Source organism: Engraulis encrasicolus, chromosome 1, assembly GCF_034702125.1.
Source record: "Engraulis encrasicolus isolate BLACKSEA-1 chromosome 1, IST_EnEncr_1.0, whole genome shotgun sequence".
NCBI lineage: Eukaryota > Metazoa > Chordata > Actinopteri > Clupeiformes > Engraulidae > Engraulis > Engraulis encrasicolus.
In genome coordinates, this window is record NC_085857.1 from 12586869 (window position 1) to 12658957 (window position 72089).

Sequence of the window (72089 nt, forward strand, 5' to 3'; positions counted from 1 at the left end):
TATGCGGCCCGACTGCAGTTCTTGGTTTCGAAATGTGGCCCACATGAAATTCTAATTGAATAGCCCTGCCATAGGACTTTTACCATCACACCCCGCCGTGTATTTATTTGTGAATATGTCTGTTTGTTTGTTTGTTTGTTTGTACTTCGTCTAACTCAGTCAAAACTGAGCCGATTTTTATGACATTTTGTGGGATGATTGGTCATGACCCAAGGAAGAATCGATTAGTTTTTGGGAGTGATTGGGTCAAAGGTCAAAGGTCAAGGTCAAAATGTTTGTTTGTACTTCGTATAACTCAGACAGAACTGAGCCGATTTTTATGAAATTTTGTGGGATGATTGGTCATGACCCAAGGAACAATTGATTAGTTTTTGGGAGTGATTGGGTCAAAGGTCAAAGGTCAAGGTCACAAAAAGGTCAAAAACGTACATTGAGCCGATTTTTATGAAATTTAGTGGGATGATTGGTCATGACCCAAGGAACAATCGATTACTTTTTGAGAGTGATTGGGTCAAAGGTCAAAGGTCCAGGTCAAGATCATGAAAAGGTCAAAAACATCAATTGAGCCGATTTTTATGAAATTTACTGGGATGATTGGTCATGACCCAAGGAACAATCAATTACTTTTTGGGAGTGATTGGGTCAAAGGTCAAGGTCAAGGTCACGAAAAGGTCAAAACGTAAATTGAGCCGATTTTTATGACATTTACTGGGATGATTGGTCATGACCCAAGGAACAACCGATTACTTTTTGGGAGTGATTGGGTCAAAGGTCAAGGTCAAGGTCACGAAAAGGTCAAAAACGTTTTTCTTTGCCAAGCACTATATGCCAGAAGAAGAGGTCAAGACTGGGCCAAAAATGTAATATTACGATATTCCGGTCCGATTTAAATGAAACTAACACCAAAATTTGGAGAATGTTATGCCCCACACTTTGAAGATGGCCAGAAAAAAAAAAGTGGCGTAGGCGAAGGTTTGCGCTCTACCGAGTGCCCATTCTAGTTATTATTATTATCTTTGGCCATAGATGTTTCTAAAAACTGGTACTGGAAAAAGCTCCTCAATTATTGATCTAATTGTGTATGTATGTTATAGAATAAGTTTGGATGTTTGATTGGATCTAAAATAAAATTAAATAGAATACTAGCTTTTAGAGAGCTCTTGCTTTCTTACCTGCAGCTTGCCGGGCCAAATAATGGTCTTTCTGGGCCATAAGAGTCCTCTGATGATTCACTGCTGATTGACCCCAATGGTATTGACAGCCAAAGATTCCAGAGCAGGGAACACAAAAAAAGGCAGCTCAAGAAAATATCGTAGCCTCTTACTGCAGATGGGGTCGCCGGCGGGCCTATTCACTATTTGCTGAAAATGCTCAACTACATCATAACAACATTGCTATGACAGTGCAGAGAGCCTTAAGTAACAGATTAAGACATAGACATTACAATTTTGGTGACAGTAAGGTTATAACATATTTCTATTACTGAACTCCTTTTAACACCAAAAAGCACTCCTATATTTTTTACAAAGCGGATTCCAAAAAAGTTGGGACACTTATTATTTTGTGAATAAAATCAAAATGCTTTCATTTTTAAAACGATCAATCTGTTAATAAGATAGAGAGCATTGTGCAAAGACAACAATCATATCAGTTGTAAAAGCGAAGCAGAATTATTTTGAAGAAAATATGTGCTCATTTGAAATTTCACCCTTGCAACAAATCCCCAAAAAATTAGGACAGGGCCAATAAAATGCTTTTAGCATGGGATAAGCATTGGACAAGACAAAGGAGGAGAAGTAACAATTAATTAGTTTGACTCTTGGCATTACTACGAGGGCTGAGACTTAAGTTGTTAATTTCGATAAATTAATTAACCGCGCAATTCGATTAATTAATTAACACGATTTTAAAAAATTAATCACAGTATAATATTGCCACATAGTTCTGGATTAGACCAGTGGAGGGCAGTATTATGCCTGATGGTGGACAGCCTGCTGAAATTGAGAAGAGTTCTCTCTTTTAAAAATGAATATGTTTAGATGAAGCTTATGTATTGTAATTATTCCAAATCCATGTGAAAAAAAAATATTTTAGTAATAATTATGTAATTATTAATAGTAGTTCTAAAGTCAGATATTTAAATGTGATTCAGTTCATCAATTAATTTCAAAGCCTATACATTAATACAATTAAATTAAATAATCGAGTCCCAGCCCTAATTATTATTTTTTTTTAAGTTATTTTTCTGTGCAATACATAATTTCTGCAGCTCAACTGGTAGGTGTATTCTTCATCTTGTTTTACTTTTTGTTATGCTTAATATATCCTGACTGCAAGCCAGGCCATTTTATCAACTGTTTATGATGGAACAACACTGTTGGAACATAGTACAGAGTGCAATTTTCCATCATTATGGGGCAATATCTAAAGGCTGTGCTGGAAAATATAATGCCTTGGTAGCTATGCTTACTGTTTAAAGTCTGTATATCATTCAGCATTCATTTTAATGCTCCACATGAGTAAGAAGACCATAACCAAGGTACTACTGCACCCCATTACCACCATATACACTGTCCTTTAGATTGACCACTAAAGCTAGCTGAAATATTCATCCACAGACGACGACAGAGAATACACTACAGAGAAGTAGAGCTGCTGGCCAGATGGTGCAAAGACGACAACCTCCTGCTGAATGTCAACAAGACCAAGGAGATTGTTGTCAACTTTCAGAGGGTCCAAAAACAACTGCCACCACTGACCATCGACGGCGATGCTGTGGAGAGAGTTAGCAGCACCAAGTTCCTTGGAGTGCACATCAGCGACGACCTCTCTTGGACCACCAACACTACATCACTGGCGAAGAAGGCCCATCAGCGTCTCTACTTCTTGCGCAAACTAAAGAAGGCAAGTGCTACACCCTCCATCATGACAACATTCTACAGAGGAACCATAGAGAGCGTCGTGTCCAGCTGCATCACAGTGTGGGGAGGAAGCTGCACGGAGAAAAACAGGAAGACACTCCAGCGTGTTGTGAACACAGCGAAGAAGATCATTGGAGTACCACTCCCCTCCCTGCAGGACATTTACACCACACGCCTCACCCGGAAAGCACTGATGATCATCAAAGACACAAGCCACCCTGCACACAAACTGTTCAGCCTCCTGCCCTCTGGAAAGAGGTACAGGCGCCTCCGTTCCCGTACCACCAGGCTGGCAAGCAGCTCAATGCACCAAGCAATCAAGATACTGAACACTCAACCCACTCTCCCTCCACTGTCAGCCTCTAGCCAGCAAGGCCACTGACAACCCCCACCCCCCTCATCCCCACCACCATATCTGCGACTGAACATTCCACCTGCACTACTATATTTGTGACTGAACTTTCAACCTGCACTAACTCAAAACATGCGCACGCACGCACGCACGCACGCACACACACACACACACACACACACACACACACACACACACACACACACACACACACACACACACACACACACACACACACACACACACACACACAAGCACACTGCACTTTCTGCACTAAACCCAAACATACACACACTGACACACAACACACACACACACACACACACAGACGCACATCGCACTTTCTACCTGCACTAAGCACACACACACACACTCACTGCTGCTGGTGTACTTGATAGACACTTTTTAATATATTTTAATTTTTCTTCAAATGCTACTATTACTATGTCAGAACGCTACAAAGGACTCTTAGGAAAAGCACAACCTCCTCTTAATGTATGTTCTCTACAAGTCTTCTATTGTCCAGTCTTGCACTTTAAATGTCTGTATGAGCACTGTCTATGTCCATACTGTCTTATGTCCATGTATAAGTACTGTCTATGTCTATACTGTCTATGTCCTTACCTAGATTAGTCTATGTCTGCATGGGAAAGCAAGAAATGTAATTTCAAATTCTTTGTATGACCAGTGCATGTAAAGAAATTGACAATAAAACCTACTTGACTTGACTTGATATTTTGCGTCACCTGGAGGGTGCATCACTTCATGATTTTAAAAAGGGATGAAATATTTTCCATTCTGTAATCAGAGGACTGTTTCACATGTCTTCTGGGTCCATCTAGAATAGAGGTGGGCAAACTCAGGGGGTTCATATGCCTGCAGAGCCTTTACCTTTGAATCCATTTTCAACATAGCTACCCAAGTCTAGGTCTTGTAGGTTTGAGATTAACCATGTAACATAGGCTGCTGTATTCATATCTTAACACATTTCAATATAATGTGCAGGAATGAAATAGTCATCAAATTATGCCAGGGTATATTATTTTCATTATTAACACTGGCAAATTGCCTATTATATCCGGCCATTCAGTCAATAATCTGAACCCAATGTGGCCCTCGAGCCAAAATAATTGCCCTTGATCTAGAATGAGCTTTGCCACAGGCAACATGGTCAAATGATGGTCATTTATTTGTGCATTCATGTTTTTAGGCTATCAGTTTAGTTCCTTTTAAATGATTTAATATTTCTGTGTTCTATTTTTCCATGATATTTGTATTTATTTTTGTTGTTATTTATGTTCACAATGTGGTGTTGTATTGGTCTGCTACGGTTGTGATCCTAAGCACAGCACAACACCATCATTAAATTTGCTGACAACACAACCGTGATTGGCCTGATCTCTGACAACAACGAGACGGCCTACAGAGAGGAGGTGGAGCAGCTGGCACGCTGGAGCCAAGACAACAACCTGGCCCTGAACTCCAAGAAAACGAAGGAGGTGATCCTGGACTTCAGGCGGTGTGGCCAGGGCAACCACTACCACAAACCCATCAACATCGGAGGGGAGCCAGTGGAGGTAGTACAGAGCTTCAGATTCCTGGGTGTGCACATCAGTGAGGACTTGTCATGGAGCACCAACACCTCTGCAATGGCTAAAAAGGGATCCCAAAGGCTATATTTCCTGCAGACTCTAAAGAAGGTCCAGCTACCACGAGATCTGCTCACTAATTTCTACAGGTGTACAATTGAATCAGTGATTACATACAGCATTACATCTTGGTACACCAGCTGCACACACGACAACAAGAAGATGTTACAGCGCATTATTAAAACAGCAGAGAGAATCATTGGATGCCAACTATCCACACTTGAGGAGATCCACCATACACACTGCACAAACAGAGCATTAAACATCCTTAAAGATCACACACACCCTGGTCACAGGCTCTTCGCCATGCTACCATCTGGCAGGCGCTTTAGGACTCTGCGTGCCCGCACTACGAGAATGAAGGACAGTTTCTATCCTACTGCCATCAGACTTTTGAACTCAATACGTCACCTGCCCCCCCTCAATACTTCAGGACTCTCTATACTGTGAGATGCATATGGACTTTTATATATTATTTATTTACTGTTAATATATCTTTTATTTTGTGGCCATTTGAGGGTTGCTTGCAAACAGAATCTCACTGTATTTATATAGTGACAATAAAAGCACTCTACTCTACTACTCTACTCTACTACGGGAGTTATTGGAGCTTATTGATTAGGGTTGCCTTTTGGAATGTAAAGAAGAGGGGACATTTAGAAGGGAGGACTTCCGTTTTACCTCAGGGAATGTTTTCAGATGTTAAGTTGTTGGTCAGCCGAATAAATATTATCATCTGAACTGGAGTGTCTTATTGTTGGTAACCAACTTTTAAGGGTTACACAACTATTACAACATGTTTTGGCCCTGTCCCAAATTTTTAATAAACATGTATTAATACTTTAAAGTATAAATACTTTAGACAGTTGATATGTTGACCTTGTGCTATTGCCCATATCCATGTGATTGTAGTATATTGGTATCTGCGCCTTTAAAGCAGTATCATATTTCAGTGGTGTCCCGTGACTGATGGGGAACCAATCATCAGTATTGCCAGTATTTTAAAAGCACTACACCGGCTACGTGGCGGCGGATTTCATGGTTACGGTAACTTGATCAGTTTGGTCCATATTCGCGTAGGGAGTTGGGGACTGTGGACCTACACTCCATGGGGATGTGGAAGCCTTGGCAGAGACGATCTAAAGAATCTTTGGCCTTGGTGTCTGTCTTTGGTCCCGCTGTGCGTCTCTGCCAAAGTTCTGACTGATTGCTGGGTCTGGCACCCGTCGTGTATCCTGGTAGGCCATTTTACGGTTTTACCTTATATTTAGGCTACTTTTTATCTAATTGGCTTGCGCATCTTATTCACTGTCATCACCTCGTGTAGGCATCAGGCTGGTGTCGGTGAATCCCTACCTATCACCTCTTTTGGATGACTTATCCGCCTCGCCAGTCGTAGGCCCCTATGTTATGGCTACCATTCGCATCGATTATGGATCCTTGCATCCGTTTATTTATGGCTTTGCTGATCGCTTACTTTCGTCCGCAGGTAGGCTAGTCCACTGAAGTCCGTGTGTTGAACCATTGGCTGCTGGCATAGCCTAGGCTACTACTGTTTTGTTTCTGGACAGTTTGTGAACAGAGTGAATGAGCGCGTGCGTGATTGATACCTGTGTGTGAAAGAGCATTGCTCCTGTCCAATTCTGTTTGTTATTTTTGTTTACTCATATTTGATAACGTGAGCTTTGTATTTCCTTTTGTGTTTTATTACCTGTGTTAAGCTCCCTTGTTCGTTATTGGTGATTGGGTCTACACCACGATTTAATGCAGCATGGCACCTGGAATAATCCCCTGTAGTCTTCTGCTTGCAGCTTATGGTGCCTAAAGGTACTCATGCAGTGTCATTGGTGTGGCTCGACTTAATAGCGTGATTTATTTTATTCTATAGTGTTTGCTGTGCATTGGGGGTGATTTGCAGTGACTAATGGCTCGTTCAGAAAGTCGAGAATCCCAAGAAAGACGACCTAAAACCTCAGGAAAGTGGGCGTGAAGATTTGGTGACGCAATGTCAGATCGATAATTAGCAATGTCAGATCGATAATTATCGAGGTTGATCTCAGGCGGAAGTATAGAACCGAGCTTATGTTTTGTATGACGACACACGCATCATCAACATGGCGCCCATGCATGGAACTAGCATGTAAACAGTATCAAAAATGCTAAAATATCATCTTGTAATCACTATCAACAACACCAGTTGATGTAATTCAACTGCAGATGTACATATGTCCTAAAATGAACGCAGCACAGTAGGTCTATTGCTGGTCTCTGACTGTTTCATTTAGATTACTAGCGAAAATGATATGTCGTGGGTGAGGCTCAAGATGAGGTGAAAAAAAGAAAAGAGGGCCAAAACAAAACAGGCATGATTCTCGATTGCTCCGGGATCAGTGGCTTTCATGCGCCAAAGTCCAGAACTCGGTTGTCACATGAGCAGTGTCGAGGTCCCGAGATCGTGAAGGCAACATAATTGTAGCCTAATTAAGGGGGAAGTCCATTGGCCATTCTAGCAGCTACTTTTGTGTGTACACCTTCACCCTTCACTACCCTGTCTTATTTTAACGATTTGTAGGCTATAATAAAATAAGTGATGTATTAAAAGAATGTCTACCGTTTGCCTGCTCTATACCCAGTCTCGGATGTTCTTGACTAATCTCTGTGCCTTGTGCAATAACTTTAGTGTCTAGAGGATTCCCTCTGGTAGCGTAGTCGGGATATAGCTCAAAACTAAGACATTAATATTTTTGGTTAAAAACCTGAAAGGTCCACTTTACTACCTTATGCATAGATTGAATGTATTGAAAATGGCAGCATTTTCACAAAATACCAAGTGTCCCCACTTTTTTGGAATCCGGTTGCACACTGTAAATGTAATAATTAATGCGGTAGAGGGTTAGACACTAACAGTCCAGAAAGTGACTGGTGCATTGTGTGACTCAATCTGCTGCTTACCTGTGATCTCCGGTCCGGCTAAATAAAGGCTCATTTGGGTCATCACTAGCCATTGATATTGCCCTTCTGGATGAATAACGAGAGCATGGCGATCCCGTTCTTTGATATCCATGAGAGGTCAAAGACTTACTGGAATGGGTGCTAGAACAAAAAAATTAAGAGCAAATAGCTAATTATACTGACATTAATTAGATGACTGACAGGTTGGTGTTACATCTATTAGCACTAATATGTTAATGCCTGTAGGCCTATAAGTATTCAAAGTAACGTCCCTGTGCACAACCACTGTCCAGGTGCTGGTGATGTGCAGTAAGAGTAATCCAAGTAAATGAAGGATGAATCATCGCACACTGGTATCTTTGCTGGTGCGGTGTGTGGTGATTCATCCTTCATTTGCCTGTATAAGTATCTTGTAAGGCAGTGGTTCTTAACCTGGGGTGCGGGCACCCCCTGGAGGTGGGCCAGAGATTTCAGGGGGTGCGCAGAATTTTGTTTGTGTTGAGGTTGTGACCAAAATTCTGCTAGTGAACATTATAACTAGGCCAAATCAAAACCAAATTAAAACTGTTTCGGTCCCCAAGTCAAAAATCATTGTAATTAATCACTTAAATCAGTTTTTAGTGTGTATAACAGACGTTGGGAATGGGGGTGCCCGGCTTGTCTTGGGTACAGGTAAGGGGGTGCCTTAAGAAAAAAGGTTNAGAACCACTGTTGTAAGGCATGTACTAAGTGAAAGTCTCACCTTTCAAACAAGCCATAACATGTTTCAGTGGCCCCATCACACAATGCTGTGGGACTCAACTTCCTGAAAACAATGCTGGCACTCAATGAGTTAACAACAGCAACAACAATAATAATGATGATGATGATGATGATGATGATGATGGAGCACATTTCAGCACACTTCCTGGTGAGTTTGAATTACCTTAGGCACTTGTGTGATCCACCTGCCAACTCTTGCTCCAGTCCAAAGTCCTGCTCCTCAGGCGAACTCATTGTTCACAAGCCCCTCCTGCTTCTTTGTCTACAAGGGCTTTGAACTCTTACCTGAGATCAAAGGAAAAGTTCATTTGCAGTATGTAAATCTATGAGAGTCTATGTCTGTCTATGTCTGCATGGGAAAGTAAGACACGTNATTTCAATTCTTTGTATGACCAGCGCACGTAAAGAAATTGACAATAAAGCCGACTTGACTTGACTTGTAATGAAGACTGTTACTTCTTTTAAAGACCTTGGAAATCATGATAGACATGAAAGACCTAACTCGCAACCCTCTGCATGCGATTTTATCTGTGAAAAAATCTTTCTTCTTAACCCATTTTAGCCCAAGGCACAAACGCCTGCTGAATGCCTAAGCCCTTTTTTTGGAAAAGATGCCCTCAGCCTATGAAAACCTAAATATCTCAGTCGCCAAAGCACATAATAACGTGAAATAATTTGCATTTAAAAGCTGGGACCCTCATCTTGCATTGCAATGTGTTCATTCAGCCCACATTTTTAATGATAATAATAAAAAGCTCAAATCTCAAGAGCCTGAATGCAGTGTATTGCTCCAGGTGCCAAAGGTCAAACAACGTATACGCAGCATCAGGCTAAAATGGGTTAAAGGTGCATTGTGTAGGATGGTGGCCAGTATTGCAACTATGCTGCTTACTGAAACTGGGCTGCATATTACCAAATATAAAAACAGAAGATGCTTTTTTCGCGTTTTTGACTAGTTTTAAGAATATGCTCACAATATGTATCTATAATTATGTTGAATTATTAAAGCAATTCTTCACTAGTACAGTAAACGGGTAGATGAGGTGACGTGTAAATTTTGCTGTTGCAGGCTCTTAAAATTAAGTCAATGCTTAAAATTCAAAATTGTCAATGCTTTAAATGATTAAACTAATGTCGTTGTTGTGAAAAAGTAATGTGTAATAAATCCAGAGCTTAAATAAGTATACTTAATTTTGAGTCAAATGTCACATTTGTCCTATGGTGTGACTGAGGCAAGCCTGGTTTTTCATATTAAAACATTTTTAAATAAATAATCAAAGCTCAGTCATTTGTCTAAACAACCCTGGCATGTTTTTCAAGGTGTCTATTTTAGCAAGTGGCAATGCTTAATTTTTTTCCTGTTTTTCTGAGACCGTATGGACTTATGAAACTTTGTCGCAGAAAATAATGTCCTGTGGTGTGACATCATTTTTTTGTTTAATTCTGTGGATAATTATCTATTGTTGAAGCTCCAGCGGTACATACATTGTGACTTTAGACCCTTAAGAAGCCAATGGCAAGGGTGGATTTTAGATTTTTCTCTCAGAGTTCTTCAGTCAATCAATTATGTTTTGCTACCACAAGATGTATTAGTTTTGTAGTCCTTTGGTGTGACAGCCATAAAATACATTTTGACAATAGTGTATATTTTTCATATTTTTTTCTTATGTAGATGTATGAAAATGCATCTTACTATAGGTGAAATTGTATTTCAGTTGGCAACGACATGGCTTTAAATTAACTCAAAAGCCCTATGGTGTGATGGTAAAAGTCCTATGGTGTGATGGTAAAAGTCCTATGGTGTGACACTTTGGAGTATCACACCAAAGGACAAACAGGTCACACCAATGGACTAGATATTTGAGAAATAGCTTTTAAAACAACTGGTAGTACATATTTTTTTTGTTTTGTTGTTTGACTAGATACATATTGTGTATTCAAATTACTTATTCCTTTATTGGCCTTCAGAATTTATACTTTGATGCATTGTTGATGAATATTTGCTGTTGATTTTAGATACTGTCAAATTATATAAAATGTCATTAATGGTGCTTTGAAACCATAAAATATAACGGTAACAGTGAAGGAAAGATCAGTGAGAGAGTATATAGAGGAGTATAGATGAATAAAGTATGCTGTGGAGAGCTCAATATACAGCATAAATGTGCTGTCCAGCTTGAGATACCAAACAGGCACTGGCCACTACACACTACAGGTTCAATGGTGTGACAGTCATAGCATACCTACAAAAGTGTGATGGTCATGCCAAGGTCACCCTTCAGTATGAGTCTTATGAGCTCTGCAGGTTACATTCAATGACCGCATGGCTGTCATTAAGAGTTACGATAGGCTGATAATCGACGATTCAAAGACTTATAAGTGTAAAGTATAGGTCCATATTGACTACAACATTATATTATGATCAAAAGACAAAATAATCATGTTGATATATTTGTTTCTGGCTCAGTTTTGCATTTCTGTCCTTTAGCGTGACATGAATGTCCTGCGGTGTGACATGTTTTCAAATTCGATTTGAGTGCCTTGAACAATTGGAACCAGTTGCTCCCAAAATAAAAACTGAACGTACACCGCATTGGAACAACAAGAACAAAGCTAGACGGCAGCTGCCTGCCTCTCCTACAACACTTGTTGTTGGTGATCTCAGTGTAAAAAATGTCGAAAATGGAACTTTTAAAGTGTCCTGTCTGCATCCGTACGTGAGACCAAGGATAGTATCCCACAATTGGTGTCTGATCACAGATTGGGGCAATCACTGTGGGGCAGCGGATCTGTTCAAAGAGCAAATAATTGTCCGAAAGGATTTTAATGACTTATTTTCAACTCTAAAAGATCTGAAAATTCCATCCTTCATCAGCGGGCCAATACCAGCACCCTGCTATCGCGACTTTGCGTTCTCCAGATTAAATTCTTTAAACACCTGGCTGTCAAGGACATGCAGATCCAACGGTATCAGCTTTGTTGACAACTTCGACCGTTTCTGGAGACGCTCTGTACTCTTCAAAAAAAACAGTGCAGAACTGAGTTGGACCGGCGCCAAAGTGTTGACAGACCAGTTTGTTTACAGCATTGAGACCTTGGGCGCTGATAAGCGACCTGTATCTGTATCCACTCAGACACATGGGCATTTCAACAAGCCCTCTGTCCCTGCCAGTGTGCAAACTGAGCCACAGACTGGCGAAAGCACACACACAGATGACGTAGCCAAGTCCCTCTCTGCTCATGTGGAAAGAAACGACATGACTGACCCACCAACACACAGAACTCGCCACAAACTGAACCAGCTTTCGGAACAGCTGGAAGACCTGTCACAGAAACTGGCAGCAAACCGCTCGCCGGAGATCAAGTGTTCACCTCCTTGTCGGACTGGCAAAATGCCATCGGCATCACCAATTCCACCTCCCAGGTCTGCCAAAAAGCGACTGTCAACACAGGAAATAGGAAATGTGGTTTCCTCAAAACCAAACTCACCCCCCAGATGTGGCGAAACGCAGCCACCAGCATCAAGCCCTGGCAACGGCGACAAAATGCAATCACCAATGGAATCACAACCTTCCCGGAACGACGAAACACCATCTCCATCTCCCAGACTGAGATTTCCAGCAACTATGGCGAGACTACTCCCCTTTGCCAGATCTACCTTTTCTACCCCCAGACATTCCTACCAAGCCTCCTATGCGGATATTTCTCAAGGTCAACCTCATTATACCCCAAAATCTGAAAGAATACTTCCATCCACGACTGCACCCAAAAAAGGCAGAGCCCCACCACCACCTGTCTGTGCTCTGGAGTACAATAGTATCAGTGATGATGACCTTGTTGAAAGCACAGTCTGATATCAACTGGGTCCCTACCCACATAGTAACAGTGGTTTTGAAAATAAGCAGATAAGGGGACCCGTGGACAATCTTATTCCAGTTCTAACAACCAAGCGAAGCCTCTTGAGGACACGTAGGCCTATACATTACCCCAAGAGGGCAAGCATGGAATATCTCAGTGCTGTCCCAAAAAAACTCACTCAGAATACCACAGTGGAAATGCCTCCAATGCTCAATGTTAAATTAGCTTTACAGAATGCCAGGTCTCTAAGGAACAAGCCTTTTATTGTCAATGAGTTTATCTGTACCCACAACCTTGATTTTTTATTTTTAACTGAAACATGGCTGGAAAAATCCACTAGTTCTATCACACTTATAGAAGCAACCCCGCCACACTTTAATTTCATTAGTACAGAAAGGCAGAATAAACAGGGAGGGGGGATAGCAATTATTTTCAAGGCACTGTTTCAATGTCAAAAGACAGCACTAGGTGAATTTTCATCTTTTGAATACTTAGCTGCAGTTCTAAAATGTTCTTCTGACATACTGTTATTAACTATCTACAGACCTCCAAGACTTTCTGCACCACTCTTCTTAGAGGAATTTGGTGAGCTGTTGTCGAATGTTTGTGTGGACTATGAAAGCCTTTTTATAACAGGCGACTTCAATTTTCACGTGAACGACTTAGAGAATGTCTATGCTAAGGAATTTTTAAGTCTTATTGACATTTTTTGCCTTACACAGCATGTAACAGGACCAACACACAACCAAGGTCACACTCTAGACCTAATAATAACAAAAGGCCTCAATGCTTGTGCTAGTGTCAAAGACTATGGCTTTTCTGACCATTACTGCATTTTTTCTGATGTTTCTATGTACCCTCATGTTCAAAGGGAATCTGTTACAGTCAAAAAACGTATAATCAACTGTGAGACAGCCTCACTCTTTCAGCAAGCACTTTCAGAGATCCAAAGTCAAACTTCAGAGAATGCTGATGATCTCATGGTTAATTTTAATGCAAGGATGACCCATATTATGGATGTTATTGCCCCCGAAAAAATCAAAACAGTGGGATATAAAAAAGCCCCTTGGAGAATGAATACCACAGTTATATTGCTAAAGCAAGAATGCAGGAGGGCTGAAAGACAGTGGCGTAAATCCAAACTTGAAGTCCACTACCAAATCTATAAACACACACTCTCGAAATACAACCAAGAAATTTCTAAAGCTAGACAATCTTTTTTCTCTGACATAATTAACAGAAATATTAATAATGCACGCGTCCTGTTTGGCACTGTGGAAAAGCTAGCAAGGCCCCCAAATCAAATGCCCTCTGAGTTCCTCTCAGTCAGCAAATGCAATGAGTTTGCATCCTTTTTCAAAGGTAAGATTGAAAAAATACGTACAAACATACTCACACATGTGCAACCGACCCAAGATTCGGACCAACTTGTTACGGTGAAGTTAAATCCTAACCTCATGAGAAATTTTAATTTAGTTGATGTGGACATTCTTAATAGAACGGTACAAAGTCTTAGCTCCTCTACATCTGACTTAGATATTCTACCAACAGCCTTCTTCAAATCCATCTTACACCTAATATCACCAGATGTACTTCAGATCATCAACACCTCACTACAAACAGGCATATTCCCAGGCTGTCTGAAAGAAGCAGTTGTGAAACCCTTACTGAAAAAGAACAACCTGGATGCACTGGTACTAAACAACTATAGGCCCATATCCAATCTACCATTTATGGGTAAAATAATAGAGAAAATTGTTTTTAACCAATTAACTGCCTTTTTAATGTCTAATAGCTATTTTGATAAGTTTCAATCTGGTTTCCGTGCCTACCACAGCACTGAAACAGCTCTTATCAAAGTTATGAATGACATAAGATTGAATTCTGATGCTGGCAAATCATCCGTCTTGGTACTACTTGATTTAAGTGCTGCTTTCGACACAGTTAATCATTCTATACTACTACATAGACTGGAACACTGGGTTGGCTTTACGGGCATAGTGATCGACTGGTTAAAATCGTACTTACAACAAAGAAGTTTTTTTGTCGCCATTGGAAGACATACTTCATCACCAATGTCTCTGGATTGTGGGGTCCCCCAGGGCTCCATTCTGGGACCACTACTGTTCAATCTGTATATGTTGCCACTGGGACACATTATCGAGAATAACTCCATAAATTACCATAGCTATGCGGATGATACCCAGCTCTACTTATCTATGTCCCCCAATGACTACACCCCCCTTGAATCACTCTATCATTGCATGGACCAAATTAACAAATGGATGTCTCACAATTTCCTCCAGCTGAACACAGAAAAAACTGAAGTAATTATATTTGGGAAAAGAGAGGAGAGACAAAAGATTGCTACTATCCTTGAAACGAAGGGACTGAAACCAAGGGAAACAGTTAAAAATCTTGGGGTCCTCATTGACAGTGACCTAAATTTCAACAGTCACATGAAAGCTATTACTAAGTCTGCATTTTATCACATAAAAAACGTCTCTAAATTTAGGGGCCTGATGTCTAAACATGATCTGGAGAAGCTAATACATGCCTTCATTTCTAGTAAAGTCGATTACTGTAACAGTCTGTTTACTGGCCTCCCAAATAAGACCATTAAACAGCTTCAACTGGTACAAAATGCAGCTGCAAGGGTTCTTACAAAGACTAGGAAGCTTGACCACATTACTCCAATTTTAAGATCGCTGCATTGGCTCCCAGTAAGCTACAGAATTGATTTTAAGGCAATGCTACTTGTATTTAAATCATTAAATGGAATTGGACCCACATATCTACTGGATATGTTTCAGCTGTATGCACCGACCAGGTCACTAAGGTCAACGGAGAAGAATTTGCTGGTGATTCCAAAAGTCAAAACAAAGTGTGGAGAGGCAGCCTTTAGCTTCTATGCTTCAAAGCTTTGGAACCAGCTTCCAGATGACGTAAAAAATGCACCCACTATTGATAGCTTTAAATCTAGACTCAAGACAAAGCTGTTCTCAGATGCTTTCTTAAATTATTGAATGAAAAGACGGTAAAATAAGAGAAGACAAAACCCTGACAATTCTAGACCCTATCAGGTAAACGGAAAAAAGGAGGCCAGACTCCTCTGTCGTCGAACAGTTAAAATCTGAAGACTGCGTATGTTTTTCAAGGTTTATGTTTATTTATGTTTTATTTTATTATTATTTTTACCTTATGTTTTATCTTAATGTTTTAAATGTTTTTTTGACTCTAATTCATTTCCCTGTTTTCCTTCCATTTACATTTGTTAACTTTGTGAAGCACATTGAGTTGCACCTGTGTATGAAATGCGCTATATAAATAAACTTGCCTTGCCTTGCCTTGCCTTAAATGCTCAAATATTTGTTTGAGCTAAACAATATGTTTGATAAACACTGAATATTGCATTAGGGAAGAACAAATTATCGTCCCTGAAAAGTTAGTATAAATTCGGACAATTTTGAACATTTAAAAGAAAGATATCCCTGTTTTTCCCCGAAGGTTTCTAATGATCTCACTTATAATGGGAAAGAAAATACTTAAATGGTAATTTCTCATTAAATTGAGACTTTTAAAAATTGCAATAAATATGAAGAGTGTAACAATGTTCATAAAACTCCATCAAGCCATTTCTACATTACTTAATATATTTATTTCTTAACGTCACACCAAAGGACATATTTTCAGCAAATTGCTTTATCAACGTAAATAAATAATCAATGAATAGACCAACATTGTGACCACTTGGATTTTTTGAAAGATTAATTGCTGCACTACGTAGACATATACTTTTTCCCCTCATAAACAATGCTTTGTGAAAAAAATGTTTTTTGCTGCCTATCCATCATCTACCCAAGCATCTACCCAAGCATATTTTTACTAGTAATTGCGTCTGAAGCTGTTGACAAGGTAAACGTCTATTTTATGAAACGTGTAAAACATGGGGAAAACCTGTTTTTGCCACATTCTCAAGAATCAGTAGTAGACAATAAGTAATGAAGAGGAATAGTGAAAATTCTGGAGTATGATTGATATCATGCATGCGTTGCTCTTCATGCATGGTGTGCCCCTCATTTATGTGCACACGTCACCCATCAGATAAAAAAATGTTCTCTTATTCTAACGTCCCCTATCGGCCATGTTGCAAGACTACATGGCAATTTGGTGTCTCCTTTGAAAGGTCAAGGCTGCATCCGAAGCCTGTGGTAGGCACTGGCGTCCTATCAGTGCCCTGACCTAAGTAGAAAGCCAGCCACTGGTAAGCACAAATCGGACGTACTACAGCACCATCAATTACATAACCTTTGAATTGGATAGGTCGCTGATGGCATTAATGACCAATGGCCGTACCCACACTGACTTCTAGGATAGCGAAGTAACCATCGTTTGCCTACTTGCAAATATGACCGAATACGGACTCATTCTGGTTGAAAGCTTACAAGGGTTTTTAAAAAATATATATTTTTATGGGCTTTTATTTCGGACAGGACAGTGACGGTGCAACAAGAAGTGAGTGTGGAGAGAGGGGATAGGGTAGGGTTGGGAAATGACCCCGTCTGAACTCTAACCGGGGTCCCCATGGGCATGCAAGCCCAAGTGTGGGGGGCTTAGCGCGCTGCGCCACAACGCCCCCTTACAAGGATATTATGATTTACTATATGCACTTCCTGATTTTTGGCCCTTTGGATGCACCCCAAGTGTATCAAATTTGTTTGTGATAGGCCTACATCAGAAGGTTGTCGAGATATGAGCTAACTTCCACAAAACACATTTTCACTAATTCTGGCTCCCTTGTGGCTGATTTGTACCAAATTTGGTGTGTTTGTCCTGGGGTTTGGGGGTATCATGTCTACCAAGTTCAGTTTTGATACAAGTAGACGTTGCTGAGATATGAGCAGAGCTCGCTTCCTGTTTTGCATCTTCAATGTGGGCCGAAAAAGCACATTTTTGCTAATGTAGCGCAGGAGACATGCATATTTGTATTGACAGTTGGTACTCTGTGATGAAAAACAATCACACCATGAGGAGAGGAAAAAATATGGTGTAAAGACGGTGTAAATTTTCAGACAGGCAGGCACTTTGTAAAAGCACGCAAACTGCAGAGGGCAACCTTAAGCAAACAATTGTTGCCTTTACTCTGAGTTTGGTGACCAAAGGCTGATTGTCCATATTTAATGTGTTTTTATTTTAACAAAAATGAAGAATACATTGTCCATTTGTGTTAAGTATTCTAGTTTATCTCTCTCTCTATTCTCTTTTGTTGTTGGGTTAGCCTGCTGCTGTGAGATTCTGTTCAACTCTAAGCTTCAGTATTAGTTATCAAACTGTATCTGATTAATGGCGGGCATACACTGTGTGATTTTTGCCCCGATTTGTCATTCACACAACTTTTTAGGAATCAAGCCGATTTCTTGCTCAAAGGTCGATCGTGCAGGGCCAGATTAATGCACAGACAAGATATGGCAGCTGCCTAAGGGCCCCCACCTGTCAGGGGGCCCCGATTGGCCAAAAGTCAAAATGTGCCGAATTGTGACAAGATGTGGTATTGAAAGATTTGTCTGTCATGTTGAGTACAGCTTTAAATCTTGTTAATTCTCCTCTCCAGTTGGACAAATCTTTTTTTCTTAGCTCGTAATTATGACACCGTCTATGGACTTTTGTCGCAGAATTTGCCTTCTGAGGGGGCTCCACAACAACCAGAGGCCGCTCTGCAATCGTGAGTCTTGGATTGTGTAGTGTACATGGGGTAAGTGAATCGTATGGTAATGAGCCATGACAGGGTTCGGCTAAAACCAATTGGAACTTAATACCTCAGAATGTCTAAGGCGTGTGCATAAATGCGGGCACCCCAAAGAAGGTATACCATTAATATGATGGAAAGCTCACCTTTGCTGATCTAATGGCCTTTGGATACTTGCTATACAAGAAGAGAAGTTCCAACTGCTACTGAATAGCTGCCAATTATTCTATCCAGAACCTCTCTAATTCAGTCAGGTTACTCATCTGTCTTCTTCAGACATCCTGGTTCAAATAAGTTCATTCTTTTTCAATAATGGTGATATTTCAAGATTGGTAAGACCATTTCAAGATATTATACTTGTTCTTTTGCATTACCACATTGTTTGAATTTTGATCAGTGCACTGCAATCACTGTCCTGCTGGAAAGTCCAAACTCAGCTCAGTTTTAATTTTGTGATTGACACGTGAACATTCTTTTGAAAAATCTGCTATTTGAAAGGAATTAGTGAGGCCCTCAACTGTAAAAAGTTGTATACGCGAGCCATGCAGACCTATAACTCAACAGAAATAAAACCCCATTCATTTTCAATGGGGTTTCATTTCTGTTGATTTAGAATTAAACTGGTGAGTTAGCGCCAAAACGTGGTATGGAAATCTACAGGGTATATTGAAGAGTGAAGTGTGGGACACCAGGTCAACAAACAAGAACAGCTGACAGCAAAGCATCAAGGACATAGAGGTAGAAAATAACACTAGAGAGGACACAGCAATTTGCGACAGCACTGGGAAATGGCAGCTGGAGCTTCCCAACTTACGTAGGTAGTGTAGGTACTTTCAGGCAATGCAAGTCAATGGAGAACACGCCCACCCCTGTCAAGAAATTAACTAAAACTGTGTAAATATGAAGTAACACTTTAATCAAAGACCAGATTTGAAATGTCAGGCTAAATATCTACTTAAATCATATGAGTCGATAAAATACATTTAAAAATCAAATAATATATTTTATGGACATAGTTAGCAACACACTTCAACTATTGTCCTTGTCAAGGGCGAAACTTTGATTTTGACATTGGTGGGGACACAAAAGTGCTCCAAGACAAAGATTCCAGAAGCTTTTTTGCATTATCAATCATAGGTTCATGTCATGCAGATGTAGGGCACGGTCTATGAATATGGTCATTGATCCACGTCGATTTATAAGCACGAGCGGTGCTGTCCCCATAGCCTATTTGTTTCAAACGTGTATGACGCGCTATGCCGATTTAATGTCACGCTTTCAAAGACGTTGATTATTGAGAATGGAGAACGAGACACGGAATAGGTTAGAGGTAGGCCTAGGTGAAATTAATGTGGAGAGCATGGTCTATGAATATGGTCATTGATCCACGTCGATTTATAAGCACGAGCGGTGCTGTCTCCATAGCCTATTTGTTTCAAAAATGTATGACGCGCAATGCCGATTTCATGTCACGCTTTCAAAGACGTTGATTATTGGGGAAACGGAGAACGAGACACTGAATAGGTTAGAGGTTGGTGAAATTCATGTGGAGCGAGAGAAAGAGAGAGAGAGGGTGGGCAGCACCAACCCTTTGGATGCAGTGATGCACGCGCAACCGAAATTTAAAGAAAAGACAGGGAGGGACGAGAGGCAAAATGGGAGGCGCGGGTACTCAGACCTCCAGACCTATCCCCTTCTGAATTCTGCCTTTTTTTTTGTTTGTCATTATGCTAAGGTGCCCGCCGACGTTTTACAAAGGCGCCCTCGTGATAAATCTGTCTCGTGTTATGTTGACGAGGAGTTATTGTGTCATTGTCACAAACATTCTATCATTTGCAGGACATAATGCAACATTAACATATTGACAGCTATTGGATATTCAACTGCACAACAGTCTCTGCAGTTAGTTGTGTCATCGTAGACAACTTGATTCATAGATAACGAGTTTGCCCTGCTAACGGGCTGTGTTCCAAACGTCATTTCATTAGCGAGTGATAGTGTGACTTACAGATTTCTTTGAAAAGTAGCTCCGTATGTCCACTTTTTTTCTTTTGCCTGCCATCTCACTTGGCAGTCATGTGCCCGTGTCACCCACGTTGCACCAAAGATTCTGGAACGTTAGCCTGCCAGAGTAATTTAATAACGTACCGTGTGGTAACACCACTGATAAGCGCAGTGATAGAACCTACCGAAAAGACCTCAGCTTCTTTTTTTTTTTTTTTGGCGCTCCTGCCTCCTAGCAACCATACACAACCTAGAGTCTCACGTGAAAGAAGGGGAAGGCACAGCCAATCAGATTGGTCGTCAGCCTTTGGCAAAGGACTTTTGGTTAACCCTTTCTTCGCCGCAATGCGAATGAGACGGGAGACCGTTTTCCCCCCCAGCCTAGTGATCAAATTGGTGCGGACAAAACGATAATCGCTGGATATTGGTGGGGACGCGTCCCTTATATCCATTCCGAAATTACGCCCATGGTCCTTGTATAGTGTGTTGATGGACATTTTCACATGATTAAGCCATTTTTGACAGAGCTGAGCCTCGTTCTCCGTTAATTTCCGTTTCTCTGATCTACCTACAGATAATGGCCGCTACAGATTGCCGTAAAAAGGTGGGCGGGGTCCTCTCTAGTGTTATTTTCTACCTCTATGATCAAGGATATCTGGGCTTCCATAACTCCGATGCATTGTTTCTGCCAGAGCTGTACAGTAATTCATAGGATAACGTCATGCATTTATATGCAAGTTAGTGTATCATCATAATGTCATGAAGAGTTGAACAGTAAAATAAATGTATTTGCATTGTGAAAATATTTTCAACAACTCATCTTACACTAGTTTCCAATTACAAGAAGATTAAAAATTCAACATTCTAAATACATGTTCTATAGGAAATGTAGTTACCGTAAGACAGTTATATATCTTGTTATATATGCAGCTTAATTAATATAGACACAAACATTGTAACACTAATGGAAAAAAAACCTATGAAGCCTATGAAAATAATTTTGAAAATTGAAGGTTGAATTAAACTGAACAGGCCTATGCGTGGTTTGCTGACCAGCAATTGCGCAATTGAAGTGCTTTGGGACCAAAGTCTACAGTTTGTCCAAGTACGTTTTCTTTCAGATAAAACATAACTTTTTTAAAGAAAAAAAAAAACGTGTTACCTTTAGAAACAGAAATGGTACTGTAGTATTTCTTGCAGTGCCTCTGAGGTCTGGTCACCTTGCTTTTAAGATGGCTCCATACATTTGTCAATACAGTATTTCACTGTGTACAGCATGTTCTGATCTGTATATTTATACTCACTATTTAAAAGTACAGTACAAACAAACGTACCGTAAAAGCTCTCTTTCTCTGAGTAGGTTTGAGTGCACTTTGGACCGAACAGAGACATGACGATTTCTTTAAACGGTGGGCTATAAAAATATATATTGGAGGTTAATGTTCACTGAGATATGTGTAGTACCACACCTACAAAGCCTAGAAATCTAGATGTCCCTAGCGGCCGCAAATTGAATTTGATGTAAACGCCTGCGATATGTTGTTGAGTAGCCTAATTGTCTGCGATTGGATGAGAGCTGTCCAATCATTTCAAACCAGAACTGAGTGCAAATTTCTCACTTCCCGCAATCGCGTCAAACAACTTCCAGACCATGAATACAAAAAGAAATGGTGGTATTATGGGATGGTCAGTACCCGGCTAGGGCTACTTAGTGATGACAGAATATCATACAAATTAAATGGTCTGATAACCAATCAAATGGGCGTATGGGTTGCTTGGGTGGTTGCTTCATTTAAAGAGCCTGGGTGATTTTAAATATCGTGGCTGCCACTGATTGATGCACTCTGAACTTATTTGACACGAATAGAGCACTCCATATTAGGCCTACCATTTGATCACTCGAGGTTTTAAAATATGATCTATCATTTGGCTTACAGACAGTTGAACAGAAGGACCAGACAGTGAAGACCATGGACAATCGGAGCGGAATTTCAAATGTTTTAAATTTATTTAATCTCTCTCTTCCCAAACACTGAGTAGCCCCTGAACGGACCAGGTAGACCAGGTGCCCAAACAGAGCACATAATATAAAAAAACTCTTCGGACTCTTCATGACCTGAACCAATCAGTGGTTCTTTTATCTTGATCAGAACCAGTCAGAACGACTCGAGGTCAACAACGTTACGATGACATCTTATTTAGAACTTCCAAGCACCCAAATCCATTCTCCCCTCCCCTCCCCTCAAATAGCACTGGACAACATAACATTTAAGGCTTCAACTGAAAATACACAAGTCAACTTTAAGCAGAGGAAAAAAAAAAGAAAAGCAAATTATTCAATAAAATAAGTACATTATAATCAAAAGTTAAAAGGGGGGAGGGAATAAAGGACAGACAGACACGGATTTCTTTCTACTCCTCAGCATAGTAGGTTAATGGCGAACAACAGAACCTGAGTGGGCATGTAGACGGAACCATTTGAGGCAAACCGGTAATGAACCGCAATAATAACATGAAGGGAAAAAAAGAAAAGAAAAATCACTTAAAGGTTTGGGGTAAATGAAACTGTGCGAGTGTGTATGTTTGAGGGGAGGGGGTGTTGTAATGTGGGTAAAGGTAAAGTGGGATTACAGGACAGGACGGGGGCTGTGAGGGCACTGAGAAACAGTTCATTAAAACCTGGTAGTGGTGGTGGGAGAGAGACACTGGCGTCACCCTCCAATGCAGACGTGTGGCGTGAGGGTAACGTTGTATGTGTGCATGTGTGAGAAGAGTGAGCTGTAGATTGGGAGGGAGGGAGGGGGGGGTAAGTGGTTGCGGCTGATGGCTCATTTGAGCTGTACTGTAGTTTGGGGGGGGGGGGGGCAAGAGGCTGTGGCAGATGGATCATTTTAGCTGTACTGTAGGTTGGTTTATAAACAATAGGGAGGGGGGCAAGAGGTGGTGGCAGATGGGATCAGGCAGGTTTGTTTATACACAAGATGGAGGGGGGGTTGGGGGGCAAGAGGTTGTGGCAGATGGGATCATTTTAGCTGTACTGTAGGTTGGTTTATAAACAATAGGGAGGGGGGCAAGAGGTTGTGGCAGATGGGATCATTTGCCCTCCACTGTCTGTCTCCACTTCCACAGATCCTCCATGGTCTGTGGAGAAGAGAAAAAGGGAACAGGTTGTTAATATTCAAAAAGGAGGGGGAAAAAATATACACATCATTGAGCCAGGGCACTTCAGTTGATTCAAAAAGTCCAAAACAAAATCAAGATTCACCCTCCAAGAGCACCAGATGTTTTTGAGGATACTAGCAGCGCTCTACCTACAGGGTTCCCACTCCTTTTTCATTAACAAATTCAAGCACTTTCTAGCACTTTCAAGCACCACATTTTCAGTTTTCAAGCACCTTTAAATAGGTCGCCTACTAGTGGGAGGGGGATGTAGGGGTCCTCCCCCAGAAAAAAATGTGTTTTTAAGATGCAATTTTCCTGCATTCTAATCAATTTTAAGGTGTCGAATGGCAAATCTCACTCCCTCAGATTTTTTATATACCTAAACAATTTACTTCTAATATTTGGTTTATTGAGTTTGACTTGACAAATTTCAAGCATTTTCAAGCACTTCACAGAAAACTCAAGCATTTTCACAACCTTGAAAACACTTAATTGAAATTCAAGCACCAGTGGGAACCCTGTACCTACTCCTCTGCAGGTTATTAATAACATTCAAAAGTAGGGATGCAAATTATCAATTAATTAATTAATCGTTAGTTGATTGCCATATCGATCAACTTACGATTAATTGATAAGCAGTGTTTTCCCCCCCGAAATCTCAATGTTTCTAAAAAAAAAACCTACTAAATCTAAAAATTAATTGAAAATTCAGATAAAATTCCACATTTAAATTAATTCTATTTCAATTCTTTAATCCAAACGTGATTAAAATATTCCCACTATTCACACCCCTCTTCACACACACTCTTCAAATGCCCATATCACCTGGGTCTCTTGTCAGTTGAATATTAATGTTTTTTAATCGATTAATGCATTGATCGATTAAAGTCGATTAATCATTTGCATCCCTATTCAAAAGAGATTAAGTATGCACATCCTGCCTCACTGAGGCCAGGTGCAAGGACAGGTTATTCATATTATTCAAAAGAGTAGAGATGCACCGAAATGAAATGTTATGGCCGAAACCAAATAATAATAATTCAATATTGCAATTAAAACATTACCTTGCTGTCGGTCACTTTGAAGGTGTTCTTCATGTAGTTCTCAAACTTGGGCTGGAGCTTTGGAAGCGAGACCCCCTGCAATACAACATGAAGGCAAAAATACTGAATTAAAATTGGGTGCCCATTATAATACATTGTATGTATCGGATAGGGTGCCCTTTCAGATGACTGTGTTCTGGGCCCAGAAAAAGCTGTCAACGGCCCTGCTCTTATTACTCATCATCATCATCCAGGTAACTAACGTTTCGACAAAAATACTGAATCAAACCAAGATATCGCAAAACACGCCCATTCAATGCAAAAGCGTGTGCTCAAGTTGGGTCTCCTAAGGGAGCGTTGTCCCCTACTACTTCTCTTTTTGAGGTGTTTGCGCAAGACGTGCGCTACCGCCATCTACAGCGCTAAGGGGACTTCATTGATTCTCAACCTCAGGACTCCAAAGGTCTCCTAAAGGGGCGTTCACCCGACATAAAGTGGATACCGGAAAAGAAACAAAATGACGCTTCTTGTTAGATCCAGCTCATAGAGGTAGAAAATAACACTAGAGAGGACACAGCAATTTGCGACAGCACTGGGAAATGGCAGCTGGAGATTCCCCACTTCCGTAGGTAGTGTAGGTACTTTCAGGCAATGCAAGTCAATGGAGAACACGCCCAACCCTGTCAAGAAATTAACTAAAATAAATATGAAGTAACACTTTAATCAAAGACCAGATTTGAAATGCCAGGCTAAATATCTACTTAAATCATATGAGTCGATAAAATACATTTAAAAATCAAATAATATCTTTTATGAACATAGTTAGCAACACACTTCAACTATTGTCCTTGTATAGTGTGTTGATGGACATTTTCACATGATTAAGCCATTTTTGACAGAGGTGAGCCTCGTTTACAGGGCAGTCATGGGTGAGCGGTTAGGGCGTCAGACTTGCATCCCAGAGGTTGCCGGTTCGACTCCCGACCCGCCAGGTTGGTGGGGGGAGTAATCAAACAGTGCTCTCCCCCATCCTCCTCCATGACTGAGGTACCCTGAGCATGGTACCGTCCCACCGCACTGCTCCCCATGGGGCGCCACTGAGGGCTGCCCCCTTGCACGGGTGAGGCATAAATGCAATTTCGTTGTGTGCAGTGTGCAGTGTTCACTTGTGTGCTGTGGAGTGCTGTGTCACAATGACAATGGGAGTTGGAGTTTCCCAATGGGCTTTCGCTTTTCGCTTTCGCTTTCTCCGTTAATTTCCATTTCTCTGATCTACCTCCAGATAATGGCCGCTACAGATTGCCGTAAAAAGGGGGGCGGGGTCCTCTCTAGTGTTATTTTCTACCTCTATGATCCAGCTTCTTTGATGAAGGGCAACAAGAACGCCATGATTAACAGGAAGTCATCCCAATGACCAAACACCTTTGGTCTCTGTAGTCTTCATGGCGCCTGTCGACATGCCTGTCTGAAAAGCCCCCAACCACAAGATCAGAGAGATTCTACAGATGTGACGAGATTTCACTCGTGACTCTTCCGGGTGGTACTGCACTTTATGGGACACCAACGGAGGAGTGCAGACTCCATTCAGAATAAATATATGCTGCACTCGATCGACAGCGCCCCCTAGGTAAACTGCAGGCATGGGTCGAACAGCTAGTGTGGGGGCTGTTTGTAGACCGGCTGTGATAAGATCTTTTAACAGAGTCTTAGGAGCCCATTCCACGTAGCAGGATTTTTTGAAATGTGGATATTTTTTCTCCTGATTACATTGGTTTCGGCCTTCTGTTTCCACGTAGCAGATTTAGAAAATCCAGATATTAAAAAGCAGGCTTTAAAATACCCCATTAAGAGGGCTGAAACACATGCTACAATGGAGTATTTATTTTTATCCACATGTTGCATTAACACCTTAACAGGAGAAAAAAATAGCAGGCTTTAAAAATAGCAGGCTACGTTGAAACGGCACCTTAGACCTGATGAGAGGTGGCTGTTCTTAATTCAAGGACCTCTTTCAGGAACCATTCTGCCTAACAGAAGGCAAGCACACTTTGCTTCCTACCTGCCAATTAGGGCTGTAACGATACACTCATCTCACAATTTGGTTCGTATAATGATTTTTTTTACCTAGTATTACAGTTTGAAACACCCCACGATTCTGAAATGCATCTCATTTGTAGCTTGGAAGCATCATCAGATTGAATCACATGGTTGTTTTCTGGACTGAAGAATAACAATACTCTGAAAGCGCATCACGATACTGCCTCCTTACATTACGATTCTAGCCTGATAAACCAGACTAAATGTGGATGTCTAATTCACCCGTAGACAAAACATTTTGCCGTCCAGCGGGTGGCGCTGGTTCACCAGGCTATTACGATTCAGTATTTTGACAGAGTATCACGATTCCTCGGTTCGATCCAATATCGTTACAGCCCAACTGCTAACGGCAGGCGTAGTTAGTATTCGTTATGCTTGTACTGTTCATACTGAAACAAGAGCTGTGTGTACACACACACATATGGAGAGACATAATCTAGCAGCTCTACAGCCCACCTTCTCAACGAATCTAATGACCATTTTGTTCTTGCAACTTGAAATCAGGCACCGGACAAGACTACCATCAGCCCTGCATAACGTCTCGTTCCTCACGCCTGTTTTTTGTAGACCGACTTATTATATTATCCAGTAGCTCTGCCACCCACCTTCTCAACGAACGTCATCATCTTGGCCTTGATTTCGGCCGTGGTGAGCGGCGTCTTGGGTGGCTGGGGCGTTTTCTTGTTGGGCGTCTGGCCGCCTTTCTTCTGCTCCCCGCTGCCTGGGGTCTTCTGCTGCAGAGCAAATATTACAGCAATTATAGTAAATAATGGTAACAGACAATTGCATATCAATGCAACATTACTCAAGGAGGGCCCATTCACGACCTACACTCACCGGCCACTTTATTAGGCATACCTGTCTAACTGCTCGCTCACTCACTACGTTTACATGAGACATTTAACTGAATTAACTCCCTTTAACTCTGAATTGTGAAGTGTTTACTTGACATTTTCAATGTGTAATTAAGCTTTATTCAGAGTGAAAAAATGAAAGATCAAAGTAAACTCGACCAAACTATTTAATTCAGAATTATTTATTCGGAATTAAAAAACGCCATGTAACCGTAGCCATTGACTCAAATGCCACAGCCTGCATGAGTATTGTTGCAGACGGTGAGTGTGTTTATATGCAGTTCAGTATCTCGAATGTGAGGCATATCCCGGTTATGATCGTATTCGGAATAAGGTGTTTATATGAGCACAGACCGTTATATCCCAGTCTACATTCTTGGCTGTTATTCTATGGGAAGCCCCTGTATTCAGGATAAGGTGTTTACATGCGTCAGTATCCTGACTGAAAACTCCACCTAGCATATCCTGATTTCTCAGTATCCCGAATAAGGGCTTACTCTGGATACTGAAGTCCGGAAAAGGTGTTTATATGCTCCAACGCTAATTTGGGATACTTAATATCCCGATCATATTCGGGATACTGAACTGCATGTTAACGCACTCAGTTATGTAAATTCTGAAGGCAAAGGGGGCTCCAACAATTTTTGTTGTAATTAATTACAGCAGTGATTCTCAAACTGTGGGCCGTGGCGGTACTGCAGGTGGGCCGTGACTCGAGAGGTCCTAGAAAAAATAATATTGACTCACATGTTTAGATAAATCGCCACATGTTCTTTAGTCATCTTATGTCTTGTGTGCGTCCAGAAGCGTGAGTACACTTTCTTATTTGGTGTTCTTACGCGTGTCTTATGTTATGGTGTACTACTATTAGGTAGGATCAGAGCCATGCAGAGAACAGTGTTACGCGATTGGAGGACCAGGAATTAAATTGCAGCCCCGCCTTTCAACTGTGGGGTAATCACCACGAATATGTAAACCATCAACTGTCTCGGTGGTGATAATCACAACAGTTTTACCACCTGTGATGTTTATCTGAAGTTATTACTACGAACATCAAGTCTAGAAAAAACAACATTAAAGAACATGTGGTGATTTATCTAAACATGTGAGTCAGTCATCTTATGTCTTGTGTGCGTCCAGAAACGTGAGTACACTTTCTTATTTGGTGTTCTTATGTGTGTCTTATGTTATGGTGTACTACTATTAGGTAGGATTATTAATGTTAAAAACAGCAGCAGTGTGAGGGCATCTTTTTTTTAAAAAATATGTGTCCCAAAGTCAAGTCTGATTTCCTCATCTCTTCAGCTGTTTTAAACCGGGCATACACTGTGCGATATTTTCACTCGTGGGTCTTAAGCTTCTGCTCACACTGCACGATGGAATTTCACTGTTTTAAAGTTCACAGCTCACGACTCATGTCCTCACACTACACGAGCCGACAGTCGGATGCGAGCGAAATTCTTCCACCGCACGACGCGACAGGCATGTTTCCCCGGTATGCAGAGGAGGGAACATGCGCACCTGAGGTGGAGATGAGGTCGCGCTCAACAGCGAATCGCACGGCCCTATTAATTTGTGTGTGAAGTGTCAAATCGGGTCATAGCACTGCTTTAACTGTGCAATTTCCGCACGAGCCACGACCAGAATTTCAAACCGTTTTGATTTTCTTGCGACCCTGCGATTGCATGGTCGTGAGGCGAAATCGCTTGTTGTTACCCCATGTACACTGCACGATGCGAGACTCAAGATTGACCTGCGATTGAGCAAGAAATCGTCCAGACTCTCAAAAAGTCGTGCGAGTGCCAAATCGGGGCAAAAGTCGCACAGTGTAAGCCCAGCTCTAGTGAGATCTGAATATCGTGAAGTCACTGTGAACCACGGGGAACACGCACAGCAGTGTGCAGGTGTGCTTTCCCTCTGAACGTAAAGCTCGATTTCCTCACCTGTTTACTAGAGGCAGGGCCGGGCTTGTGCTTGCCGTTCTGTGCAGGGGTCTGTGGCTTGGACGGTGCCTTCTTTGGCTGAAACACACAAGCATAACACCATTTCACCATTTAATTTCTTTAAAGATCCAGTGGGTGCGTTCCAATATGCGACCTTGCGTCCTCCACTTGTGCTTGTGGCCTCATACCAGGAAGTAATACGTCATGATGACATCACTGACATCAGCATTATAGTTCAATAACTCACAAAAACTCAATTTTAAAGTCATTTTCTCATTTACAATTGGGATGGTAAATGAAAAACAGTCCCCCATAAGTTGTTTTGGCTAGGCTGACAGCTGGGAAGTTTTATTGTTTTGTTCACGGAGGAGGGGCCAGGAGGCGGGGCGAGGCCACAAGCACAAGTGGGGGTCGCATATTGGAAGGTCCCCAGTGTGAGCAGCCCCCCCTCCCTTTCCATCCATCCATCATGGCGTTCTGGCTTTCTTATGACAGAGAGAGAGTATGACATGAAACAAGTGGTGGAGAGATGGGGCAGGTTGAGGATATGACCCAAGTCAGACTTTAACCTGGATCCCCATAAGCATGCAAGCTCATTTAAGGGGAAACTTTGTTTGCCTACCTTATAAGGTGACTCTTCCATTTCCTCCTCGTCTTCATCATCGTCGTCGTCATCATCATCATCCTCATCGTCGTCATCGCTAATATAATAAAGCACACACGTTAATATCTAAAAATAAGAATCTCCGAGACAGTTCACTAATCTGTATATGCCACTACACCCGTTTATCAGAAAACTGTTTTTTAGAGGGTTTGCACATCAAGTTGGTCAGTGGACCTGAAACGCCTTTATCCAGCGCGACACACAAAATACACAAAACAGAGACATACATAGTCAAGCCTCTGTACTCCAAAATGAATATCCTCATAAGATTAATACACGTTTTTAAGTGTAATGTTTTATTTGCTCATAAAGTTCCCTACTACAGGAAACACGTTACATCATATGAATTTATTCAAAGTAATGCAACTATTTTAGGGAAAAGGCAATACAAATATATCTTTTAAAACTTGAGACGCATGAGACCAACACACACAGACGCAACAAATAATACTTACTCATCGTCCTCGTCATCATCCTCATCCATCTTCATCTTTTTCTGAAAATAACAATGAAGTCAAGACATTAATTTCAGTGAACATGTGAATTTACAGGTTAGAGTTCCTGATCCCTAAATAAGTAAATACTTGGCAATTAAATTAAAAGAAGAAGACTGTTGAGGTCGAAACGTTATCCTGCCACTACAGTTGGCCTTAGTCCTGCACCTTTCCCTGGGATGTGCACAATCCTCTCCTTCAACTGAATTAAATTAAAACCCACATGCATGCACATGCTGCGTTGTTTGTCTTCTGCATAGCGCATTTAGTAAAGGGGTGATTGAGCCTTTCAGCATTAAGAGCCATTATAACTTTTCAAAGCAGAAATTTAAGGTTTTTTTAAGTTCATGCTGCGCATTTGCAAATGTGATGTTTTCATGTAGATTTACTGGTCTGACCAAAGTACAGCAAATTTGGTAGCCAAAGAGGACTATGACTAGCAATTCAAAATAGAAGACATGGAGAAGATCCACCTATTCAATGCACCAAAGTCCCAAATTCGAAGCCATAAAGCATACTTAGCAATTGAAAAGTATTCATGACAGGGTTCCCACTCTAATTCAGATTGATTCCATGATTTTTCATGACTTTCCAGACCCAAAAAACTGAATTTCCATGACCACTTCCGTAAAAAGAAATAACGTTTAACAGTTTTGAAGTGTGAAAACTGAAGATTATCTTCACTCCTAGAGCCGACGCAGAGTCACCAACAGACTTAGGTGGGCTCATTGCATTCTAGTTAAACCAAAGCGTCTCTGGCAAAGCGTTCTAGCATAACCAGTAAGAAACAATGTTATACACCAAACAAAAAAGTTTTTGCTTCCACACAACTGTGTAGAAAATTCCATGATATTCCATGATTGTGCATGCAAAATGGTAAAATTCCATGACTTAAAAAAAACTTATGAAATTCCATGATGTTCCAGAAATTCCATGACCCGTGGGAACCCTGTCGACCTAAATGCGGTGGTTTCCACACAATGAAAAAGATGTGAATGGGCAACATGAATTTAATGGTGGAACAGGGATTCCTTCAGTGATCCAGGAGGTCAGTCGCTCAGTGAAATTACAGCAACACGTTAACGACCCCATGTACACAGGCCCAGTTCTCTTTCCGAGAACTGGATCCCCCCCATTAACATTGAATGCGTCGAAGGGGGGGACCTTTCAAACGGCTTTGTCCTGGGCCCACTCAAGGCCGTCAGTGGCCCTGCACGTACACATAGAGTGCGTTTTAATATGCGACCTTGCCTCCTCCACTTGCGCTTGTCTCCTCGTCCCGCCTCCTGGCCCCTCCTCCGTGGAGAAAACGATAAAGTTTCCACGCTGTCAGCCTAGCCACAACAACTTTTGAGGGACTGTTTTTCATTCACCATCCCAATTGCAAATGAGAAAAAGACTCTACAATTGAGCTTTTGCAAGATATAATGCTGTTGTCAGTGATGTCATCATGACGAGAAGCAAGTGGAGGAAGCAAGTGGAGGAGGCAAGTGGAGGAGGCAAGGTCGCATATTGCAACGTACACATAGCACCACATACCGAAGCCTTCATGAGTCCAGGTCGCATCCTCTTCAGTGAGACGCCCTCCTCCTCTTCCTCCAGATCTTCGTCATCTAGGTCATCCTCATCAAAAGGCGGCATCACTGGGGAAGGAGCAGCACATTAGTTAGTAAGAAAAAAAAATCTTACCAGACATGCAGGACTGAGTAACAAATATTTTTCAAAAAGTATATGAAACCGGTAGATTGCGGAATGAATGGAAACTTGATTCCTTGGTGGCAGTCAAACCTACATATTACGAAAGCCCACCTGGGAAAATCCAACTCCCATTGTCATTGTGACACAGCACACAAGTGAACACTGCACACAACGAAATTGCATTTTATGCCTCACCCGTGCAAGGGGGCAGCCCCCGATGGCGCCCCAATTACTCCCCCCACCAACCTGGCGGGTTGGCAGTCGAACTGGCAACCTTTTATTTGGGCTACAAGTCTGACGCCCTAACCGCTTACCCATGACTGCCCAGTCTACATGTTAAACCTTTGGTTGGCTCCTCCACCATTATGGGGTACCTAAGTCACGCCCTCTACTTCCTGGTTCATGGGGCAGACAGTTGCTAAAAATTGAATGGAAGTGAACGAGGCGAGTCGTGTTGGACTTGTGGTGCATAAGTGGAGGTCCAAGGTTTGGATTGTTGTTGAAGAACCACTCATTTCAAGCCCAGTACCGTAATTATTTTTTTATTCCCTCTGCCCCATGAACCAGGAAGTAGAGGGCGTGACTTAGGTGCCCCATAGAGCTTTGAAAGCATCTTTTAACACTTGCACAGCCAGCAATCTCTGCGTACGGTTACTTACTGACTAAGTGCTGTCCGCTGATGTGAACTGGCCCCGTGCCTGCCTTCAGCCTGAACGTGACCGGTGGCGTGATCTCAAACCCACCCACGCACACCTGTTGGGAAGGAGAGGAGCAGAAAACAGGGTTTCAGTTTTTTGTTTTTTTAATGGATTTTTTTTAAAATAATCTTTTTCGCATTTATTTGAGACAGGACAGTGAAGAGCGACAGGAAGCAAATGTGGAGAGAGAGAGACGGGGTAGGGATGGCAAATGACCCAGGCCGGATTCAAATCCTGGGCCCAACTCCAAATGTGGGAAGCGTCCCTGAAAACAGGGTTTCAGATTAACAATTCAATAAGAAAAACAGAGATAACTCTGTCCTTGCTTGGACAATTTGGATTTTAAAAGGACAATCGAATATGGTGTAATAATGAAAAAGGAAAAAGTTTACCGCACACTTGTTTGACTTTATGCCCTTTTATTTAGAGCACACTTAGTGGCTCTAAATAAAAGAGCATAAAGTCAAACAAGTGTGCGGTTAACTTTTTCCTTTTGAAGTATTACATATTCCTGCTTTAACCATCACCTACAAACTGTGCATGGATCTTTGAACTGCTGCATTGGTGTAATAATGCTTGGGTGACTTACGCTTGGCACGGTAGAGGGCCTGAGGGCGGCCAGCACGGCTGTGACCTTGTTGCCCTCGGAGCCGACCCCTTCGACCTCCACCAGGTGAAGGTCGTCCTTGGTACCCGGGTCCACGCATACCTGACGTGGAGAGGGATTTTTTTTTTTAAAAAATCAAATCAAAACAAAATTCAGGACCCCCACTTTTAATGACGTTTTTAAAAGAAAGTTTCCATTACTTTTCCATGCCTTCACGGCACTGTCCGTAAGTAAAACTTTGCATACCTCTAGGGCGAAATTATATTTTGACCCTTTCCACTCTCCCTACCTCAGTTCTTAAAGGGACACTGTGTGAGATTTTTAGTTGTTTATTTCCCGAATTCATGCTGCCCATTCACTAATGTTACCTTTTTCATGAATACATACCACCAGCATCAAATTCTAAGTATTCATTATGACTGGAGAAATTGCACTTTTCATACTTGAAAAGGGGGATCTTCTCCATGGTCCGCCATTTTGAATTTCCAAAAATAGCCATTTTTAGCTGCAAAAATGACTGTACTTGGACCATACTAGAAAATATGTGTTTATTACTTAGTAAACTTTCGTTTAAAGATCAAATTTGACAATGGGCAGCCCAGTTTCAATGAGCAGCATAGTTGCAGTACCTTTTTTGTCCATTTCCTGCACAGTGTCTCTTTAAACATTCAAAATACTATACAAGGCATCCACTGTAGCATGCACACGCACGCATTTGCAGGATTCACACTCATTATCTGGGACATTTCCGGGTTCAAAAAAGGTTTGAAAAATACAGTTAGAGGAACATCAGAGGGTCAAAACAGAAATGCAACCCGTTCAGTTCATATATGGAGCCATCATTTAAAACATATTACACAAATGGAAGGGTACACATTTTTTATATACAAATACTTCACATACATTTCCACCAAATGCCAGGACCATGTACAGGACCTACAAGACAACCCTCTACATTTCCAGGACGAGTCGGAACCCTGCATTTGGAAATAATTGAATAGCCTGATGATAACAAATAGAAGGGCTATAACATCATCCTGGTACACATTAGAAATGAATCCTTCTGGTAGATAGATGTTCATGGTGCTTTTGGTGCACCTGACGTACCATTCGGATGGACAGCTGGTGTTCCACGTCGTCCTCATCTGGGGCAAACCTCACCTCCTTCCCAGCTGTGAGCTCACATCCTAACGGGTTAAAAAAGACAAAATAAGGAATTAATTCATGTATTAATTTAAAATGTCATTAAAGGTACACTGTGCAGGAAATGGTCAGGTACTGCAACTATACTGCTCATTGAAACTGGGCTGCCTATTGCCAAATTTGATATTTCCATGAACGTTTACTAAGTAAACTAATATTTTCTAGCATGGCCCAAGCAGTCATTTTTTGCAGCTAAGATGGCTATTTCTGGAAATTCAAAATGGCAGATCACGGAGAAGATCCCCCTTTTCATGTATGAAAAGTGCAATTTTTCCAGTCATAATTAATACTTAGAATGTGATGGTGGTGGTAAGTATTCATGAAAAAGGTAACATTAGTTAATGGGTAGCATGAATTCTGGAAATGGCCAAAAATCTTACACAGTGTACCTTTAAGCTTAATTGACATTCACATACAAATCATGTATGTAGCGGAGGGCTTTGCCTTGCCGTCAAAAACGTGGCAGCAGCGGCCGGGGTCATGTCAGGTAACAGGGGCGGCAAGAGAAACTCAGTCGCGGCTGGGAACCCACGTGGTGGTGCGTGCGTCATGATGATGGTGGGGGGCATTCCAGAGTTGTACCGGTAACTTGTGCCCAGTTGACAGGACTTGACTGCCCACTTAATTTCATTTTGAACTATACATCTGTCTAAATCTGACTCAAAACTATCGGACATAGTTTTAATAAAGACCAAGACGTATGTGTTGGACAAGAGGACTCCACAAACAGAAGTAACACGTTTCCCCCTCGACAAATAAGGCCTATACCAAGCTAGCGTATTGTACATTTGTTCAGATCGAATAGCTTTACATGGGAATTTACAACGTATAACCGATCTTGAAAATCACCGTGTCAAACAAGACCAAGGAGAACTGAGATCATCACGGCGAAATCATCTACTTCTACCACTGTATCCATTTTCTGACGCGTCACACGCGGAGCAGCAGCAGCAGCAGCAGCAGCGTAGCGCTGCATTCAATCTTTCCATATTTTTATCCAGTTCACGTTTTAGGGATTCTGTGTCCTCCGCAAACTCCCCGTTACCATAACTGTCTGTCTCAAACGTAACGTAAAAGTAGAGCTAGTTGAAGCTACATCATTTGGGAATCCTAGCGCACGGCACGGCCTTTCTTGCTAGGATACAATGCGCAGGCCTGAACACACGTGTCCGCTTGCCTAGTTCAAAGGCATGGACAAAAGACCTGGGAAAATGAAACTCATTTTCCACCGCATTAGAGCTCTAGATATATACATCGTCTTGAGTGGTAAGCCTCAGAGAGTGTGGTAGACACACAAGCAACTTGACATTGTAGTGTACTTACAACCATACATCAGCAATTGACTTGCTGGGGTGCTAACTGCATTGCCATGCTTGCGACATGGTTGTTAGCGTAGTGGACAGGGGCTAACTCCTCTGCTGTGCCTATGAAACAGACATTTACCTAACTAATTCACATGCAAGCCCAATTCTAAGTCGCATTGTGGTGTGTGGGGGAATATTGCCATACAGTTGTCGTTTTGCCTCGTTTTTAACAGTGCCTAGCAAGCTTATGGCTCAGTAGCTAACTGACTAACCTGACTTGGGCTCTTCACACAAAACCTACGAAGACATTCATGATTTTATCGGACAAAAGACTGAACGACATTGACATGTTCTTCGTGTATTTAACCAAAATAATTGCATCTACGTATGTTTTATAGTTACCGTAGATGTAGGTCTGTGGTGACGGTCCTTGGTCCATGTCCATGCTGCCGGTAAAAGCGTGATGAGTCCTCGGGAACTGATGAACTGGGTGCGCGTGGGCAGGTACCTTCTGAGATTCTCATGTAACCACGCCCCTCACCCCGATAACTAAGATTGGCATCAGTGTTGGCCAATAGTTGTTCTGGAATCAACAGGTTAGGCGGGACATGGGAATTATACGGCTGTTATTGGTGTAAAAGACAGCCACAGAGTTTGCCGCGTGCAGGGCCGTAACTTCATGCGCAGCGCATGCACCCACAACACTTGTTGCAGGCGCTGGCAGTCATCCACTGCGCTATGTTGGAAGAAAGCCGTTTTGATATCTTATTTACAAAATACTTTAACTAAGAGCTACAATATACGATTGCATGCGACAGACTGAACCATTTTCTTATCCCTTGAACAATGGAGACGGAAATACCGATCATAAAATTGAAAGTGATCACGGACAGATGCAGACTGTTCAAGGAGTCAAGGATATTTAGGCCTATTTGTCATGTAGGCCCTACATAGACACTTTCGTGTCACTTGTAATGAAATGCATGGCCGGTGCACAACAGAAGAAGAAGGGTGAAGAAGAAATCACATAAAAATAAAAGTTGTGTGTGTGTGTGTGTGTTCAATCAAAGTAGGCTACTTAGGAGGAATTCAGTAGGCCTAAGCCAGTGTTTCTCAAACTTTTTCAGACCGAGGACCACTTTGTCCCCCTAAAAGATTATCGGGGACCACCTGTCAACTGAATTGGCAGTTGATGGATGCTAATTTGACACTGCTAATTTTTATGCAGATCACTTACTTTTTATTTACATTATAAGCCTGTTTTGTTGTGTTGAAAACATGAAAATGTCACAAATATAGCATACTGGTAGCTTATCTTGGAAAAGTAGAAATCCCCTCGCGGACCACCTGAGCTCTGTCGCGGACCACTAGTGGTCCCCGGACCACACTTTGAGAATCGCTGGCCTAAGCAAATGGCATGAGGAAAAAAGCTTTTTCTCAGTCTCTCAGTTCTAGCTCTGTGACAGCACAGTCGCCTTCCAGATCTCAGTTTTTCAAATAGTCCATATCCTGGGTGTGATTGGTCTTTGAGAATGTTATGGGCCCTCGATAGCACTCTCTTTTGTATAGATGTCTTTCACGGCTGGCAGAGGTTGACGAATAGGCTACAGCGCTCAGCAGAGCGCACTAGGCCTATCCTTTGTAGTTCTTTCTGTTCACTCACTGTGACATTTCCGTACCAGGTGATGATGGACCCTGTTAAGATGCTCTCCACTGCTGAGGAGTAAAAGGCTTTTAGGATGGGTGTGGAAACTTTGAACTTTTTCAACAGGCGCAGAAAGTACAGTCTCTGCCTGGATTTCTTAATGATATTGTGTGTGTTGTTTGTCCATGTTAAGTCATTTGTGATGTGAACACCAAGGTATTTAAAGCACTTTACCCTCTCAACAGGTTGTTTACAGTTGGAAAGTGGAGTGTAGTTTCCCCTCTTTTTCCGAAAGTCCACCACCATTTCCTTAGTCTTGCTTACGTTTAGTGCCAAGTTGTTGTGCTGGCACCATTGTGAGATGTTATAAACTTCATTTAGGCCTATGTATGCCTGTTCATCATTATTATTGATCAGTCCCACCACTACAGTGTCATCAGCAAACTTGATGATGGAATTCTGACTGCTGCTGGCTCTGCAGTCATGGGTGTAAATGTTGTAGAGATATTAGGATTTATTTTGTGAAGGAGTCTTAGAAATTACATTTGCAATACAATTCAGTTATATTCAGGGCACCTATAAGGTGGGTTTGTTGTAAAGGTGTCTGCCTTCAATATAGGCCTATAAAGTGCAGGGGGAAATCCTGGTTTGTGTAGCCTAGTAGGCCTATGGCACTCGGAGGAATTTGAAGTGGCCCCTCGAATGAAAAAGGTTCCCCCACCCCTGGCCTACAGGATATGGGTGGGAGACGTGACGCCTTGTTTTTTCGTAACATTGGTTAAAAACCTACAAAACTGTTATTTTCCTTTAAAAAACAAATGTCAATGAAAGAAGATGTGGTACATTATGTTTCATATTAGTCTTAGATGAGAAGAAACATTTTTGTTAAGATTTATGTAAAGGTTTATATATCAAATTTCCTGCGGTGTGACTGTAACATTAATGAAACAATATATAATAATATATATATAAATTAACCAACAACATTTTGAATAATGTATGAAGCATTTGGCATGATTGCATAAATCTTAACTTTAGATTAAGATATGTGAATGTGGAAAAAAACTCAAGACAGTAATATTAACTACAAGTTCAATTTCGTAACACAAATTGCGTCCTGTGGGGTGACATGTATGTCAATGTTTGTGAATGGGCAGCTGCAAGGCCAACTACAAGGGTCTTAAAGACTGGCTCCTAACCAGTCAGTACCTCAGTTATTGGAGAGTGCTGTGGAAGTTTAAGGTGACTCTTAACCTCTTAATATGTCTTCATATTGCAATCTTTCTGTCACGCAATGCTTAGGTTCATTTTATGGTGTCCTGTGGTGTGACTGCTCTTATAGGAGGAAAAAAAAGTTATTTTATTAATGAAAACACATATTAAGATTAAACACAATATCATTATCAAGTTAGCATGAGCTCAGATGTCAGTCATGTATAAAACAGGATTTAAATGGCCATAATGCAGTGAATTCCCTGTGGTGTGACTCCATTTTCCTGCGGTGTGACATGCCTATGCTACAGTGGTGCTCATATGTTTACATACCCCAGCAGAATATACACTTTCTTGGCAATTTCTCACAAAGTATGAAGGATTACACAAAACCTTTTTTTTCACTCATTGCTAGTGACTGGCTTAAGATATTTATTAGCAATCTTCTGTGTTTACTCTTTAAAAAGCATGATCACAACCCAAACTACCCAAATGACCCTGTTCAAAAGTTTACATACCCTAGTTTCTGATGCTGAATATGGCCCTGTTTAACATCAGGGACCGCTCTAAATTGTTTTTGGTAGCTGTGGATAAGGCTCTTAATGTTCTCAGATGACAAAACAGCACATTCTTCCTGGCAGAATGGTTGTTTCGTATAAAATTATTGGGTGTCTTGCTGGAACCTCACATTTGAGGTTTCCCCTGAATGGCTCAATGATGTTGAGATCAGAGTAAGCCGGTCACTCAAAAACATCATTTTATTCTTTCTGAAGCTAATGACGGGTTGATTTGGCTTTCTGTGTTGAAATATTGTCATGTTGGCATGTCCAAACAATGGACCATGTGCAGTTTCAAGGCTGATGAGTGTCAAGTTTCCTCCAGTATTTTCCACAGGGCAATGCATTCATCATTCTGCGAGTATGGACCAAAGGTAATAGTGCATTTGAAGAGTTCAGATGCAAAAACCCCTAACTCCATTTCTGAAGACGTGCACTTCTATATTTTTAGAGAACCCTGTTGTTGGTTTGGTTTACATGTATGTACTTGATAATACATATAAATAGTTATATTAAATAAATAAAATAAAAAATATGCAATTTTGATAGCTTTGTATTAAATAAAAATGAATAAAGATTATTTTCTGAAAAGGCACTTAGGGGGTTTTGCATCTGAACTCTTCATTTGTAACTCAGATGTCCCCATGACATCAGTGGTCCATGACCATGTTTCACAGAAGGGCATGGTGTAACTTTCATCATAGGCTCCGTTGACTGTTCTCCAAATGGTACTGTTAATAGTGGCTGAAAAAAGTTCCATATTGATCTAATTTATCCAAATGACTTTGTCACAGGCATTCTGATGCTTCTCACTATGCTATTTGGTGTATCATATGCAAAATAACATGTTTGCATTTTTGTAGTAATGGCTTTCTCCTGGCAACCCCCAACAGCCCATCTTTCCTCAAGTGCCTCTTTGCTGTACAGTTTAAAACATTTTTTCATGTTGTCCTATATTTCACCTAAAGTTATTTTTTGGTTGTCCTATGCCTCCTGAACAATTTCCCTTGCAATGATCATTGCAATGCAATGATTCCCTTGCCCAATGGCTTGATTCCAACCAAACCCCCTCATTTCTGAATTGAAATTCCAACAGTGCCAACATGACAATGTTTCGACACAGAAAGCCAAATCAACCCGTCATTAGCTTCAGATAGAATAAAATGAAGGTTTTTGAGCGACCATCTCACTCTCCTGATCTCAACATCATTGAGCCACTCAGGGGAAACCTCAAATGTGAGGTTCCAGCAAGACACCCAAAGATATTATAGGAAATAACCATTCTGGCAGGAAGAATGTGCTGTTTTGTCATCTGAGAACATTAAGAGCCTTATCCACAACTACCACAAACAATTTAGAGCAATCCCTGATGTTAAACAGGGCCATATTCAGCATCAGAAACTAGGGTATGTAAACTTTTGAACAGGGTAATTTGGGTAGTTTGGGTTGTGATCATGCTTTTGAAAAAGTAAACACAAAAAAATGCTAATAAATATCTTAAGCCAGTCACTAGCAACGAGTCAAAAAAAGGTTTTGTGTAATCCTTCATATTTGGTGAGAAATCGCAGAGAAAGCGTATATTCTGCTGGGGTATGTAAACATATGAGCACCACTGTATGTGTTGATGCAGGACACATTTTTCCAAAAATGGCAAAAATAAGGTGAAATTCCACAGACCATTAAGTGCTTTTCTATTTTTTTCCAATTTTTATCCATCAATTTTTTCAGGAATTTGAAAAACTTTTTTTTTTTTTTGCGTTACGCCCTTAAACGTCAACCACCCATATATCTTTTCCGTGCATCACTTGGATCAGATGCAGAATTCAGCACCACGCGCGTGGACAGCTCTGGACACACCGTTGAAGGTCTACGCTCGCGCGTGGACAGCGCCCCACAAGAGTAACCTGGTGTCGGAATGGCGGTATGAAAAAGTGTGGAGGTGTGTCGGAATTGCGGTATGTCGGCGGTTGCCCCCCCTGGACCGCACAGGTGCTTTTCTTTGTGCTCAGTTGCACTTGAAAAGAACACGTCTTCTGGTTCTTGCTTTGCAATAGTTTGAATTTGGTGAACTCTGGCAACGGTTTTATTCATTTAGCTGTCGATGTTTAGATTCTTTCCCACATGCATGTGATTCTGACATGACGTTATGGTTGATACGCAATGTCTGGTAATTTGACTGGTAGCCTAATGAGAAGGGGGGGCGTTTGGGCAAAAAAGATTGAGAACCACTGACGGACGCATATTGTCCGCCTATCGGACTTGTTTACAGCCCTGGTTGGAACGGGATGGCACAAGAGTGAAAATCCACTCAAAGAAGGTGGAGCTACTTTCCAGATCCACTTTCTTTGATCCACTCCCGTGTCATGCTCTGGTTTACATCTCCATGAATCGGAAGTATAGCGAATTAGGGGCGTGACTTGATGCTGAAGAAGAGCACGGCTGCTGGCACAAAGACGTCCTTCTATCTTATTTATAGGCTAAAGTCTCTGACCAAGAGCTGTAGTATAAGGTGTATGCAACCGATTGAACTGTTCCCCCTTTACTCTCTGTAATCAACTATGGAGGACGAAATACCGATCATGACATTGAAAGTGATCACGGAACCAGATGCTGACTGTGTTCATCTGTTCAGTGATGTTGAGAGAGAAGTTGGGTTTTCTTCTCCACCGAAGAGTAAGTAGCCTATCAGCCATTTCTAACCATTTATGTAAAGTCAAAATATTGTCTTTCCCTCTAAAGAATTTAATGTGATGCATTTACTAACGTTAAGATATTAGCCTACATAGCCTACCCGCAAAAAGCACAAAGCACAGGGAAGTGTGGGTAAATTCCAGTCAGGTCAGCTTTTGGCCTATTGCCAGTTTCTTCACAGATCATAGCCTAGGACAATGCTCTCCCTGCAAAGACATAAACCTAGGTATAGCCCACCCATAGACATTAAAAAGTGTTTCAATAACCAAATATAGGCTAAGTAGTAAATACCCATGGAAACATATAGGCCTAATTTTAGGACAGGCCGGCAGATGGGACTAGGCTTCAACAGGAGTCAGTTATGTCTATATTCACATTCATTACATATTCATTTCTATATGCAGACCGATGTCTCCTCTGCTGTGTCAATGAAGGCCTGTCGCCTAATTCATTATCATGCAACTGTAAAACAAAGCCTGGGGAGTGTCAGTAAACTCATCCCAACTGTCCCTTCTCTGAAGGTTTTTTATTGCTCCCAAACCCAAGTTAACTACAACAACTTGACTATAGGCTTTTGATCCCTCTGTCTTTCAAGCACTCATAGTTTCCTCTATAGGATGCATTTACTCTAGGAGGAAAATGCGAAGGAAATCGTTTTTCAAATCGTTTTAAAAAATAAAATAAAAAAAGTTTAATTTTTTTTTTTTTTAATTTCGGAAACTATGGCAGCCAAATTTAAACTATGGCGGTGCGCCATAGTTTCCTCTATGAAAGCAGTGTTTCGCTTTCAGACAGACTTCCGGGGCGCTCCCTCGCGTGCGACCCAGCAGCCCGTGTCTCTGTCTTTCAATGTTTTTATTCATTGACTGATGGAGACTGGGACCGCAAACTGAATTGCCCTTCTGATGGGACTAATAAAGTTATCTGAATCTGAATCAAATGGAGGCCCTTGGGGCCAGATGCGACCCTTGGATGGCAAGGTTATGCCCCCCACAAGGTCTGACCAAAATAAAAGCAAGTAGGCCTATCTGTGCTATCTGTGATCTTGCCTAATTTTCAATCACCAACATTTCAGGTCCTTTGCATTCACATGAGAGTGAAATCCTATCTAAAAAACAGTCCGATAAATAAACCATAAATAGACCATCATACGGCTACTAAGAAATAGCTCTGGAAAGTTATCCGCTTGTTTCACACTTAATGATATAGCTATACGCCTACAGTACCTGAAACATTTTTAAATCAAAAGGCGCTAATGCCTGCAATGGCAAAAGAGAAGGGGCATATGGCCTACTCAGTGAGAGTAAATATTTACTCACTTGGCCTACTTAATGCATCACTGTGATAAGCGAGAGTGGTCGAGAACAATGTGCTCTACCAAAGTAGTCACCAGGTCACCATCACCTGTGCACACAGACATTTGGGGCGGGGGGGGGGGGGGGGGGGGGGGGTATGGCTGGGATGTTGGGGGGAGAGAGAGACTTGTTGTGTATTCTGAACTAATGCTTGTGCTATTTTGTGTGTGGGTGTCTTCAAGTCTTTTTGACTACAGGCCTGCCTGTTTGCACTTTGTTCAGCTGCTTTTGTTGTTTCAAAAGTGCACTACAAAGAAACTTTGACTAGACTTGACTTGTGGGGGACTTTCAAAAGGGCAATTTTTGTCACAAAATTCTAAACCATGCTACAAAATTCTACACAGTTCTTCTTTTGTGTTCAATTAAGATTGACTTGATCGACTGGGTGTTTTTTGAAAATTTGAATTTGAAAATAGTCTTACCATCAGATGTGACGTGTTGTGACGTCAGATGTATCGACAGCAGCACTGTAGTTACATGCAGTGCTGCCAGAGAGAGAGTAGATAAGAGAGAGGTTCCATTGGCCCATTGTTTCCAGGTTCTACTGTGGCAGGGGGGGGGGGGGGGGGGGGGGGGGGGGGGGTAGGCAGACCATTTTGGTTATTATGTGCTTCAGACCACTTCAAATGTTCACAAGGGTGTCTGATGCTAAGGAAAATGTAAAAAAATATGAAAAGTGATGATGATGAGACTTAGATCAGTGATTTTTGGTCAGGCGTACCTGTCAGAAAACCGGTGCCATGGCAACAACAAAAATGATAAACCTAATCTTTTGGTATCACACTGTAGCCAACTTAATTTTAGGAAAAGTCACAAAGTTTCGTAGTCATAGCTTTAGTCATTCAGGATTAATACGTCATCAAAGTTGGTGCGGGCACTTTTAGCCCACCCTACTTGACACCTTCATTTCCCTCGGGATCAATAAATGATACTCTACTCTACTCTACTCTATTCCACTACTCTCTTTACAGTGGAATCCACCCATGTAACCTGTACAATTTTGCTGCTGTTCTTGTCTAATCCTCTAGGTGGAGCCAGCGTCCCAGTAGAGCAGACCACCTCGTCATTTGAAGACCTCAATGCTGAATGGCTGCTGGTACTGTAGGAGGCCCCCTCTTTTCCAACCTCCACACACACAGGCATTTCTCAAAACCAGTGGTGGACAAAGTAAAAGTAAAAGTGAAAAAAAAGAAATACAATTTCTTTCCAACACAGGTAACTTATCTGAGTAAAAAGTAGACCAATGTACTTGTCTTATGATAAGCTGATTCTGCACAGGTTGGGTTGAGTTTGTGGTGGGTCCTTGTTAGGTTTTTATTGTTTTTCAGTAATAACAAAGTCTATCTCAATAGGTAGGTAAAATGGAGTAAACGGTGTAACAGCTATGTAATATCATGTGCTACTGTCATAATTACACCACGAAAGTACTTTTACTTTGTCCACCATTTCTCAAAGCTCTAGTGCACACACTTCCAAGTGTATCAGCCTAATTAGTCACGCCCAGTGATTGGATAATCTTTGGTGAACTCTGTGGTGTATCCAATCACTGGGCGTCATTAATAAAGAGCATCCAACCTCCACACACACAACCATTCTTGGACCGTGGCTCCCAAATTGGGCCCCAGGAGCCCCCTATTGGGGACACAGAGGTACTGCAGGGGGGTTACAAGGAGGAGGAACTGCTTGCAGGTCATTGAGCCCGTTTATATGCACATCAATAAACCGTTTATGATAAGGTATTTGGAGTAACCAGTTTATTCAAGTGCTCGTACAAACGGAATTAACAGTTTATGATAATAGTTTTTTTGCTGTTATCGGTTTATGAAAAATCCGATCTGATCCGAAACTGATTTCTCAAGACATTTATCTAGCATAATCGGGTTATAATCAGGGTATTGACATTCTACAATAATAAGTAGATAATCATAAGCCTTCAATTTCAGTTTCGTGTCACACACTTGAGTGGAACACATGCAACCGAGAGACTGCATATAAACGACAATAAACAGTTCACTTCAATAACCTGTTTAATATGTGGTGGAATATATGTATTATGTTATATAGAGTGACAGAGTAGTTAGTGCTTGCACCTAAAGGACAGTAAAACGAACCATATATTATACTACTTGCATTATATTTATATTACTGTTATTACTTTTATATACTTTTATTTCTATTATATTTGCATGTTTCATTTCTTACTTTTAATACTTTAATTCTTATATGTTGAACAGAGACACAGAAACCGGAGTGTGTGTGTGTGTGTGTGTGTGTGTGTGTGTGTGTGTGTGTGTGTGTGTGTGTGTGTGTGTGTGTGTGTGTGTGTGTGTGTGTGTGTGTTAGTGAGGGTAGCTGCGCCTGACAGAAGAACAAAGTCTGGGCAGTCTGCCAAATGCAGGTGGTATACATCACTGTTTTGACAGGGAGGCGTGTGTGTGTGCGTGCCTTAAATTACATGCCTATGCCTTAAAATAAAGAGAATAAAAACATATTAATTAGTACATTAGGTTGACGTTAAATTGGTTTTATATTAAAGCTCTATTTATGTAAAAAGATAAAGGTGTTTATCCCTAGATGTGACCATATACTAATAGAGAGTCCCTCTCCACATACAATGTGACTGACTCAAAGGGCAAGTCATGCCAGACCGCCGTTGGGAAGTTCCCACTGTAAGAGACCAGGTGCGCGACGACCTGGAAGATTAGGGAGTGAAGATGCCTGGGTGCCTAGGACCCCTTAGATGTTCAGGAGGGTGACAGCTATAGAAATACGACTTTAGCAATTAAACTGCTTTTGATAGTGGCCTATGGTCCTACCATACCATAAAGTATCTTCATGACAGCTAGCAACAGGTGTTGTTAAACCGAAACTGCCTTACTTGGGTGCATTGGGTGCATCCGCGTGCCCGCGTTAGGAGAAGGGGCTACGGTGGCTCCAAAAGAACAAAACAGGAGTGTCCCTATCCATGTAGGATCAAACATAAGGTACATATTTCAACTTTGGTAGTAGATAAGGTTTGGACATAAATTATAGATAACGAAGTCTAGGTGTTTTAATGAAGAAAATGATTTAGCACCTATCAAAATTTCCTGTGAGAGATGTCAATGTTCAAAACTAATCAAAAACCCAAAAAGCTCTTTGAAGATACTCTTTTTGGAAACTCCCGTCAATAAATCCACGATTGTAAAATTTCCAGACATCTCATAACGTCATCTGATATTTGATTGGCCAAAAGGTGGTCAGGCCAGATGGACAAAGGACAGGGATTGGTCAGGTGTACAAGATGCCCCAGACCTGGGAGCATAATGACGGCCAGTCCAGAGCTCGGAAGGACAATTGCCCACGGAGTCCCAGAGACAACCTGACGCATCTCCTCAGTTGATCAACTTCGTGGTTTGCTGTCTGGCTTTGCAGTAAGTAATTCTCGACTTTGGTTTTGTGGGACTTAGTTTTTTGAAAAGACTTAGCCTCCGGAAAAAACTCTGGTTCTGGGAAAAACTCAGTCTTCAAAAAAGACTTAGTCTCAGAGAAAAACTTTGGTTCTACAAAAACTTGTTGTTTTGTTGAAATGTTTCAAGTGTAAGATGTGTTGCATTGGAAACTTGTACGTTGAACTTGCTTCTACAATGTCCCTAACCTGAGTCGAGTTAATAAAAGTCTCCATCAACAAACTATGCCTGTGTATTTGCCTATTGAATGATTTGTCTCCTAACTTATTCTTATTTTACCCCATATTCACATGGCCTGGTGATTGACACATCGATTGGAAACCACAACAATTCCAATAACCTGATTATTGCGGCAATAGAGCTTGAAAGTCCCGCCCCTTAGTTCCGCGTTTCACGGGACCTAAGCTGACCATCTAACAACATGGTAGCGAGTAAATATCTTCTGATCTCAGTCACGATATGCGCTGGGCTACAAATATGCTGTTTAAGAGGCTAGATAAAGATTATTCATGCAGAAGTATCAATGTTTTGTTCCGAGACCGTCGGCATGAAAAATGTGAAGAAACACAGCTTTCTAAAAAGTTTGGGGGTTCGTACGAAAAATTAAGCAAAAATATCAGAAACAACATATATGGAGCTCACGGCACAACTCGAAGGGGATCGAAATATCATTTTATTACCGCCATTGGATTACATGCTACAATTTTCGGCTAAAAACGCTGTTGAGGTCCCATGAAATCGGGGGAAGTGACGTCACTTTCAAGCTCTATGTAAACGGGCTCAATGATGTTTTCGTAGTAGCAGACAACCGGGTGTTTCACATCAGCTAATGCCACTATTGTATGGGGTTTTTGCTTACAAGAATATCCAATACGCATATTTATTGCCTATAGATACATGTTTTACCAATTATAAGAACTACCGGTGATTCATTTATGGGCATTAGCTGTGGTTGTATCACCTGTATCACGTCCCTTCGATCTGCCGACAAAAGTCTCCTCCACGTTCCCCGGTCCCGCCTCAAAACCAGGGGGGACCGTGCATTTGCTGTGGCAGCTCCTCGTTTCTGGAATACTTTGCCCCCTGACATCAGATCTGCTCCTACAACCACTACTTTTAAATCCAGACTTAAAACTCATTTCTACATATTGGCCTTTGCTCCCTAGTTTTTCCCCCTTATTTTTATTTACTTATTTTTCTTTACCCATGTAATTTTTATCTTATTCACTGTGGAAGGCCTTTTGTATCTCATGTGTTTTATTCTTACTGCTGACTTTGTCTTGTTTTTAATCAAATTCTTAGTATTGCTTAATTTTAGTATTTTAGTCTGACACTGTACAGCACTTTGGTCAGTTCTTGCTGTTTAAATGTGCTTTATAAATTGAACTTACTTACTTACCTCACGTCTGAGCCCCCAAAAAACTAATTGACCATGTTTTTTACATTGCAATTTATCCATACAGAGGACGTGTTCGACAAGTCAAAAAGAGACTTCCAGCAAAAAATCTTTGAGAGCACTTTCTTTTACGTGGTCTACATGTAAGAATGACTGACACGTCAGGATCACACATTAATAATGTTTATGACAGTTGTCATAACGTGTCATTCAGTTTTTGGAATGCCTTGACACTTCAAACAACGTCAAATTGACATTCCAAAAAAACTGAGTGAAATGTGCAGCTGGTAGCTAGCTATTGTGTCAAATGTATCGTTTTGTAAATGATTGTGATGTAGTGATCATCCTGTCACCTTCTCATGGGTTTTAGGAACAAGATGGAGAATCAGACATGGATGCAGTCCTGAACTCTTCTGAGATGAACCATCCTCCTCCAGATCTAGTGTCTCGGTTCCAGCTGAAGAGACTTTCAATACAACTGGTCGACTACCGTACAAAACGAGGTCAGGAAGGAATAAATGGAAAGAGCAGCGAAGATGGAGAAAGTCCTCCAGATCTAGCGTTTCAGTTCCAGCTGAAGAGACTTTCAATTCAACTGGTTGCGTGCTGGACATCCGCAGGTCAGCGAGGGCCACAAAGAGGAAGGCCCAGAACTGGTAGGTTTATGACAACTCCTTCATGGGTCATTCCACAACGTCATCTTCCACAGTCTTGATATGGAAATACTGTACTAATGTAACCATGCCAAATATACGATACATTTGCCGGATTTTCATCAACCTTCAGATCCAAGATTCTGGTCTGACCAAGAAGATAATGAATAATGTTGCCAAATGGCATGGTTAACCCACCTTCCTCGGTTTGTAACTGGGCGATGCCAGAAAGGGCTGCGCCAAAGTTTAAACCAAACCTTTCCTTAGTCCCAATAGAACGTCTCTGCTTAAACCACGTAACTGCCTTGAACACGCCTCTACCGGGGCCATTAAAGACGCTCAAAGTTGATTGGTTCCAGACAAAGTGGGTGGAGTTCCCCAGCCCAGTGGAGCTCAGAAAGTACTTGAACGAGTTTTCCTGACTAATTTCGCAAGGCCAAAGGTGTTGCGTCATTAGGAGAACGTACCCTGGCTACGATATATAGACTTGTGTATACAGTAAATGTACAATGTACAGTATGTATACGTATACACACTGTATTCACAGAAGTATTTTCTAACCTGCCTTGCCTCACATGCTGTATGAAATTAACTGCCATCCCATTCCTAACCCATAGGGCTCAGTATGACATCAGACATGACTCCAGTCCTGAACTCCTCTGAGATGAACCGTCCTCCTCCAGATCTCGCGGCTCGGTTCCAGCTGAGGAGGTTATCAGTTCGACTGGTCGACTGCCATCCAAAACAAGGTCAGGAACAATGGAAAATAACAGAAAGGTCATAATAACATTAAATATTAACTATTTAAGAAGGAGGAAAAATCTGGTGCCACACGGATGTCTATTTTCTGTTGTTTATTTTTTCATTTTAGCATCTGGGAGAGAGCTTCCATTACAACCGAATTACGTATTACCTACTGATCAAAATGAACCAGTGGCAAATTCAACTTCATTATTAGTAAATAATCGATTATGATTAAATTATTGAGTAGATCTATGCATTATATTGTGAAAATAAGTATCACGATACATTGTCATGAATCGATGCAGTATATCATCAAAACAAGTATTGTCATGGCGATTTGTTTGCACACCCCTAATGTAAATAGGGCTTGGGCGGGTTTTTCTGTATGTCTAGAGCAGTGGTTCCCAACCTTTTTCTTAGGGGACCCATGTTTTTACTATTGTAAGCTTTGGTGACCCAACCGCGCGAGCGCCCGCACGAGAAGGAGTCACAAGATGCCCTCTGTTTCCGGTGGAAACTCATTTTAGTTATTTTATTCCTCAATTCGTCTTTGATCAAATATAGAATAAATGTTTAATGTAGCACTTACAATTTGTTGCTTCTATGCATTTATTAGTTAAATGCTTTGTCTTTTATTCAACATGGGCTATATATATTTAAAATGAAACCCCTTAAAATCAAGAGGGCTCCGCGACCCCCTGTGGATCTTTGGAGACCCATAAGGTGGGTCCCGACCCATAGGTTGGGAACCACTGGGTTAGAGCATAGACTGTATATAATAAATGGAGACTTGGTTATGTGTAAAATGTAAAGTATTTAGTGCAGTGTTTTACCTTTCAGGCAATGGAGAACTCGCAGTGAGTGAGCACATTCACACTGGAGAACAGCCGCACCACTGTCAACGTTGCGGTGAAAGTTTTACACTGGAACAAGATCTCCGTTCACACCAGCGCATTCACAAAGGAGGAAAATCTTATGACTGCACATATTGTGGGAAAACATTTTCGTATCGATCTAAAATGATCCGACATGAGCTCTCTCACACTGGAGAAAAGGCTTACAGCTGTCAGCATTGTGGGAAAAGTTTCTCACAAGTCTACACTCTCCGCAAACACGAGCTCATTCACACACAAGAAAAAGCCCACCCCTGTCAGCATTGTTGGAAAAGTTTTTCACGAGCAGACCATCTCAAAGCACACATCCGCACTCACACACGAGAAAAGCCCAAGGACTGCATGTATTGTGGGAAAACGTTCTCGACTATAACTAAAGCTGTTCTACACGAGCGCACTCACACTGGAGAAAAGCCTTACGCTTGTCGTCATTGTGGCCAGCGTTTTGCAGTGTCGGGAACTCTCCGTACACACGAGCGCATTCACACAGGAGACAAGCATCACTGTCCGCATTGCGAGAAAAGTTTTTTACTGGCAGGAGATCTCAAATCGCACATCCACACTCACACTGGAGAAAGACCTTACCATTGTCGGCATTGCGATAAAAGTTTTTCAAGCAAACGAGCTCTCAGACCGCACGAGCGCACTCATGCGGGAGAAAAGCCATACCATTGTAATCTTTGCGGGAAAAGTTTTTCACACGCGTCAAGTCTCAAATCGCACATCCGCATTCACACCGGAGAAAAGCCCTGCCGTTGTCATCATTGTGGAAAAAGTTTTACACAGGCGGGAAATCTCCGTAAACACTTGCGTATCCACTCAGGAAAAAGGCCTCACTGCTGTGAGCATTGTGGGAAAAGTTTCTTATGGGCAAGCCATCTCCACAGGCACCAGCTCACTCACACTAAAGAAAGGCTGTTCAGCTGTCAGCTTTGCGGGAAACGTTTTTTACATGCAGAAGGTCTCAAAAGACACCAGCTCGTTCACACAGGAGTAACGCCATTCCCTTGTCATCTTTGTGAGAAAAGTTTTTCATTGGCAGTAGTTCTCAAAGCGCACATCCGCACTCACACAGGAGAAAGGCCATATCATTGCAAACAGTGTAAGAAAAGTTTTACACAGTCAGGACATCTCCAAAGACACCAGCGCACTCATCAAGCGGTCTAATGATGTGTGTGCCCTGATTGACGCTTTCCAAGAGGCAGGAAGTGTCAAGAAGCAGTAGTTGTTGATCTGCATGCAGGGTTGCCAGATTGGGAGATTGATGGCCATAGAAATCAATTGATTTTTTTTCAAGTATTTTTGGGGGCTTTACAAGCCTTTATTGGTGTTTTAAATGACAGGACTGTGAAGCAGAGACAGGAAGCAAGTTGGGAGAGAGAGACAGGGAAGGACTGACAAAGGACAGCCGGTAATCGAACCCGGGTCGGCCAAGTAGTAGACGATTATCCTACCATTAACCCTCTGAGGTCTAAGGCTTTTCAGAGGCTTTTAGGCTGCTTGCACCACCCTGACATTTTCAAGTATTTTCATTTCATATATACAGTCCCAGGAAAAGTTTGTACACCCTTTGAAATTTCTTACATTTCTGTCAAAATTGATCATAAAACATGGTCTGATCTTCCCGGAAATCTCAAGAAGGAACAACCAGAGTCTGCTTTAATTAATTCCACCCAAACATTTACATGTTATCATATTTTTATTGGTCATAAGGCCATAACATTCACAGGAGAGCAGGGCATAAGTAAGTACACCCTTGCATTAAGTAGGTTTTAACCCTCAGTTAGTTGCAATATCATCAACCAGACTTGTCCTGTAGTTGCAGATCAGATTAACAAAACAATCTGTTTGTATCTTGTCTCCCTCTTCTTTAGAGAACTGCCTCTCGTCAGCAAGGTTTGTGGGATGTCTGGAGTGCATAGCTTTCTTGACTTCATGCCATATAATCTCAATTGTTTTTGTCAGGGCTTTGACTGGGCTATTTCAGAATGTGTATTTCATTATTATGAAGCCATTCTAAAGTCGATTTGCTTCTAAAGTATGGGTTGTTGTCACATTTCAGGACCCATACTCTTGTGTGTTTTAACTGTGTGACAGACTTCCTCACGTTTTTTTCTGTAAAATATCACAATCTATTTGAGTTCATTGTTCCACTGATAATAGCAAACTGTCAAGGGCCTGAGGCAGCAAGGAAGCCACATATAATGATGCTCCCGCCACCATACTCAGAAGAGGAGATGTAACCAAGAATAGCTAAAAATGGGATTCATTCTGCCAATCTAAAATTAATGGGGTTTCTGACCAAAAAAATATTGCTGCACCTTTGAGGTTTGCGAAAAAGCATTTATATGCTTCATAGAATTACTGCAAAAAATTCTGTAGACCAACGTTGAAACCAAAGTTGAATTGTTCAGGGGAACACACAATGTCATGTTTGGAGGAGAACTGGAGAACCACACCTTCACCAAAACATAATCTCCACCTTTGAGTATGGTGGCGGGAGCATCATTATATGCGGCTACCTTCCTGCCTCAGGCCCTTTTCAGTTTGCTATTATCAGTGGAACAATGAACTCAGAAGTTTATCGAGATATTTTACAGAAAAAAGTGAGATAGTCTGTCGAACAGTTGAAGCACACAAGAGTATGGGTCCTGAAATGTGACAACAACCCATACTTTAGAATCAAATCGACTTTAGAATGGCTTCATAATAATGAAATACACATTCTGGAATAGCCCAGTCAAAGCCCTGACAAAAAACAATTGAGATCATATGGCATGAAGTCAAGAAAGCTATGCACTCCAGACATCCCACAAACCTTGCTGACGAGAGGCAGTTTTCTAAAGAATAGGGAGACCAGATACATCCAGATTGTTTTGTTAATCTGATCTGCAACTACAGGAACCATCTGGTTGAGGTTATTGTGACTAACTTAGGGTTAAAACCTATTGAATGCTAGGGTGTACTTACTTATGCCTTGCTGTCCTGTGAATGTTTACATCTTATGGCCAATGAAAATATGAAAACTTGTAAATGTTGGGGTTGAATTAGTTAAAGCAGACTCTGGTTGTTCCTTCTTGTGATTTCCGGGAAGATCAGACCATGTTTTATGACCAATTTTAACAGAAAGGTAAGACATTTCAAAGGGTGTACAAACTTTTTCCTGGGACTGTATACATGTATATATTTGGAACCTGGAAGGTCTGAGGTTTCTAATGGTGTGACTTATATGTTTCAATGACAAAAACTCACAGAGTTACAGATTTGTTTTTGGAGACCAATTGCCCTCTGAAGGGCACTCGGAGTGTTAAGCCACGGTATAGGGCCAGAAATCAATTAAGTTCAAATTTGGGGGGCGTGCTATAAATGAGTTGCATGCCCGTGGGGAGACAGGTTTGAATCTGGCTCCAGGCATGTTATTTGTAGGATAATTGAACCGAATAAGTTGCATGCCCATGGGCAGTCATGGGTGAGCGGTTAGGGCGTCAGACTTGCATCCCAGAGGTTGCCGGTTCGACTCCCGACCCGCCAGGTTGGTGGGGGGAGTAATCAACCAGTGCTCTCCCCCATCCTCCTCCATGACTGAGGTACCTTGAGCATGGTACCGTCCCACCGCACTGCTCCCCAAAGGACGCCACTGAGGGCTGCCCCCTTGCACGGGTGAGGCATAAATGCAATTTCGTTGTGTGCAGTGTGAAGTGTTCACTTGTGTGCTGTGGAGTGCTGTGTCACAATGACAATGGGAGTTGGAGTTTCCCAATGGGGCTTTCTTTTTTTTCACTTTCATAGGGAGACAGGTTTGAATCTGGCTCCAGGCATGTTATTTGTAGGCTAATTGGACCGAAAATCTTCAGACCACCCTGCAAACATTTGGCAATCTGGCAAAATTAAAGGATAACTTCAGCCAATTTCAACATGCAGTTGTAATGTTCACACTACCATGGACTTGTCAGTACCTGAGATTTTTTGTTCCTTCTTCAGCCTTTTCCGAGATTCTGGTCATTGTAATTGGGGCAGGTGTTTGTTTACATTTCAAAAAGACATCTTGATTTATTCCCAAAAAATGCAACATCAGCAGACAACTAGCAAACAGCGATACCATTTGGGAAAATATTTGGAGTAGGCCTATGTTCATTTTTTTTAAAAAAGCTGCCCCCATTAGAATAGCTCATATCTCGGAAAGGGCTGAGCCAAAAAAAATGCAGCATCACCAGGTACTGACAAGTCAAGGGTAGCGTGACCAATACAACAGCATATTGAAATTGGCAGAAGTGGTCCTTTAAAATAAAGGGGGTAAAACAACGAGAGAGAGAGAGAGAGAGAGAGAGAGAGAGAGAGAGAGACAGAGAGACAGAGAGACAGAGACAGACAGAGAGATACTGTAGGTACTAGTGTTCTTTTTGTATTTTTTTTTATCCTGTATTTTTTATTATTTATTACATGTTCCAATGATTTGGCAATACAAAATATATGTTGTCATGTCAATGGAGCTCTGATGAATTGAATAGAGAGAGAGAGAGAGAGAGAGAGAGAGAATACCTGGTGTTGTGCAGCAGTCTTACTTATGCATGAAAAGCCTGTTTTATTTCCTTTGGTTATTTTGTTGCTACAGACAACCCTACAGCTCCAAAAGCATTTCTTTCTTTTTTTGTCATTGTTTTGAAAGGGTATTTATATGGGTTTGGAATGGGATGGCAGTCATGTTCACATGTGAGTAAAGACAGGCTAGCTCGCGAATACTTGTCAGTGTTTCCTGCAGAATTCGCGTCAGTCAAGGTGGTGGGGCGTTAGTCAGTATCAGAGACAAGTCACCGTCATCAGTGGACAGGCTGTGCTGTACAGTTCGATTTGAAATATGAATTGAAAACGTGTAAAAGCATTTTTTTTGGTTAAGCAACTTTAGAAATTAACATTCACAACATGAAATCTTTATCTTGTCAGGGGACCTAGTCAAGGTAGGTGCTTCTTGTCAAGGTGGGCGCCTTAGCAATAAAGTGCTGGGGAAACCCCTGCTTTTGCTAATTTAGTGTATATGACCTAGGCCCAGGGAGAGAGGGGGAGCAGAATTGGCTCTGCTCCACATAGTAACATTGTACCTTTGTCATAGGGCCCAGCCAAAGCTGTCAGCGACCCTAGATGGAACATGTAGTCCAGGGCTATTCAAATGGCGGCCCTGGGGCCAGATGCGCCCCTTGGATGGCAAGGCTCTGGCCCCCCACAAGCCTCTTGAAATACAGAATTGTTTTTCGGAATTTAGAAATAAAAATAAGGGTTCCGTATCGAGCTTTTTGTAGAGCTATGTCTCCAGTTTAATAGAGTCCAAAGCTGTTTACTATCTAGTGAAGGGGTGGGGAACCTATGTCTCGAGGGCCCCGCTGTAATTTTCATGTTATTCAGCTTCACATGAAATATGACTTATTTTGTAAAGGAATCTTAGAAAATGCATTTGCAATACAATTAAGTTAAATTTAGGGAACCTAGAGAAGGTGTTGTTTGTTTAAAAGGTGGCCTTCAACATAGGCCTAAAGTGAAGGGGAAAATCCTGGTTTGTGTTTATAGTACGGCCCTCGGATGAATTTGAAGTGGCCCTTCGAATGAAAAAGGTTCCCCACCCCTTTAGCGTATGGCTTCAGCTTAGACATGAAAGGAAGGTAGTTGTCCAAGCTGTCTCTGTTAGAGCCTGGTCTGCACTGCCATCTAGTGTCTCTCACGTGTAAGTACAGTTTTTACTTTACTTTAGCGTAGGAGAATATGACTGAGAGGGGCTATTTCAATACAGTACTTCAGCAGAGTACAATCAGTGGTCGTACTGTATAGGTTGGATCCTGTAGTATAGATGCAGTATATACAACAGTGGTTCCCAACCTATGGGTCGGGACCCAACATTTGGGTCGCCAAAGATCCACAGTGGGTCGCGAAGCCCTCTTGATTTTAAGGGGTTTAATATTAATACCATATCTAGCCCACGTTGAATAAATGACAAAGCATTTAAACTAATATATGCATAGAAGCAACAAAATGTAAGTGATACATTAAACAGTTATTCTACATTTGACCGAAGACAAATTGAGGAATAAAATGATAACTAATGAGTTTTCGCAGCAAACAGAGTATCATGTGACTCCCTCTTGTGCGGGCGCTCACACGATTGGGTCACCAAAGCTTACAATGGTAAAAATATGGGTCCCTGAAGAAAAAGGTTGGGAACCACTGGTGTACAAGATGTGAAGGGTAAAGTGCAAGGCATGGTGAAATAAATGTTCATGGAATGTTCTTCAGTGTCTTAACTATCTTTGAAATGTTCATGTAGTTTTCATCAGTGTGTTGAGGAGTCTGACAGCTTGTGGACAGAAACTGTTTCCCAGTCTTCTTGTGCTGCTCTGCACACTGTGGTAGCGCTTTCCTGATCACAGTTTATGTGCATCGGGTGAGAGGGGTCTTTGATGTTGTTCATTGCTCCCTTGGAACAGTGTGAAGTGTTACAGGCCCAATGGCTGGTAGGGGTGGTCTTATGATCTTTTCTGCTGACAAACACAGGCTTGACACAGGTTGTACATTATGTGTCAAGCCTGTGTTTGCCAGTGAATCTGAGGTCGAGACAGTGAATGAATAAAAAGAAAAAAAGAACTTAAAGGTAGACTGTGTAAGATTGTTAGTTGTTTATTTCCAGAATCCATGCTACCCATTAATGTTACCTTTTTCATGAATACTTACCGCCACCAACAAATTTAAAGTATTCATTATGACTGAAAAAATTGCACTTTTCATACATGAAAAGGGGATCTTCTCCATGGTCTGCCATTTTGAATTTCCAGAAATCACAATTTTTAGCTGCAAAAATGACTGTACTTGGGCCATTCTAGAAAATATTAGTTTATTACTTAGTAAACTTTCATGAAAAGTTACCTTTTTTGACCATTTCCTGCACAGGGAACCTTTTAAAGGTGCACTGTGTAAGAGTTTTAGTAGTTTACTTCCTTCTAGTAAGTATTCATTATGACTGGGAAAATTGAATTTTTCATACATGAAAAGGTGGATCTTCTCCATGTCCGCCATTTTGAATTTCCAGAAATGACATTTTTAGCTGCAAAACATACTGCATATTAGTAGTAGTAGTAGTACACTTTCAATGAGCAGCATAATTGCAATACCCATCCTGGCAACAACCCTACACAGTGCACCTTTTAAAGTAGAAAAAATCCAAAGGAGTGTGCAAAAATTTTAAAAAAAGCAAACATGAAGCATCATGCAAACCTTTTATATTTATTTATGTATTTATTTTGTTCTTTTTGCCTTTATCATTGAGACGGAACAGTGACACATTTCTCATCCAACATCTGGCAACACTGGTGATGACGCTGTCAGCATCTGGCAACACTGTCTGGTGGTGACGCTGTCAGCATATGTGTTATGTATGTGAATATGAATGCAGCGCTTGTAATTCTAATGTGCGTAGTGAACCCATACGCCTGAACACAAGGCATGAAACACATTGCACACATGTTGTAAACTTTCACAAAGAAGTAAGTGGTGGAGTGGTGGCTGTTTCATCAGTGTGACCATAAGCCAATGCATAATGCTGATTACCGGTACATGTGAATTTTGCGAATCACTGATTGTTATCACTACAAGCTAGTGATCTGATTAATCTTATTACTCAGAGTGTCTTTCATTTTGTAGCGAAGGGGAGTAGAGTTGCCTATAGCTGGAACTCAAACCCAGACCTTCTGGGGTAGTAGTAACCTGGGGCTCTGAGCGCTACATCAAAGAGCCAGGCTCGTTGGCGTGACAGTCAGAACACACCCACAACCTTAGTGATGGTCACTCCATCACACATTTGAACGTTGAACATTTGAATGTATGTATTGTATGTGGTTAGCCTTGAGTCAAAGAGGAGTGACTGTCTAAAAGATGTAAATTCAGGTCACTCAGTCATAGCACTGTTCTTTTCAAACTTGAGACTTTCTATTCACTGAAATGTGCCTCTTGTGACTGGGTTGTGCTGTCATGGGCTATCTGTTTTTAAAAGTCACGTACAATAATACCAGATATGTGTATATCTTAAGTACAAAAATTTGAATTGCATGTATCCCCCCCCCATGTGTTGCCTTTTCATTTGGGTTTTCAGACAGTCAGGGTTTTTAGAGTATTCTAACAGTGTAATCAAATCCTTTCAAGTGTGACTTTTTGATATATAATCTTTGGACCTGTGATGTTGCTTTTACAAGTAATGGCATGTTTTCCACTACGTAACATACCTAATGGTACTTTGCAAAAATGCCTAGGCATACCCACATTTAAAATTGTAGAGATCACACATTTTGAGACATTGTAATGAAATTGGAAATTAAAGTTCTCAAAGACTTTGTGCCTTTGTTTCATTCTGTCTGTAACCCCTTTCCTCACAGTTAAAGGTCTGTTTAATAGATATATATTTTCTTTTCTTTAGGCGAGGGTAAAAAAATACCAAAAATTACAACAATTACTTAATCTACAGATTTCACCAGAACAATTTACAGTGAATCTGACTATATAGTATATATAAATGAGAATGTGTTTTCTTTACGAAAGCTATCTTTTTCCACACACACAAACACAGACACACACACACAGACACACACAGACACACACACACACACACACACACACACACAGTGGGTAGATTCCAATATGCTGACTCCCTCCTCTGTCTGTGCTTGTGGCCTCACGTTTCGCTGACTCCCCGCTGTCAGTAGCCACAACAATTTTGGGGGACTTCATTCACCATCCCGTGTGCAAATGAGAGAATGTCATTAGAATTGGGCTTTTGTCAGATATTGAAATACAATGCTGTTGTCGGTGATGTCATCAGAGGCCACGAGGAGGCAAGTGAGCAAGGAAGGACGGGAGTCTGCATATTGGAATGCACACACAGCCTCACACACTCTTACTTCCTGTCTCTCTTCACTCTCTGGCCATTTCCCAGAGTGCATTGCAATATGCGACCTTGTCTCCTCCACTTGCGCTTGTCTACTCGTCCCGCCTCCTGGCCCCTCCTCCGTGGAGAAAACGATAAAGTTCCCCAGCTGTCAGCCTAGCCACAGAAACTTTTGAGGGACTGTTTTTCATTCACCATCCCAATTGCAAATGAGAAAAAGACACTACAATTGAGCTTTTGCAAGATATTGAAATATAATGCTGTTGTCAGTGATGTCATCATGACATATTACTTCCTGGTACGCGGAGAGAAGCAAGTGGAGGAGGCAAGGTCGTATATTGCAACGCACTCCCAATGTCTAGTGTGCCTCCTTCAAAGTGTATCAGCCTTCGTAATCACGCCCAGTGATTGGATACTCTTTGGTGAACTCTGCGGAGTATCCAATCACTGGGCGTGAGTAATTAGGCTGACATTGGGAAATAGTCTGTGCGTTCCAATATGCGACCTTGCGTCCTCCACTTGTGCTTGTGGCCTCGTACCAGGAAGTAATACGTTGTGATGACATCACTGATAAAAGCATTATATTTCAATATTTGCTAAAGCTCAATTGTTAATTAATTTTCTCATTTTCAAACAGGCTGGTAAATGAAGAATAGTTCCCCAAAAAATGTTTTGGCTATGCTGACAGCAGGGAAACTTAAAGGACCAGTTCAGTCAATTTCAACATGCAATTGTAATGCTCACACTACCCTGGACTTGTCAGTACCAGTATATATTTTTTTTCCTTCTTCAGCCTTTTCCGAGATTCTGGTCATTGTAATGGGGGCAGCGCTTTGTTTACATTTCAAAAAAACATTTTTATTTATTTCCAAAAACATCCAGAAGGTTAAACAACATCAGCAGACAACTAGCAAACAGCAGAACCTTTTGGGAAAATATTTAGAGTAGGCCTATGTTATTTTTTTGAAAAATGTAAACAAACGCTGCCCCCATTAGAATAGCTCATATCTCGGAAAGGGCTGAGCCGAAAAATGTGGCATCACCGGGTACTGACAAGTCAAGGATAGCGTGAGCAATACAACAGCATATTGAAATTGACTGAACTGGTCCTTTAATTGTTTTCTCCATGGAGGTGGGGAATCAGCAAGACGTGAGACCACAAGCCCAAGTGGAGGACGCAAGGTCGCATATTGGAATGCACATAGTATCTGTAGCTGTAGGAAAGGTCCAACACTGGCATGAATATTTCTTGGGAAAAAAACAACAAGCCCTCTCTCCCCATCCTCTCTCATGAATGAAGTAGCCTACCCTGGGTGCAAGTCTAACAACTTCCTCCCGTCCCTCTTTCTGTACACGCATTTCCTGAAGCAAGCATGTTCTCACCCTGGGGCAACTTGTCACCCTTTAGACTAACAGGTTACACATGAGTGGAATTCAGTAGTGTGCATTGTGCTCTAATCATGGTGTACTATGTGTCACAATGGCCACAAAACACAGGGGGGTTTGATCAGCTTCCCACAAAAAAACTTGATGAATGACTGCGATGATTGGAGTCACCAGGAATTGACTGTCTGCTTAGGTCTGCCTGCAAGTTTCACAATCACCAAGTCATTGTGTTTCAAACTTTGTGAAAAATATTTGAATGTCCATTAATCTTTGTGGAGGGCTTAGCAAGGTGACAGCACTGTTGTGTTAAGGCCTGCTTAGCAACTATTTTGTTCCCGCGATGATTTATCGCCATGTGACATGACTGCGGCGCAGAGGCCACCCCCATATGCTGCGTCTCGGACAGAAATTCTAACCGGGGTGCTTCACGCGGACACAGTGGGCATGCTCGCTGCCTAGCAAACTTGCTGCCTGGCAGAAAAAAACGGCATCACAAACGACCTTAATGTTTGATTCCACTGTTTACAATTCAACCCCACACACCGACACCAGAGATCTTATAGAGAGAGAGAGTTCAGGCTAGTTATTTTCCGAAATCCATGTGATGCCGGGTGAACGCCCCTTTAGGAGACCTTCGGAGACTTTCAGAGTCTTGAGGTTGAGAATAAATGGTGTCCCCTTAGCACTGTAGATGGCGGTAGCGCACTTCTTGTGCAAACACCACAAAAAGAGAAGAAAAAGGAGGGGACACCGCCCCCTTAAGAGACCCAACTTGAGCACACTGGGTGCGTTCCAATATGCGACCTTGCGCCCTCCACTTGTGCTTGTGGCCTCACGATTTGCTGATTCCCCGCCTCCTTGGAGAAAACAATGAAGTTTCCCCGCTGTCAGCCTAGCCAAAACAATTTTTGGGGGACTATTCTTCATTCACCATCCAGTTTGCAAATGAGAAAATGACTTCACAATTGAGCTTTTGCGAGATGTTGAAATATTGTCAGTGATGTCATCTCGACGTATTACTTCCTGGTACGAGACCACAAGCACAAGTGGAGGACGGAAGGTCGCATATTGGAACGCACTCATTGTTTATAGCACATCATTGCCAGAGTGCGGGGGTAACCAAAATTGTTTGCATCCCCACTTTTGTGCTCCCTAATGAGGCTTTCTCAACTTGTACTGCAGACAAATGAGTGCAATGCAGCAACAGTAACATTGAAATTAAGAATCATAAAAAAAAACGCACCACCACTTAAGAAGTCGTTCAGCTGCCCATGAGTCCCTGAGCATGACACCGTTCCCACACCACAAAATTACCCTGGAGGTACAGTACCTGTTAGGCTGTCACCTGTGGCACTGTTGTGTTGGAAATTACTGGAATTCAGTTGTGTGCATTGTGTACAGGGCTGGGCTGGGGGAGAAATAGGTCCCGGGCACATTTGGCTTAAAGGGGTCCCTCATAATTAGCGGCGCAGAACTGACTCACAGGTGGACCCCGCACTCTCGTGGGCCCCTACTTTTTTAAAAATGTAAAAAAAAAATGTTTAAAACATTTCACATTTAATATTTCTGAAAATAGAGGCCCACGAGGGTGCGGGGCCCACCGGGAAATGCCGGTTATGCCAGATGGCCAATCCAACCTGATGTGTACTTGAGTGCACAATGCACGTGCTGTGTGTCACAATGGCTAAAAAAATACGTCTTTCAAGCAGTTTTACAGTAAAAGACTTAATGAATGAATGATGTCACCAGGACAAGGAATTGATTGACTGCTAAAGTCTCCCTTAAAGTTGCACAGCCAGACTTGTATTTCCGCAACAAAACAGTGATGAATAGCCTACGCATTTCAACTCTTTGGAAAATGTTGCCTGTTGTGTGAGGTTTTGTATTTGTGTGTTGAGAATTCGAGACACGATTCCAGAAATTGTGTGTAAACTGTAGGCCTAGAAAAGAACAAGAGCACAAATTACTATGATTAAATGCTTAAACAATCCAAATTACAATGATTGTTTAAACAGCAAGTGGCACAGCCACATTCAAGTAGAGTCAGCCAAACAAAGCATGCCAAGGCAAAGAATGTTTATTTGTAAAGGTGCGTTGCATGCACAGTGACATCTCAATGGGTTTAACCTTTAAGAGTGTGGGTTTTTGAACATTCTATAAAAAGAATGTGTTCTAACAATGCAAGATTCTAAAATTCCAAATTGTATTGTATGGCACCCAGAATTCTATAGAACTTTCGCTGCCCCAACATTCTTGTCACACCGGTGTGACGATACACTAAATAAGGCAGGCAAGGCAAGGCGAGGCAAGGCAAAAGGCCAGGCAAGGCAGTTTATTAAAGTGCATTTCATACATGGAAGCAATTCAATGTGCTTTACAAAGAGATGAAAACCATGCAAAACAGAAGACAAAAAGCATAAGCATAAAGCAATCGCAGCGCAAGGCGTGCTGTAAAAGAAGATAATAACGCAAGACAAATGCAGATAAAAACAAGATAAAAAGGTAGGAAGGTGAAAGAATAACATAAAAATAACCCATGAAAAAAACATGAAATAAAATAAAATGAAATAAAAGCAACAAAAGAACAACACACACACACACACACACACACACACACACACACACACACACACACACACACACACACACACACACACACACACACACACACGGCTCAGGCACGGAGACAGAACTCTCATTTTAAAATAAATTATTCTCTGTCTCTGAAGTAGATCTTAGTTGAAGGTAGATAATGTGTTATATCAGTTTATTTCTAGAATTTATCCCACAAATTTAAATGCTATGTTATTCAAATATATTTGCCACCACCATCAATTTCGAAGGACTCCTCATGACTTGGAAATGTATAGTTTCCATAGGCCAACATGAGTAGGTGTAGGTCCTCCATGTCTGACATTTCAAATTAGGCAGGAAGGTGGAGAATGCGCGCACATCAGTGGTACAGGTGCTGGACAAAATAAAGTAACTGAAATAAATGATAGAAGTCCGCAACACTGTTAATGCTCCCAGTGATTTATTTGCACTACGTTTCGGACCTTCGTCCTTTTTCAAGGTTGCACTTGAAAAAGGACGAAGGTCCGAAACGTCGTGCAAATAAATCACTGGGAGCATTAACAGTGTTGCGGACTTCTATCATTTATTTCAAATTAGGCAGTCATAGATGTATATTGTAAGCACCAGTGGTGACACAACTGCACACAGGGCCCCAGGTCAAAACACTTAGGGCAGAGATTCTTTAAGTATATAGAGATATGCCAACATAATAGGTTTCTATGGGCACCTAACGTGACCAGGTTCCGGTCTGCCTAAAGGGGCGTGTCATAATGCTCCTAGCATTGAATAGAACAGTCCTCAGGTCTGCCTAGGTCTGCCTAAAGGGGGATTTCCCCCCCAATAATAGAACCCAGAAACAATGTGCCAATGGAACCTCTCTCTCTCTACTCTCTCTGCTTAGGGGGCCCTATACGGCCTGCCAATGTCACAATAGCCCCCGCCACCAATGCCAGAGAGTGCCCTGGGCCCCAGGGCAAATGCCCTGCTCGCTCTCCCTATAGAGCTCACAAGTGGGTGACAACGAGTTTGTATGCGCTGATTAGCATTTTAACGGCATCCGGTTTCCTTATGTGAAGCCAGTCACATGAACAAACTTCTGCTCGATGGTAAGTTTTGAAAGTACTAAACCAAGGCGATTTGAGTAATTGCAATTATGTCACTTTTTAAGTTGTATCAAAAGACTGTTGCCAGGAGTGAAAAACAACCTGTATCAGAGTTTGTTTAGAAATATTTCCAAAGTCTCGTACGCCAGTAAGGTTTCTGGCGGTTTGCCATGGGCATGGACACGGCTTGTGAAATCTCCCTCCTGTAGTCTGACAGTTTTCTGGGTTAAGCATGTTGATAGCAGCATCGTATTTATGTTGGCGTTTGACACAAAATGATCAACCATGTCATCCCTACAGCCTATTTTTAACACCCTCGACAGTTTGTGGGGGTTCGCTAATCGCGTGTTTGCACACACACCTTATTTGAGACTGGTCCCCATTTATTTTCAATCGCCAGTGGGAACCGAGAAGTCCTTAAATGCTAACAAGAAAGACTACAGTCTACTGCATGCTTCCGGGTGACTTGCGGACTCAATAGCTCTTCTCCTGGTAAGCACTTTAATCAGACCTGTGGATATCAGGCTATTACTAAGTGGATATGAAATATCCTATTTGTGAATCACCAGCATACATTTTGAAAATAAACGACTAAAACGAGATACTGCACCTTTATTGTCTTGGGTTTCAAGTGGCAATAGCACGTCTGGCGCTTCTCATAGTCCAAAGCACATTGCTCTGCAGTACTTCACATGATGGGTTTAAATTACATTACACTTGACTGATGCTTTAATCCAAAGCAATTTACAGTAATTTATGTAGGTACGGGTTATTAGTTACAGTCCCTGGAGCAATGTGTGCTGGAGCTGGAGAGTGCTCCTGGACTTCCTTTTGGAGCTAGAAAGCCACATGCTTGTAGAAGAAGAAGAAGAAGAAGTCCAGGTGCCTACAACTAAACTCATTTTGACATGACCTTTTAAAGGATTAATTTCACATCTTCATTGAGCAGGGGTGAGTTAAGTCTCCTGGATTCAAGTATCCAGTGTCTCAAATGGACCACTTGTGCACTGCACTATGTTTTAATGTGTGGGGTGCACTGACTAGTAGGCCTACGTACTGAAACACAATGCCCAAAGTGCACAAGTGCGCCATTTGACATACCGTGCACGTCTTGACCAAGGGCTCCAAGCCACGAAAAGAACGTCCAGTTGCCTACAACAAAACTCTTTCTGACATGACTTCATTATATCCCCGAAACGCGGAGCCGCATCCGCGTCCGCCGCCGCCGCGTAAGGTCTTTCGTGTTAACGCGATAACTTTTGAACGGATGTTTGGATTTGTCCCAGATTTTTTGGGTGAATGCTTTAGGGCAGGTTCATGAACTGATTCGAGTTTGGAGGTCAACACTTTCAAGATGGCTGAATTCAAGATGGCCGAATTTTTGTTTGGTCCATAACTTCTGACCGGGTGGATGGATTTGTCCCAGATTTGGTGTGTGAATGCTCTAGGGTAGGTTCATGAACTGCTTCGAGTTGGGAGGTCAACACTTTCAAGATGGCTGAATTCAAGATGGCCGAATTTTTGTTTGGTCCATAACTTCTGACCGGGTGGATGGATTTGTCCCAGATTTGGTGTGTGAATGCTCTAGGGTAGGTTCATGAACTGATTCGAGTTTGGAGGTCAACACTTTCAAGATGGCTGAATTCAAGATGGCCGAATTATTGTTTGGCCCATAACTACTGACCGGGTGGATGGATTTGTCCCAGATTTTGTGTCTGAATGCTCTAGGGTAGGTTCATGAACTGATTCGAGTTCGAGTAAAAAAAATTACATTGTATTAAATATTGTTACACTGGTTATTACACTGTACCTAATGTGGTATATCCACTGAACCATTAAAACAGTATTACCATTTGCCCCATTTTTTGCTTCATTTTCACAATAGTCGTTTGGTTTTAAGCCTATGCACGTCATGTCACGTCTGTATGTATCATATACGTTTACGAAATGGTGGACGGGAGTGGTAGGAATGATGGGGGACTGGAAGCGTCGCGTTTCGGGGATATACCTTAAGCAGTCGAAGGCGACTGCACAGGCAGTCTAGTTTCTCAGCTTCATTGAGCAGGGACAAGCTAAATCTCCTGGCTCTTTGCATCTCTTTGAGTCAGTCCTGTGTATGTCTATGTCCTTTCATGGTGTATAGAGAGAGAAACGTAATTTCAATTTCCTTGTATGACCTGTGCATATGAAGAAACTGACTTGAAAAGCTGACTTGACTTGAGACTTGGTCTGACCAAGAGCACAACAATTAACGTTTCCCAAACGGCATGGTTGACCCGCCTCCCTAGGTTGGCTACTGGTTGACTGGTGTCAGACAAAGTGGGTGGAGTTCATGATTTTTCGGGAGATCAGAAACTATATTTTACATTATATTATTACATTACATTGCATTTGGCAGACGCTTTATAACCAAAGCGACTTTCAAATGAGGACATAATCAAGCCAACATCACAAGCAAATACAAAGTGCACAGGAAATATACAGAACAACAAGTGCAGTTGCAAAGAGGGGTTATTTTTATTTTATTTTTTTTTGTTTTATTTTTTAATTAATAAAGAGTACACACACAGCACACACACACACACACACACACACACAGCACACACACACACACACACACACACACACAAACTAAACTAAACTAAATTAAACTAAACTAAACATCATGTCAAGAGTCTGCCCTGGGGCTAGGCCAGCTCAAGCATTAGTTTAGTAGCTCCTCTCGAAAGAGGAAGGTCTTTACTTGTTTCTTGAAGGCTGCAAGAGATGTGCTTAGTCTTGCTGTCTCTGGGAGACCGTTCCACCACTTGGGTACAACAACGGAGAGGAGTCTCGACTGGGAGTACCTAGAGCGACTGGCTGGCATTGCTCTTGGCCTGACTAGAAGCAAAGCAGTAGGTGTTGCGTCTCAAGTTAGAGGTGTGTCGTTCACATGGTTGACCCGCCTCCCTAGGTTGGCTACTGGTTGACTGGGGTCAGACAAAGTGGGTGGAGTTCACGATTTTTTGGGAGATCAGAAACGATATTTGCATTGCTCTTGGCCTGACGAGAGAGCAACCAGAAGGTGTTGCGTCACTAGGAGGGCGTGGCCTGGCTACCAAGTGTCAGCAGCACATCACGACCAGAGAGAGTAGAGAGAGAGGTTCCATTGGCCCATTGTTACCAGAGAGAGGAGAGAGAGAGAGGTTCCATTGGCCCATTGTTACCAGAGAGAGGAGAGAGAGAGAGGTTCCATTGGCCCATTGTTTCCGGGTTCTACTATTGCAAGGGGGAGGGGGGGGATCCCCCTTTAGGCAGACCTAAGGACTGTTCTATTCATTCTAGGAGCATTATGATACGCCCCTTTAGGCAGACCGGAACCTGGTCACGTTAGGTGCCCATAGAAACCTATTATGTTGGCATATCTTTATATACTTAAAGAATCTCTGTCACGACCGAGGTGCCTCTGGTCCTTGGAGTCTTATTATCAAAACATGTAGCCTCATTCAAGACAGGTTGCACAATTCAGAGTCTGGTTTTATTATTAATATACAGTAAATGTCAAGTTGCAGAGATGTGGACTTGTGACTTGGACTGACTTGTGACTTGAATCACAAATGACTCGACTTGAGACTTGACTTGCCAATATTAGGAATGACTTGTGACTTGACTCGACTTGTACGCTATTGACTTGAGACTTGACTCGACTTGACAGTTTTAGCTCCTATAGATGTGGCTAGCCTGATTATCATAGACTTACAAATCTCTTTTAGACTTGGTCCGACCAAGAGCGCAATTAAAGTTTCCCAAGCGGCATGGTTGACCCGCCTCCCTAGGTCGGCTACTGGTTGCCTGGTGTCAGATAAAGTGGGTGGAGTTCACGATTTTTCGGGAGATCAGAAACGATATTTGCATTGCTCTGGGCCTGATGAGAGAGCAACGCAGAAGGTGTTGCGTCTCAAGGAGGACGTGACCTGGCTACCAAGTGGCAGCAGCACATCACGACCAGAGAGAGTAGAGAGAGAGAGGTTCCATTGGCCCATTGTTTCCTATTAAGTTGGCATATCTCTATATACTTAAAGAATCTCTGTCACGACCGAGGTGCCTCTGGTTCTTGGAGTCTTATTATCAAGTTTTATCAGAGGACGCGCTCAACTTGTTGGAAAAAATGAATGTCTTTGGGTGCACGATAAAAGGTATCCACGGAAAGAAGAAAAATCCGCACTCACAAACCAAGTCTTATTATTTATTTATAGATTACCACCATGTCCAAAAGCAAACGCGTTTCGGCTATCAAGCCTTCATCAGTGCGTGGTACCTCGTACCTGGTAAGCCGAAACACGTTTGCTTTTGAACATGGTGGTAATCTATAAACAAATAATGAGACTTAAGGTGAGTGCCCTACCAGTTGGCCACGGCAGGGCCCACGTTGCAGAGGTTCAATACCTCTTGGTGTAAAATAGCCCTCAAAGGATTTGCTCTTGCTTCTCAGATTCGGGGAGTGTCAAGTTCTTGTGTTCAAGAGGCAGCAGCACGTCTTGTCCGAGCTGCCTCTGGTCTTTGTCACTGTCCACGGCGCGGTACCCTAACAAGGCCATGGCCTCCCTGCAGGCCTCCTGCACCCTCTGCACCTCCCCATGAGGCAGCGAGCTCCTCCACACCTGTGCCACGTACTTCATGTCCCTCGAGTCGGACCCGAACGCACCGCGAGAAGAACTCCTGCGGTGCGTGGAGAGGTGGACCCAGCTGTGAAGCTCCTTCGTCATGTTCAGCCCCACAAAGCGGTAGATGTCCTCCACCTGGTTGATTGATTGATTGATTGATTGATTGATTGATTGATTGATTGATTGATTAGAGCAGAGTTACTCAAATGTTATCAGACTGAGGAACACTTTGTCCCCTCAAAAATGTCACCTGTCATGTCAAAAACTCCATAACTCTGCGAAATGAAGTACTGAGCAACTTTGAGCCTTTGAGTAATTGGGTGGAAAGTAGAAATTTATAATGATGGCTAAACAGGTGCCGGTCCATCATAGCAGAAGCTAAATTCACCTAGCTCTTGGAATTCTGAATAGCGCTCGGACTTCGGAATGTAGGGGATCTATGGAGGCGAGGAATGTGGCGAAAGTTAGGGCTCAGCACCACGTTTTAACACAACGTAAGCCATTTCACACCGGATGACTCCTTTAACCCTCAATTAAAGTTAAATAACTTCAGAATGGAAGAAGATAGAAGCATGCCATTTTCGCATGTAGAAAGCTGGGATGCTCAGCTTCCGAATAAGCCGTAACATGTGTCTGTAATTCTAAGGCAAAATATTCGGTGGCTGTTCAAAATATGACAAAAATTGATGAATCTGACTGGGAGTCGAGGACTAGTCAATGTGTTAATGGGTGCTAATTTGACACTGCTAATTTTGATTAAGTTATGTAATAATGTTACAAATATAGCCTACTGCTAACTTATCTTGGAAAAGTAGAAATCCCCTTGCAGACCCCATGAGCTCTGTTGCAGACCACCGGTGGTCCCCGGACCACACTTTGAGAATCACTGAATTAGAGCCTTTATTGTCCCACGGGGATATACATTTTCACAGACAAGTAAATTTTATCATGTTCGGCAATTAGTAGTCAATATAGTGGACATAGTAAGTCGCTTTGCATATAAACGTCTGCCAAATTCGACGTAATGTAATGTAACCATACATACCTGTCCAAGTGGGTCGTTAGCTATGTCCTCGTAGCGCACCATCTTGTAACGGGTGTGGCTCGGTAGCGGTGGTAGTAGGTGCGTATCGTTGTCGTTGAGCGGACTTTGTGGAAACACGGTCCGGTAGATCCGCACGTGACTCCGGCAAATAGTCTCCATGGCCTTGTAATCCTCCTCGATTCCCACCAGGCCGCGTTGGTGCTGCAGTAGTATCCGGCTGTCTCTGAACAGGTCGGCTCTGACGCGTCTGCGCGACCTCCACACGGCCCGTGGATCCCTCACCAGGTGCAGGATGCGCAGGTCCAGCGTCGGGTCGCGCAGCAGCGGATACAGCGACTCCAGCTCGAAGATGCGGACCGTCTTGAGCACCACGTGCGAGTAGTGCTTCCTGCAGGCGTCCGCGGCCGAATACAAGGGCTTGCCGCCACACTTCTTGTGACACTCCCCCTGCTTGGCGGTGCAGAGGGGCGGAGAGCAGAGTGCCCGACTGTGGGTCCAGAAAAACAGGTGGTTGGTCTTGGCGTGGGGGCCCATGTACGACTTCATGATGGACATGTCACACTTCAGCACCTGTTCGTGTCAAATTATACAAACATCATTTTCATTTTTTTTATCATTTAAATTATGTAGAAGAATATTACCGTACAAATACACCAAGCGTGACATGAGCGATTCCAGTGTCGGAGGTAATTGACTTTGTTTTGAGCCGCCGGCGAGCAGTGGTGGACAAAGTAAAAGTGAAAGTACTTTTGTGGTGTAATTACAACAGTAGCACATGGCATTACATAGCGGTTACACCGTTTACTCCATATTACCTACCTATTCAGATAGACTTTGTTATTACTAAAGAACATTAAAAACCTAACAAGGACCCACCACGAACTCAACCCAACCTGTACAGAATCGGCTTATCGTAAGACAAGTACATTGGTCAAATTTTTACTCAGATAAGTTACCTGTGTTGGAAAGAAACTGTGTTTCTTTTTTTAACTTTTACTTTTACTTTGTCCACCACTGCCGGCGAGAGAAGAGACTAAAGCGACTGGGGCGGCAAGGAGCGATTTGAGCGACTTGGGCGACAGTTTTGTAGTTGGCGAATATGATGCAAATGAGATGCAAATGAGCTATGATGCGGTTCGGTGACAGCCGCCACAGCCAATTGGAATGTTGGAATGCGTGCATTCTGCTTCTAACGGATTTACTTGTTTCTATTGCTCGTATCGTTCGTATCGCTCTTGCTGGAACTTCTAGCGATTCTCTGTCGCCGCCGATATATTCTTTAGGGTTAGGATTAGGGGGGTAAATCACAGCCTCATGACCATATGATACGGTCTCAATTTCTTAAAGCAGGGATTCAATTATTTTCGATACGTAAGGATTCCCCACAATACGATACTATTCGATCCTGATCATTTGCCATTACAGCACCTGTCGTAGCAGGTCTCTCATTACAGCACCTGTCGTAACAGGTCTCTCACGGCCATTACAGCACCTGTCGTAGGAGGTCTCTCACTACAGCACCTGTCGTAGCAGGCCTCTCACTACAGCACCTGTCGTAGCAGGTGTCTCATTACAGCACCTGTCGTAGAAGGTCTCGCACGGCCATGCGTAGCTCCTGGGCCCCCCGCATGTGCATCTTCCTCCACACGTGCCACGCCGGCTCCATCAGGTAGAAGACGGACGGGTGCTGATTGAAAACCTCGAAAGACGAAGACGAAGACAAAGAGCACATTATGGTCAAACACACTAACAGATGTGTAACAGATTGACAATGCATTTGACTATTGTCTCATATAATGACATTTACATGCTCGC

General features: G+C 42.0%; 3 protein-coding genes across 4 annotated transcripts in view; 1 reads left to right on the forward strand and 2 right to left on the reverse strand.

Moving 5' to 3' along the window:
- Positions 1–23211: 23211 nt before the first annotated feature.
- Positions 23212–36531, reverse strand: npm1a (nucleophosmin 1a). 2 transcript variants are annotated; one of them, XM_063197689.1, is made up of 11 exons: positions 36414–36531; positions 34612–34691; positions 33487–33606; positions 32859–32952; positions 32041–32144; positions 30463–30503; positions 29966–30044; positions 29344–29421; positions 27152–27277; positions 24471–24545; positions 23212–23385 (listed from the first exon to the last, which is right to left on the reverse strand). In XM_063197689.1, the coding sequence occupies exons 1-11, from the start codon at positions 36454–36456 to the stop codon at positions 23338–23340; spliced, it is 888 nt and encodes a 295-aa protein (XP_063053759.1). In that variant the 5' UTR covers positions 36457–36531; the 3' UTR covers positions 23212–23337. The 2 variants fall into 2 exon arrangements, with proteins under 2 accessions (XP_063053759.1, XP_063053752.1); XM_063197682.1 differs by having other exon boundaries at positions 27152–27280.
- Positions 36532–50948: 14417 nt separating this feature from the next.
- LOC134445913 (zinc finger protein 879-like) lies at positions 50949–51831 on the forward strand. The gene is made up of 2 exons (XM_063195073.1): positions 50949–51476; positions 51682–51831. Exons 1-2 carry the CDS (start codon positions 50949–50951, stop codon positions 51829–51831), a joined length of 678 nt encoding a protein of 225 aa, XP_063051143.1.
- A 17200-nt stretch (positions 51832–69031) lies between these two features.
- The window catches only part of LOC134445922 (carbohydrate sulfotransferase 4-like), an 11504-nt gene continuing 8446 nt past the window's right edge, over positions 69032–72089 (reverse strand). Inside the window, exons 4-6 of the mRNA XM_063195084.1 lie at positions 71854–71973; positions 70275–70844; positions 69032–69364 (exon numbers count right to left, since the gene is read on the reverse strand). Coding sequence (XP_063051154.1) covers positions 69032–69364; positions 70275–70844; positions 71854–71973 — 1023 coding nt within the window. The remainder of the gene's footprint in view (positions 69365–70274; positions 70845–71853; positions 71974–72089) is intronic.

Coding starts and splice junctions, on each gene's coding strand:
- npm1a (XM_063197682.1), bottom strand. CDS start 36,456: ATGGACATGGACCAAGGACCGTCACCACAGACCTACATCTACG. Junction 34,692..36,413: donor ACCACAGACCTACATCTACG/GTAACTATAAAA, acceptor TTAACCCGTTAG/GATGTGAGCTCACAGCTGGG. Junction 32,953..33,486: donor GGCCCTCTACCGTGCCAAGC/GTAAGTCACCCA, acceptor CCTTCCCAACAG/GTGTGCGTGGGTGGGTTTGA.
- LOC134445913 (XM_063195073.1), top strand. CDS start 50,949: ATGTATTGTGGGAAAACGTTCTCGACTATAACTAAAGCTGTTCTACAC. Junction 51,477..51,681: donor GTGGGAAAAGTTTCTTATGG/GCAAGCCATCTC, acceptor GCACTCACACAG/GAGAAAGGCCATATCATTGC.